Below are 72089 nucleotides of genomic sequence, written 5' to 3'. Positions count from 1 at the left end.
ATGTTCTATCGATGGAGCCAGCCAGGTGCCCCGGAAGTTTTTAATCCCCATTTTATGGATGAAGAAATTGAGGCACAGAAAGGAAAGCCATTGATAATCCAGATATTCCTCCTGGGAAGAGGCTAAGCAATGGCAAAGAGTCGCTTTCACGGTATTTAAAAAGGAAATAAAAACAACGGTAAGCGTCTGGCTCTTGATTTCAGCTCAGGTCATGATCTCAGGGTCATGAGATAGAGCCCCTCGTTAGGCTCTGCAATGGGCATGGAGTCTGAGATTCTTTCTCCCTCTGCCCCTCCCCCCTGCTCTCTTGTGCATTCTCTCTCTCTCTCTCTCTCAAAAAATAAAATAAAATTAATAAAATAAAAGGAAGTAAAAACAATTTAGTAAAAATGGCCTGATACATGACATAAACTACAGGATAATTTTATACCTGCATTTCCGAAAAAATTCTTTAATAAAATTAAAGACAAGCATCATTCGAACCTAAACTGAGGGATGGATAAAAACATGTTTTATGTGTGTCTGTGGGAAAGACACCAACAGAAAAAAAGAAAAACTTTATAAATTGTGGTCTAACACTCATGAGCAAGAGAAAAAAACTTGAGGTTGATCGGGAATCAAGATCATTTGGCTTTCTGAAACTGGAGACCAATATATTTAATGTGTTTTATATGTTTGCAGAATTACTTTGACCTCCCTCTGAACTAACATCTTCTTCTAAAATGTGCATGGGGTCTCGTGCTACAACCATTCTGGACCTAAAAGGCCTGTATTCTGCTTTGGCTCTTGGGCTCCTCTAATCACTGTTTATCCACTTTATTGTTATTGGGTTTAGATGTAATGAAACCAAATGATTTTATCAGTTCCTGCATACAGATGGAGACAGTAATAAACTTCATGTTAAGTTTATTACGATTCCCTCCAGGAGAGGAAACGATGCCCGCAAATGCTGGCTCCACCACGTCTGTCGCCTGGCGCCGCAATGGAGATTGAGATGCTTTCTAAATAATCTCCAGGACAGTTGGAATTTCTATACCAAGGAAAACAAAAACTCCCTCACCTGAATCCTATTAGAGCTGACAAGGGTTTCAGTGAAGCTAGATCGTTATTGGAAGATGGGACAGTGTAGATTTCATGATGCCAAGTGAGCCAAAGAGTGCCTCCAAATACACACCAGCCGAAATCCAGGAGGGGAAGAGAAGGCTTGCTTGTGGTCAATGCAAAGGACACCACACGTGAACTCACAAAACAAGACTATTTGCATGTGGCAGTACATTGGCTTCCTTCGAGCTCTACTTAAGCCAATCAGATGTCCAGAAAGAAAACCCGAAGATGTTGCCCATTCATCTGAGTGATTCCAAATGATCCTGTATTTGATGTGGTAGAGGTAAAGTAGGAAAGACTCAGGCTTTCTTCTTCCAGTATTTGCTATCCAGAGTTTTTCTTGTGACAATTATTTCTAAAAAGGAGTTATTTAGAAGAGTTTCCTGGTGATTGTGAATTTCTCTTCTGCATTTAGTTTTCCTATAACCAGTTTGTTGCCAAGCATGTCAGGAGAGGCTATTTCCTCTGAATAGTCTTCTTTTTTTTACATTTTATTTTTAATTGAAGTATAGTTGACATATAATACTGTATTCATTTCAGGTGTACAATGGAGTGATTAGAATGAATATCCACACTTGTCAGACTTTAAAATTGACATTTCTATGGTACTCGGAATCATTGCTGGTAACATGTAAATTAGTCTAGTGCATTGCAAACTGATTTGGCAGTATATACAAGGGCGCTACAATGTTTGGGCATTTGACCGAGTGCTTCTGTGTCTGGAAGTCACTTTCAGGAAATTACATAAAATTCAAAAACCATATTTCTGTTGTTTATATGGTAATTGTGCTAGCTGAGATGAGATACAATCTAAAGGCTTAATAACAACAAGATGGTTAAGTGAATAATGATATAACCACTGAATGAGATGTTAATCCTAAAATTTGTAATAAAATGAAAAAATTCTTAAATATAATGAAAGTGCAGAAACAGGCAAAAGGCAGAAACAAAATTGCATTTGGCATTTGATCTTAACAACATTAAAAAATACATACTTTTTCAAAGATATATATCTCCAAATGCCCATTAACAAGAGAAAGGATAATTAAGCTGTGGTGTAAGCACATGATGAAATCTAAAAAATTTTTTAAAGGCATGATTTCAGCCATACAAGCCAACAGGGATAAATCTGAATAACATATCTCTTTTTTAGACTTATTTATTCATTTGAGATGGAGAGAGAGAGCGTGCACAAGCAGGGGGAGGGGCAGAGGGAGAGAGAAAATCTTAAGCAGACTCCCCACTGAGCGTGAAGCCCCATGTGGGGCTTGATCTCATGATCCTGAAATCATGACATGAGCCAAAACCAAGAGTGAGATGCTTAACTGATGGAGTCACCCAGGTGCCCCATGAATCTTAATAATATACCTAATAAAAATAATTTTTCAAGACAAGCTAACTAAATCTTATGTTACTGAAACACAGATTCATATACATGTGCGTATGTGTATATGTGTGTGCCTAATGAACCTAAGAAAAGGAGAGGCAATGAACACAAAATTTGGGACAATAGTTTTCTCTAGCAGGAAGATACAGGGTCCAGAGGAGTAGGGGAAAAACAATTAAGTAGAGGTCAGTTACAGTAACAATCCATTTGTTGGGCAGGCCAATGGGTCTTCTGCAAGTCACTTTGTTTTACAATGATGAACAAAATCAAGGATGGCCATGCATTGGCCAGGTAATGACCAAGAATTATGATTTATTTAATTCTCACCATTGTTAGAAGGTAAGATTAGGACTGACATTTTTCCCTTTATACATTTCTACAGTTTTTAATTTCTATTATTAGCATTATACTTTAAAATTGTAAAAACAATAAACTGATCTAGAAAGCGTGCAGGTATAAAAATTCAAAAGACTTTTTAATGCCTGAGTTTGGATGCGCTAGAATTACCAACTGCAGGTCAAGCAATTGAACCCAAAGCTAGGATTTAATTGACATTAAAGGACAGACAGTAACTGGTTATATCATCTAGGTCTGGTTTTATTTTCTTAGTTCTGATGATTCAAATTCTTTGAGAATGTGACCATTCTAGGTTCTAAGTATAAAGACCTAAAAAGTACCATATTTTCTCATAACAACAATAGATGACACTGACTATTACTGCGTGCCAGGTACTGGGCCTGAGAAGTATTCGAATCTGTATCTTCAGTCCTAGGCTGGCATCAACTCATTTCTGTAATTTTCCAATGTTTAATATTGACTTCCAGATTTCTAAAATTTTTAGGATACTACTCTTAAAAGTCACTTCCAGAAATTGGAACTCACCCGCTCAAGTGTTCTATTTTCTCCAAATACCGATAATATAGCTGACATTGATTATTACTCTGTGCCACATACTGCACTAAGTGCTTTTCATCCACGGTCAGATGTAATGTTCGCACTAGACATGTGACAGTTAACTATTATTGTCCAAATTTGACGAATGGGGAAGCTGAGACACAAAGAAGACAAGTGCTTTGCTCAAGTTCACACAGTAGTAGATAAGGGAGCTCAAAATTCGAGCCTAGACTTAATATGGATCAAGCCTCCTCCTGAGAACAACTAAAAAAACTTACCAAATGCTGATCTTTTTTATTTTTTAAGATTGATTTATTTTAGAGAGAGAGAGGCTGCGTATGTACACACGAGTGGGGGAGAGGCAGAGAGAGAGGGAGAGGGAGGATCCTCAAGCAGACTCCCTGTGAGTGCGGAGCTCAAGGTGGGGCTTGATCCCAGCATCCTGAGGTCTTGACCTGAGCCGAAACCAAGAGTCAGACGCTTAACCAATTGAGCCACCCAGGCGCCCCTCAAATGACGATCTTAATATATACTTCTTTACCACGGTGGGAGCATCATCAGTCTGAAAAAAGGGCCCAGAGTTCAGTCCTGAGAACCAAGTGTGAGCGTCCATTCAGGGGCGTAGTTTCTCAGGCCCAGGGGGAGACAGAAGGTGGAGGACAGATGCCAAGGCCATGGTTAGGAGGCAGAAGAGCATGGTACAGAGGCTCCACGGCTACTTCGGTTAACATGCAGGCTTCGCCACATATTAGCTTTGTGACCTGAGAAAGTTACGGAATTCTCTGTGCTTCATTTCCTAGGATGGTGACACCGGCTCATTGGAGCAGCGGCCTCACAGAGTCGTCGTGTGGGGTAAATGAGTTCATCTGTGTGGGACACTCAGAACGGTGTCTGGCGCACAGCACTCACTGGACAGGAGCTGTTTCACCTCCAGCCTATGTTTTCCCAGTGTGAGACCTTTATTCATTCTCCCTCCCCCTCCCTCTCAGTCTCTCTCTCGTTATACATTCATAGGATGCTTTGAATTGCTTTGAATTACTTGGGAAACAAGCCAAGGTACATTGTATAATATAGAACGGAAAACAACCTTGCGGGGACTAGTAAATTCACCCCTTTTATGGTGTGGAGTAGAGGCTTAGACATGCATCCGTTGGTTTTCTTTGCTGTTGAGAGAACCTGATTCTAGAACAGCAGATCTGGGTCCGGTGTCAGCTCTGTCAGGAACTGCACAGTGTCACCCAAGTCTCAGCTCTTACTGTCCTCGGTCTTCCCACCCAACAGCGCAGACGAGGACGGCCCAGGCCCCCACCTGCATGCGGATCCTGGTGAGCTCTGGCTTCGGTGGGGCTGTTGTGTCATTCTGAGCTCTGGGCTTTGGTGAACACTGGGCTGCAGGTGGGAGCTGCGAACTCCACTATGTGGGGGCCGGGGGCAGGGACCGCAGTCCTGGGACAGGTGTCACACACCCAGGTGAGTGTGCAGGGGTGGAAGGGACCGCAGAGACCAGAGAGAACATTCCTCCTGCAAATGATGATGTGCACATGCTCACAATACGAGCATGTTCAAGGCCGGGTTTTTCCTTTTGGACATGAAACATATGCACATTTCCATGGGACTTTTTACCCCTAATTGCCCCCCAACAAGTGTTCGTTTTGCATTTGTTTTGGATCCTTTAGCACTCCACGAACCTCTAACTCAGCTTTTAGGACAGAACATTTGTATTGGTTTGGCGGAAATTTTCTCACAGTTCATGTCCACTCAGTAAGTTAGATAGAAAATAATGATATTACTACACTTTCATGCTGATCACCCTTGACATTTTCCATAAATAGGAACTTTGCTCATTGGCTGGAGTCCTGTTTAGTGCTAATCGCTGTCAAAGGCAGGATTTGGTATGCCAGTGTCCTTGGAGAAAAGGATGTGGGCCTCTAATTCAATTACAGATGGAACTGAATTTGATAGCCCCAGACTATTTGCCAGTAATATTTTTGTAGCCACAAATAACCTGGTGACTCAGCATTTTCGTTCACAGTGAGGTCAAAAAAGGGTCTTGCTAGTCATTCCTTTCCACATTTCTCAGAACATCCATTTAGTGCCCATCACGAGCATGGCCACTCAGAGCAGGAAAGCCTCCATGTTACCAAGGCCACGCGGGAAGGGATCAAACATTAAGGTATTCCTTCAACCGTAGGTTCTATGGGCTGGCATCTAAACAAAGGAGGAGGAGTCCAGAAAAAAAAAATCTAAAACTCCTCAGTTAACCTATCATCGGAATATTTAGTATTGCTTGGACTGAACCAAAAGTCATAAAGTTTTGTTTTTCGGGGCACCTGGGTTGGCTCAGTCATTGGGCATCTGCCTTGGGCTCAGGCCATGATCCCGGGGTCCTGGGATCCAGCCCCACCTTGGGCTCCCTGCTCAGCCGGGAGCCTGCTTCTCCCTCTTCGACTCCCCCTGCCTGCATTCCCTCTCTCGCTGTGTCTCTCCCTGTCAAATAAATAAAATCTTTAAAAAAATAAAATAAAATTTTGTTTCCCAAAATGTAATAAAAGAGAAGTACGAATGGCTAATAAACTATGAAAAGATTTCTGGCCTCACTGTGGTTTCCAAACATGGAAAATAAAGCAAAATATTCTTTTTCTCCTATAGAATTGGTAATTACTTGAACATCAATAATATCCGATGCTGGCGGTGGAGGAACAGGGGCTCTCCCTTAGCTGCTGGGCCTTATTGGCATTGGTAAAATTTTCCAGAAAGAAAAAAATCCCAATGTTTTACGTATCCTTTGACCCTGAAGTTCTACTTTTAAGAAACTCTCTCTTTTATCTTTTAAACATTGTATTCATTTATTTGACACAGAGAGAGAGATTACAAGTAGGCAGGAAGAGAGAGAGGAGGAAGCAGGCTCCCCGCTGAGCAGGGAGCCCTATGCGGGGCTCGATCCCAGGACCCTGAGACCATGCCCCAAGCCGAAGGCAGAGGCTTAACCCACTGAGCCACTCAGGCACCCAAGAACCCTTTTAAGGAAATAATTATAAACGTATAAAAGGAGTCGCCTTCAAGGATGAGTGCCGCAGTGTTTTCAGTAATGAATAGTCAAAAACATTAAATGTCCAAAAATAGGGGATTGGTTAATATAAGATGTTACACTCGTACAAAGGTGCAGCATATAATCCTCAAATATAATGTTATGGAACATGCTTATGATATATTAACTCAAAGAGATGTTGTCCTGCTAGTAGCTGTTGTCCCTAAATAGATGGATGTGAACCAAATTCTTGATTTTTTTAATTTTTCATTTTTCTGTATTTTTTACGGTGAATCCATTTGCCACTTTAATAAAAATGATAAAATGTAATAGTTTCAATAAGAAAAAAATGGATAAAGTGTGATACAACGCTTCTTAAACTTGCATAAGCTTCTAAATGCTATTAAAGCAAATAGATATTGACCTTCCCCCTAAGAGCCCTATGACAGTCACTTTATTAAAATGTATATTTTGCTGGTTTGGATCAACTTAATTCCAAATAATTGAAGAGTGTAATATTTGTCGAAGACACTGTACACACGTAGGATTCGAGTGCCCCTGCTAGACATTTTGTGTAACCCAGGAGGTGGCTGTGCACTGTTTCAGTGGACAGCCGGGATTTGCAGACTTGCACTCCTGTCCATGGAAAGCACGTGGAAATAATAGGAAGAGCTGACAGACGTAGGTGCTTTTGTAGTTGAGTCTGAAATAATAGGGGTAGAAAGCCAACGGTCACTGGTACAGGGTGGCCTGCGCTCAGTTCCCACCTCTGCCCTTCGTGGGCTGTGTAACCTTGGCCAACTCACTGACCCCTGGCAAAACAAGGACAACAGTAATAGGGACCTCTTCTGGAGCTCATGAGATTTAAATGAGAAAAGGAACGACACAGGGAGAATTTGAAATTAGAAGTGACAAATAAGCACTCAGTAACTCTAGCTATAATCCCCATCAGTAGGTTGATCACGTGGTTGGTACGTCCGAAGCCTCCTGCCCGAGTCCTGCGTGGCCAAACCCAGGACGGATGTCGGGAGCAAGATGGGTCAGCCCCTGCCAGCTCGCCTCCACCTTCCCCAGGGACTGGAAAGTGCAATCCGCGGAAAGAAACTGAACTTGGAAATGCCCTTGCATTCCCACTCTGTGTGTGTGTGTGTGTGTGTGTGTGTGTGTGTGTGTGTTAATGGAATCCTTTTGTTTAAAAAAAAAAAAGGGAAAAGAAAGCAGTTCAAGAAAAGAGGCGCTGTCCACCATAGTTAATATTGCAAAGGCTCGGGGAGGAATATTTTCACTACTGTCTGACCTCGAGCCAACAGGGGTTCTAATCAGGGGATCCTCTTTGAATTGCAGGATTCTTTTTTTCTTCTTTAAAGTTGCTTAAATATTACCAAACTTTTAAGTCCTGGAAGGATAAAAATCTCTGAGCAAATTGGTTAATGTGGCTGAAGCCCGGAGATGAGTGTCCTCACACAAGGAAGGGCCTGATTTATTCAGAGCGCTGAGCACAGGGAACAATGACCACTTTATGTGGTAAAATAATTAACCTGTTAAAACAATGATCGCTTACAGGAAAAATGTGAGAAAAGTTTACTTCAACCAGGAAGACATTGATGAGTTCACTGTCGCCTTCTTATAGAATCAGTAACTGAAAACCTCAGCTCCAGGCTTCTAAAGAAAAACCACTCTGTCTTGAGCAGGGGAAACGAAAAAAAAAATTGTTTGCTTCCTGAAAAACACAACGCTTATGTTTTCAGATCTTAAAAAGAGATGTAATTTCGAAAAGGGATAATCACAAGCAACACTTTCTGCTGAGAACAAAAACCAAAGCAAAAAAATATTTATGGACATTCCCAAGAAACCGCTATGGCAAATCTCATTGGAACTTTAATTCATGTGGAGGCTTGGAAACATCAGCACACAGCAGGAAATGAAAGGGCATTTGAAAAATGAAGGACAACTCCAGTCTCTTCTCTAGCCATACTTGCATAAATTGCAAAGAAAGTCGTTATTTTTAGCAGAACTGCTATCACGTTTACCAACGGCCGTTCCGGACATATGTCCACGGCTCTGAGCCAACATCACCGTATCCCCAGGGATCCAAACCTACCAGAACATTCTGTTTTTCAAAAGCAGTTCTGCCTTGGAATACATTCACATGGAGGGTAGAGAATGAGAACGGTCACGGATAATGACAACTCGGGGCCGGAGAACAAAAGAAACCTGCCGGGGACCTTAAGGAGCGCGCTGAGAAGGAAAGTCCCTTTTTAGCTCCCAGTGAATTCCTCAGCAATTAGTGGTTTGTCTTGAAATGACAGCAGTGGCAAGAGCTGTGGCCAGAGAGCCACTGCCTGCCTCCATCACGGGAACAGCCTTGGCCTCTGAGAAAAGGAACTGCGTGGAGCTGTTGTGGTAGCCGCTCTGTTCTCCAAAGCTCTACGGGCCCCTCTTTCAAGAATACAGGAAACGAACAAACAAAAAACAAACAAAGAGAATTTGTCCTCAGTCAGGATTTCATAGATACTTCAAAGCAGAGGGATGCATTCCTGCCAGAAAGTATTGTTTCCGAGCGAGGAACTGTGTTTCAGGTTGTCAAGCTCCTTCCTACATGAGGGGCTGCGGACTTTGCAGGGACGAGGACTCCAACCTTCTGGCATTACTCAAACACATATAACGAACTGCTGTGAAAAGCCACATACTTCCAAAATCATCAAAATTTGTTAAAGACAGTATATTATTTTAGTTTTACATTTTTTGTGTATGTGTTCCTGCTCAGTTTTGCCTCCTTCCCCATCAAATGCCTGATTTTAAAAGAAACGTACGTACGCTTATTGTGGATAACGGCAAAGCGTGAGGGAAAGATTGCCCAGGTGCTGCCATGACTAACACACCACAGTGTTTTTCTTTCCTGTTTTCTACATTTCTGAAAAAACATAGATAAGATTATACTCTGCGTGTGTGTGTGTGTGTGTGTGTGTTCACTTGATGTTTCATAGAACTTTCCCAAGGTCATGGAGAACACTTCATAATTATCGTTTTAAAGGCAATGTCGTGTTTCATGACATAAATACACCATTATTTGTTTCACTTTGTTCTGTTGTATGTTGACAGATCCTTTTGAACATGTGCACAATCTGTGTTTTCTTAATGCAAGTAATGAGGAGGTTTTCTTGCTAAAACATGGAAAGAATGGTATCTTGTATATATTTGTACATATATGCGTATATTTCAATTTGGGGTGCCAGACATTTTGATTTATTTAATTATTTTTTATGTCATCTCTCAGAAATGAAGAAGACGTGTTTGTATCAAGACTATAAAGAATTCCTAAGTCAATAATAAAAGATAATCCAATTTCAAAATGGGCAAAAGATTGGAAGAGATATTTCTCTGAAGAAGATATACCAATAGCCCATAAACACACGAAAAGATGCCCAACATCATTAGTAATCAGGTAAATGCAAACCAAAACCACAAAGAGATACTTTATAGCTACTATGAGGACAATAAGCAAAAAGACAATAAAGGGGTGCCTGGGTGGCTCAGTGGGTTAAGCCTCTGCCTTTGGCTCAGGTCACGATCTCAGGGTCCTGGGATCGAGTCCCGCATCGGGCTCTCTGCTTGGTGGGGAGCCTGCTTCCCTCTCTCCCTCTGCCTGCCTCTCTGCCTACTTGTGATCTCTCTGTCAAATAAATAAATAACATCTTTTAAAATTTTTTTAAAAAATAATTTAAAAACTTTAAAAAATTTTTAAAAAGACAATAACAAATGTAGGGGAGGATGTAAAGAAATTGGAACTCATGTAAACTGTAGGCACTTTAGAAAACAGTGTAGCAGTTTCTCAGTGGTTAAACATCCAGTTATCACGTGACCTGGGAATATAGGTATTTACCCAAGAGAAATGAAAACCCCAAAACTTGTACCTAGCAGCCTAACAGCCAAAACATGGAAACAACCCAAATGTGCATTAACTAATGAATGGGTCAATGAAATATGACGGATACACACAGTAGAACATTATTCAGCAATGAGAAGGAATATAATATTGATAGGCATGGATGAACCCGAAAATATTTCGCTAAGTGAAAGAAGCCAGTCACAAAAGATTGCCTATTTTATGATTTCCTTATAAGAAATGCACAGAATAGGCAAAGTCATAGAGAAAGAAAGTAGTTTGGTGGTGGCCTAGGGCTCAGAAGGTTGGGAGGAAAGACGGAGTAACTGCTATCAGGCACGGTGTTTCCTTGTGAGGAGATGGAGAGTTCTGGGATTAGGGGTAATGGTTGTGCAATTCCGTAACTATGTTAAAAACCATTAATTGTGCACTTTAGATAAGTGAATTATATTTCAAGAGAGTTGTTATTTAAAAAGAGAAATCTTAGCACGTTACGGGAAATAGACATTGGCTCGATTTTCATCGTTTGAAAGGTACCAGTGATGGAGCCACCGTATTCTTGGAAATACAGTTTTCCTGGCTGCAAAGCACCCTCTGGTATCGAATCTCTTTATATGTACTAGAGGTGATCTTGTAACCACAGGAGATAATTACTAAATTTCTATTTAGGTTTCAGACAGTTAATTCATAAACGCTTGCATTTTTAAGAACAGAGTTTAGGCTTCCTGAGTGAAACTAAACAAATTATTTTTAGAGAAATTAATCTAATTCACAGGCTTTTACTGTAAGTTCAAAGCAAATGTGAGCTTTCTTTATCCAGGTACTGGAATAAGATTTATTTACATTTGAATCTCAGACTGCAAACATTATGAAAAAACTCTATATAAGTCTTACATGTAGAGAGATTATTCCCATTGCTATTTTTTCTAGGAATAAATGTAGTCTGGCCAATTTGATTTAGTTGGCATTTGCTTATTTTTTTACAAGGATTTTTTTTATTTTTTTTAAAGTAGGCTCCACACCTGCACAGAGCCCAACATGGGGCTTGAACTCACAACCCTGAGATGAAGACTGGAGCTGAGATCAAGAGTCAGACACTCAACTGACTGAGCCGCCCAGGTGCCCGCACAAGCACCTGCTCACAAATGACACTTATTTGTGCAATTGCACAAATGGGCTGGAATCCAGGAGTGGCAAGGCTGTAGAAGCACATGAGAGATCATAAATATTACTGGGGTTATTTTCAGAAAATGTAATCTGCCACTAAGGATAATCTTCAAAGCTTATATTAGTCATTTTCACTTTTGTGTGAATATATTCCAGATTCTTTCTGGGAAGAGATTTTCATAAAAGGGAAAGAACCCGAGTACACAGCATTAAAGGAGTTGGGAAAAGGGTATAAGTAAAAGAAGGAAATGGGGTGTTTACAGTAGAGACAGGTTTTACCCACACCCCGCCTGCAGCTCTACCCAGGGCCCTGCCCCCACACCATTTTAAGTAATTGTTCCTCTCTGTTGATAGAAATGGTGGATATTTCATTAAAAAGACATTTGAATTCCTTCCACCTTTCCTCCAATCACTTGTCTCTATCCTATCGTACCTGGTCCTTCTCCCACACTGTATCCTACTGGAGACATGGCTTCACAGCAAGTTAATAGGACCGTATACAGAGACCTGAATTGTGGAAGGCATTGTAGCGCCCGGCTTGATTTCACTGGCCTCCTCCAAGCCAGTAACCTCATTCAATCAGCTGTGCAATGACAATACCTCGATTTTATATCTCCATCGCTGCGCACACCTTACAGCTCCAAATCTGTGCTACCAAGAAACCATCATCCAAAACAGCTCATCTTCCCTTCAGACCTGCTTCCTCCTCCAGGGTTCCCTTGTTTTCCTAAAGAGCCAACCCCTGCAATGGCTGCTCAAAGGAAAAACTTAAGAACCATCCCTTAGAGCTCCCTCATCCTACACGTCCAAGTAATCAGGGAACTCTATCCGTCCGAACCTTCCGTTTCACTTGAATCTGTCCATTTCTCTCGGCCTCCTAAGTCGGCACCATCTCTTGCCAGGACAGCTGAAATAATCCTCCCTGAGTGGCTCTCTGCCTTCGGATCGACCCCCTTTCAAGACCCCCTTCACACAGGGTCCAAACAACACACCTTTTAAAACACAAAATATGATTATGCGCAACCCTCACTTGAAAACTCTTTAATGGTACCGGTGACCCCAGAAAGTCACACGGGTTACCATCGTCCCTGCCCACCTCTCCAGTCTCTCACCCGCCTGCCTGGGGCTCTTCCAGCTGCTTGAATGAGCCGGCATCTCCCGCCTCAGAGCCAGCTCTGGCTGGAGAAGGTCTTCACGTGAAAGCTATCTTTGCCAGAGGTTTCTCAGACATTAGAGATAAAGAAATACGGAAGACCCTTTTATACCAGTATCTGCTCCACATGAAGCAACTTATGTGTGGATACAGGCCGTCCGTGCACACACACACACACATACACACACACAAGCCGTCTGTGCAGTGCATAGAACAAATAGCTAACTTGGAAACACCAGCGAATTAATTCGTATTTCTCTTTTCTATTTAGCAAATAGTACAATCTGTGACGCTTCAAATATTACTTTGACTTTGATACATTTCAAAATTTTTAATCAAACATATAAATTACAAGTGTGATCCAAATAGGTTTTTCAACAACACAAATTCCAATCACTCCTAGTTTTTGTTTTTAACTTAATACTGGAAATTTTTTTTAAAGATTTTATTTATTTATTTCACACAGAGATCACAAGTAGGCAGAGAGGCAGGCAGAGAGAGAGGGGGAAGCAGGCTTCCTGCTGAGCCCAGAGCCCGATGCGGGGCTGGATTCCAAGACTTTGAGGTCATGACCTGAGCTAAAGGCAGAGGCTTAACCCACTGAGCCACTCAGGCGCCCCAATACTGGAAAATTTAAATATGGTATGTTAGAAAGGACACAGGTGGCCTTTGAAACCAGGTGAACTTGAGCTCAAATCCCGAGTGTAGTAATTAGGTGACTTTGAATAACTGCTTAACCTCTCTGTGACTCAGTTTCTCCACCTACAATATGATGATATTCAGGGGTGTTGTGAGAGTTAATGAAACAGCATGAATAAAGTTGGGCCTTTACCAAACTTTATTCCTCATTTATTTTATATCCTCTATATTTCTAAATACAGATATACCGGCGGGTGGTATTTTTTATATAGACCCACAAACACCCATTTTATAAACACACACTGTGAAGACCTTCCAAAATTGATACTTAGATACAACATTGTGGGACTATTTGTGTGTGTTATTTGGCACACTGGAGCAAAGCCAAAGTAATTAAGTCTCTTACAAATTTAGTAATATAAAAGGCCCCAGGCATTGGCCATTGTAATTATTCTATTTCTGGGAAGAAAAGAGACAGGTTTATTTGCAGTATCCCATGCTTAATCATTAGTATTAAATGAATTCAGACCAGAACTAATCAAAGAAGCAAACAGCTGATTACTGCTGTTTTGTAAAAGAAAGAAGTAATTGATGTTCACAAAGGTTAAAACGGCCAAAAAGGCCTTTAAATAAATGGCTCAGCTCCTTTTCTCCCTTTATAACTTGTTTTCAATGGTCTTTAGTCTGTGATTACTTAAATATTCATTTATTTCAGAAGACTTTTTGTGCAAATTCCAATTAAAAAACCTATCACGTTCTTAATAAATTGGGCTAACAACTTCTTTCAAAGGAGGAAACAAATAAATCACAATGTTTCATCTATAAAATTTGACTTCATATGAGTATCTAAGCAGTTAATTCAATTATAACCCGGAAAGATCATGAAGCCTCATAGATTTATTCCTGATGACTGAGTTCTAGGGCAAGGAAGGGCTCTGATATGCCTTATATGACATGCAGAATCTATTACGTTTTATTTGTTCAATCATTCTACCTTATAATTTTCTCCACAAACATTGTGTACTCACTTGTTGACCAGTCAGTATAACTAAAGTTCCTGCACATTTGCAATCATGTCTTTAATTGCTGACCCAGTTACATTTTATGATCTGGCTAGCAATATTGGTATAATTAGCATGTATTTCTTTCGGCCTTTCAAAGGGGTATTACAATCACTAAATTTAAATTCCAGTGGTGAACCAGAAGGGTGTAATCCTTCCTACTAATTATAAAATAATGCCTTTTTTTGCTTATTCTGAAGGTTGACCACAGTACAGGGTTAGCATAGGGTCTAAACGTGAGAGGTTTTTCATTTGATTCTGACCACACTGGTGCCCACCCCGCCTGTTAGATTCTTTAACAGTTTCCATAGGAATGTGTTTTACAAGGAAGGACAGAATTTCGGTAAACTGGAAGATTTGTTTTCTATGAGTAAAACTACTTTTCCATATAAGAAGATTGTGTGTGTGCGTGCGTGCATGTGCATGTGCGTGTGTGTGTGTGTGTGTGTGTGTGAAAACTATGTATAAGGGAGAATGTTAGAACTTCTCTATTCTTCTAGAAAGCTTTGGCAAATAAGGAAGAAGCCAGAAGTTAGGGAACGACCCATGATACCTAATTTATGTATGAACTTGATAGGGCTAAGGGAAGCGTTATTTCTGTTTCTGGGTGTTTCTGAACGAGATTAGATTGTTACTGATAGACTGAGTAAAGAGCACCCTTAGCAACGCAGGCGGGCTTCATCCAATAATTAGTTGAGGACCTAAACAGAAAAAAAGACACCAGAAGGGAACACTTTCCATCTCTTTTCTTGAGCTCCAGTCATCCATCTTCTCCTGTCCTTGACATTGACCCTTCTGGTTTTCTGACCTTCAAATGTGGGCTGTGATTTACACCACCAGCTTTCCTGGTTCTCTAGCTTGCAGACAGAAGATCATGGAACCCTCAGCCTCCATGAGCATGTGAGCCTTTTCCTATAATCAATCTCTTCTTAAATACGCCTACAGATCCATGTCTATCCAACTGGTTCTGTTTCTGGGGAGAAACCTAATACAAGGCCTTTGCTTTCAGGTGTGGAAAATATACAAACGAGCTGCTAGAGAGGAAGGAGCAGTAAGAGTACAGTCTGTTCATGCTGGAAGCCAGGTCATGGCCACGCAGAGTCCCCAGCAAAAAGCCAGGCCATTGACTTTCCTCCAAGGAAACATCAAAATATTGAGACCTCATGAAAATCAGAGTGTGTTGTACCAAACCTAAAGGCGATTGCTGATAGAGATGTGAAGCCTACAGTACTGCAAATAGGGATACTGAAAATGGTCTCACTTAAATAAAATATTCGGAGTCTGTCCTTCTTAGTTCCTTCTCCAGTACAAGAGCTGGTTCTTACAAAGTCACTTGAATTCTATTCTGGGAGAAGCCAGATCTTTAGAGATACTTGGGACTATACTGATTAAGCATCTAGTACAGTGTGAGTGTCCATGATGCCATCCAGAGAGATGTTAGCACAAACAAAGTAATCACAACACACGCCGCACACTAGGTTCCTCCCTTGGAGATTCCCGGCATAAATTAAAGCCTCCAAGGAATCCTGCAGTAAAAATGCATGTGTAACACTGTTGAACATGGTGTTTCTAGAACCCTGTTGGGTATACATGCCTTCTTTCTTCGCCACACACCTGGTAACATTACAAGGAATGTGAGTTTGGAAAATATTGATGATTATGTCAATTAAAATGCTTTCAGCTGCAAATAACAGAAAATCCCAAAGAGAGTGGCTTATCCAAATAGGACATTTATAAAAACCACAAACCGAAACATTGAGAAGGAAGTTACTGCTGCTGTTATATCAGTGGCTTCAGTGGAATGGTAACGTCAGGGCCAGGATCTCCAGGATTCCCTTGTCCTTTCATTCACAATTACAAAATGGTGGAAACAGCTCTCATCCAACATGGTTAGAGGTTGGGGTTGTCGGCATTCCTTGTTTTCATCCAGAAATCCAAGCATTTCAGAAGCCGCCCAGCAGACTTCCGCCTCGTAATGCTCCAGGTGAGCCAGATAGCTTCTGTAATGGAGGTAGGCCACAGAGCAAGAAACCGGCTGCAGCTGGTGGGTTAGCCAACCCACGGTTTCTTCAACGATGGTAGAATTACTTTTAGAGATTTGCCCTGTAGTTGCGTGCTTCCAGCTTCCACCAAGGGATACAGTTAGAACCAGTTATATGAAACCTTCTTTGTTTTTCTAGTAAGTGCACTCTCTTCATGAAGATGATGTCCAAAGTAGAAGAATATACTCTAATGAGACCCACATGAGAACCTCTTCTCAGGCTCACTGCTATCTTCTCCCTCCCTGTGATGCTCATGCCAGAGTCAGTGTTTACCCCGCACAACCTTTTTGGCTCTACCTTAGCCCTGGAGGCCACACTGCTACTGTTGGATCATTCTCTACAAGGTCCCGTAATACTCAACGTGCACAGGGAATTGGGCAAGTTTCGCATTGCTCCAAGACTTACAGGTCTTTCTTTTTTTGCCTTCTGAGACTATCCCCTCTTTTCACAACAGATTTAAGTATTTATAAATGAAAGCCTCAGTGGAACAGGTTTTTTTTTTTTCTTTTGAGTGCTACTATATATGTCCCTGATGCAAAGAAGCACAGTCTCCTGATAGAAAAGAAAAGATATAGGCAGAAATGACAAATTAGTATTGTAAGAATTGTTTGACCACATTCTACACAATAAACTAATTGCAAATTAAGATCTTTGATATTTAATATCTGTCTCTCCTGATAGGTTATGAACTCCACTCATTTGACCAATATTGTTGACCACCTCTGTCCTCACCTTGTGCCAAATTTTACTCTTGTCACTATACCCTCCTCTACTTCCTTTACTCTCAGTAGACCACTAGCTGCAGGCTTCTTAGGAGAAACAGATCATCCCCTCACTTCACATCTCTGTTGTCACCCATTTTCTTTTTCATTTTTTATGTTGGGAGACATTGTTTTTCTTTATTTTAGCCACAGTTGCCTTTGTGCTTGTGATCTCATCACTTTCTCTGGCATTTTCTAACGTTAATCATCTTGTGCTAGTGCGCATTTCAGCTGTTGCCTCCATGTGGACTTCTCTCCTTTGCCTATTAACATTTTCAATTCTTCCTCATAAAACATTAAAAAAAAAAAACAACTCTTCAAACTATAGTTCTCCTCCTTTCCCCCTTGATTTCTTGGAAGACCAGTATGTACCTGTGGCCTCTACTTTCTATTTTCTCAACTAGTTGCAAACTCGATATTCTAGTAAAATTATATTTCCAATGACTACGCTGTCCTCTTCCTCTTGGGACATCTGCTTGCTAGACAAAGTGAATGCAGACAAGGCTCACTTCCCTCTGTCTTTCTGGCTCTCCTCCCATTTTAATCATGCTAGATAGAGCTAAGATAATTAATGTGATACTCTACATTGGGGTCAAGAACTAAATGTAGTTCATCATGTTTTTATATATAAGGTTTGATTGGCCCACCCATTTGTTTGCATGCTGCTTATGACTGTTTTCATGCTCTAGAAGCAAAACTGAGTAGTTGTGAAAAAACACTGGCCTGCAAAGCCTACAGTATTTAATAATCGACCCTTTATAGAAAAGGTTTACAGACCTCTTCTAGATGTCTAAACAATCTAGATTTAGATGAATGTATATGAGTTATTTTCAAGAGAAAATAACTATGAGATACCAAAAAAAATATTAATGATAGACATTAATGACTATTAGGGAGTGCCTGGCTGGTTCAGTCAAAAGAGCCAGCAACTTGATTTCAGGGTCATGAATTTGAGCCCCACACTGGGTGTAGAGATTGCTTAAATAAATTTTGAAAAGCTTAAAGAAATTAATGACTATTGGAAGAGGTGCAGTAAGAACACAAAATTTTTAGAACGATACCTAGAGAAATCCGTTTGTGATGTGTGGGTAAATAGTGCTGTATTAGCTAAGGGAGGTAACGTGAAGCCAGAAAGTTTGGGTGAGGAGGTGATACAAAGAGGGAGAATATGACCCTGATTTTACTTAGAGCTATTTTACATTTGGGTATTCTTACATCCAGTAATGATAATATGTATGACCTCAGTGTCCAGGAGGAAAATTGAGACTAAAGAGAAAAACTGGGGAATGCCATTGTGTCAGAAAAAGAAAATATGGAACCTGAGAAGAAAGTGCTCACAATTAAGAAGGTCCAACACATTACAATTTCTTTTCCCTACAGACTCTGTTAAGTCATGCACACCTTTTCATTATCACACTACAGACTTTTTACATGATGACTTTGGCATGTAGAGTTGACCCTCTTCATTCATTAATTCCATGCTTGTGAACTTAACTTGCTAAAAGTTATTTGCAACCCCAAAATTAACATGCATAGTGCTTTCATGGTCATTTGCAGACATGATCACAGTGTTAAAAAAAATGAGATGCTGGACACTTTCCTGTCTTAGGTTGAGCAAAGTGATGCTGAGTCTTGTTTTGGTTCTCATACTATAAGACAAATGTCCATTTTGTGGTCTATTTAATGTCATATTTTCTGCATTTTTGTGCTTTTTGTTAGTGATTTCTGTGTTTAAAATAGCCCCAAATCATAATTTTTAATTGCTGTGTAATTATGTTCCTACACACAGGGCTGTAATGTGCCTTATGTAGAAAAGATGTGTTGTTAGATACGCTTCATTCAGGCATGAGTTACGGTGCTGTTGGTGTGAGGTCAATGCTAATGAATCAACAATATATTTTAAATAAGATCCCTTTAAACAGAAGCTACATAAAACAAGGTTATGTATTGATTAGTTGGCAAAAATGTTATAAACAGGAACTTGTAGGAACTTAACCCTGTATTTCCTCTAGCAATGTTTGAGTATTCACTGTTTATGGGAACTTTATAGGATATAACTACAGTATGTTATATGAACTGATTAGTCCGTAATCAGATTATAAATTTCTTAAAGAATCCCTTATTCATCTTTTTAAAAATTCAATTTATTTAAACTAAAAACAAAAACAAAAAATCCAACAGAAACAGTTCACTCATTTCTAGGTAAATAAAAATCCCTTATTTATCCTTATGCAACATGTAGTATGCCATTTACTGACATTTTCTGAAAATATCTAGCATTACCACAGAATACACTTGTTTTCAAATTTATGAGGCTTTTTAACAGACAGGATCTAATAAACAGATATGTACTGAAGAGGGAGTTCAAAATGACATGTGTCAAGGCTAGTACCTTCAGGCAAGGAGGTTTGCTTTTAAGAAAAACAAACTTAGAAATACTTTAAAGCAGAAGACAATCATAGACCAAAAAACGTGCTTTTTAATTTTTAACCAAAAGGATCATTAAGTTGATATAAGTTTTTTTTTTTAAAACTGGGGTATTCATAATAATGTCAGTCAATATTCTTAAGCAACATGATTATTTAATGAAAGATGGGGGCAGTTATAATTTGTGTGAAATTTCCAATTAGAATTTAAAATTCTCTAAACTCTTATAAAATTATAAATTGATACTATTTCTCCATATGGGAAGTCAGATAACTTGATTTTAATACAATTTGAAATTAAAATACAATTGTTTATACAACAATGAATAAAGACAAGTTTCCAAGACAGATATAAAAATGGAAAATTCAAAAATAAACAGAAGCAATGTAAATAGTTATAAAATATCAATTTATAAATGTTGCTTAGAGCAATGCTATTCTAAATATGGTCCATGAGCTATTAGCAACTCATTGCAAACGAAAGAACTTGTGCCAGAATGGAAATCAATTATATCATTGATCAGCTGACTTTTTTTCATAACAAGACTTTCTTTACAGGAAGCAATGTATTGATATACATTCTGACACAGGTGCCTTATTTCATTATAGACTGCAGAACACATACTGCTTATGTCCTTAAAGTGCCACTATAATTTTACTGCTCAGAATTAACTTTGTGGAGAAAAAAATTAAAATGACAAGTTTAACTGTCATCTATATTTTTTAATCCTGTCTATCCAAAAGGCAAAGTTATTAAACTTTATAAATTCATCACAATTTAACATTAATTTTCAGATGTGTTTAAGTGTTAGGACATCTGCTCACCTCAGAGGGGCTAAGATTCCTACTTTAATGAGATATATCATCTACTTTTGATAGATACATTTTTTCCAATCTTGGGAGAAAAAGAATTGAGTCATTTGTTAACAACTTCTCTCTAAATACTCATTTAATTTTCACATTTCAAACAGTGAAAATATTTAAATTCACTTTTACAAAAAAATGAATTTTTATATTGTTTGTGCAACTATTTGTTACTTTTTTACAATAAAAATTATTAGGAAAAAAGGTATGGAAATTTACAACTTTGTGTTTTCTGTTAACTAAGGGCCGACATATGAACTATTTTAAGATTCTTCAGACTAAAAGAAAACTGGTATAAAATATTTAAGAATTAGCTTAGAATTTAAAATGCAAACATTTCTTTATTTTTTTCTTTATTTTTTATTTTTGCCAAGCCATAATTCCTCTAGAAATTTAAAAATAAAATATCTTTTATAAAAATCCTTTCACCAATGGCTTACCAAGCTTTACATGCAATAGCTTAATATGGAAGGCAAAGAAATGGACAATCAAAAATTTAGAAAAAACTCATCAGTTTTAGATATACAAGAGCCCAATTTAGCTTCTGCAATGGCTAGTTTATTGAACCAACAAACTATTTCTTGAAGAATTTAAATGTATATTTACATATCCATAAGAAGAGAGCTCCTTTGGCACCTGAGTTGAACACAACATAGTAGAGCAAAGACTCTCTAAGAGAAAGTTGTCTAAAGACTATATTTTATCCATCTATACATAAATACATAGCCTATACATATACACATATGCACACACAAGTAGAAATAACTTTTCCTTTAAGAAATGCTGAAGATTTAAAAGGAAGTCACCATTTAGCCAAATGGCTTTTTTAAAAAGTTTCAAGTTATTTGGAATCTTAACCAAATTTCAGAAAGTTAAAGGTTTAGAGTAATATATAACTCAAGGGGCAGGGGGAGCTCGAGAATTTCTTTTTGGTCAAAATATAATTTCTTTAAATGTAGTAACATGGGCACGAGGTTACAATTATCCTAACATGATAATATAACAGAATCTTTAATAGTAACGAGGTGCAAAGTCATCAAACATAACCAAAAAAGGAGTAAATTTCCCTCTATTAGCACAGCGGTCATCAGCCACTCTGCTGTCCTTAGACTCTTCCTAACATTGGTCCCAGCAGAAGACCATTAAAGGCCACCTGGCAGATTGCCTTCTGCCGAGCCTCATCGCTCGCTGGAATTCTACATAAGCACTCCGATATCAGGTTTTATGATCACATCCACCTTGCTGTCATGGACTCTGGCCCTGGAGTTAACAGACTTACTGGGCTGCGTTTTTGTTTTTTGTTTTTACACATACTTTCAGAACTCTGAATGACTGCCTTATATCCTAAGACTCAGAAAACATCGAAAATTCTGTAAGTTGACAAAATCAGGCAGCATTTTTTCTATACTCAATTAATAAACATGTTTGATCACCCAAAATAGAGGACAGTCAGTTTTATTTAAGTATCTTCTACCCAGAAATTCTGGAATATGAAAATCCTCTACACTTGAATACCATCTAATTCTCCATCTTTCAGACCTTATTAAATCTGAAGTATGTTGAGAGAGGGCAAAAGACATTTGAGTTAAAAAAAAGAAATGATGCTACGCTGCTCTTTTTTCTGCTTCAACTTGTACAGAGTATTCCTAATCAGGTTTCTCACTCCCTCTTTGCTCTGGTTAAAAGGACATGTCTCATATAGCAGACTATATATCCTGGAAATCGTAGGCAGTTTCAAAATATTTGTGATTAAAATATTTTCAAATGTAAAACTCCCTTGAGCATCTAAAAATAGTACATATTTTTCTTAAACTTGACACTATTATCCTAACAAAATTTTGTCAATAGAGGCATGGTATAGGACTTACCTTAGAGAACCTATTAAATTCAAATGCCTTCATTTTGCTCAGTTTATTTCAACCATAATATAACCCAAATCACTGTTTTCCTTATCTGTAAAACATTTTGATAAACCCATTTGAACTTGAATTATTTCATTAACATGCTGACTCACATGCACAACTGTATTTTTTGTCATATATTTAAATATTTCTTCTCTGCAAAGTTAGTATCTCGGAACAGGAAATGAAATTATGCTGGTTACTAGTAATTTAGCATCAAAACACTTCCCTAAACTCCTCTATGCAAAAGTGCACTTACAATATAAACATGCTATAAATGAAGCTACAAACTACAATCTCACATTGCAGTAGATTTCAAATTCCAAATTCAGTCCAAATAACTCAAAGAGAAAAGTGCTAACACAGCAAATCTGAAACAAGTTCATGGGGATTGGGCAATGAGTTATCAAAGCGAAATCTTTTGGAAACCATGCTGCTATCCTCTGGAATATTCTCTTTGTCTTCTCGATCACTACAGGTTCCATTACAAGAGGATTTAGAAGTTTTGTCTTCAGAGGACCTTAATGAATGATCTTGACTTTGAGAGGAACTGGAAGTTTCTTCAGGGTGAAATAAGTTTCCAAAGTCCCACTGCTGTAGCCAAGAATGAGACAGGCAGATTTCTGCTGTTGGTCTTTTCCTTTGAAAGAGAGCATCAAGTGAAAATTTAGAACTAAAATATCAAGTTAGAAATCGCTGCAGTTTGATATACTATAGACTTAATTTTTTAATTTATTATGAAAATAACACATACTCATAGTACAGATGGGAATAACAATACAAAGACTGGAGTACCTAGAGTTTCTTTAATATTGACATCGGCTGAAAAATTCATTGTATCATGGAGCTTATGGATGAGACTAATCAAAAAGCTTGAGAACATATGCTAGCCTCACAAATAAAAATTAGTAAAATTATAAAATCTCTTGAGTAAACAAAACTCTGAAACAAAACATATATAATATATAATCTATTATTATTGTGCTCTTAAAAGCAATACAGTTAAGTCTTGAAAATAAAGGCTGCTCTTGAATGATGTTTACTGAATATTTTGAATTTTTACATTTTGTTTTCTCTCTTGAAAATAATATGGTTAAATATCACAGTATGTCAAAAGTTAGGAAAATACCTAGAACTCCAACCTTAACACAACCACCATTTCCATTAGAACATATGCTTCCTGAGGCTTTACCTTCATTTTTTTAAAGATTTTATTTGTCATTTAGAGAGAGAGCACACAAGCAGGGGGAGCAGCAAGCAGAGGGAGAAGCAGGCTCCCACCAGATGCGAGACTTGATCCTGGATCATGACCCGAGCCAAAGGCAGATGCTTAACTGACTGAGCAACCCAGACTTCCCTTAACTTAATTTTTTATGATCATTTTAATTTCATTGTTTTCTGATTACAAACAAATTAATGTACTCATTTTAGAAATTATGTTTCTAAAATAAATAAAATAAAAAATTTCTTATTTTATTATAAGAAAATGAATGTGTTCATTCTAGAAATTTTAGAAACTAAGTAAAAATGAAAATGAAAACTGCTTAAAACTGCGTATAATCAGAAGCAAACAATATTTTTACTACAATTACTAAATAAGCATTTGTGTCCAAAAAATGGCCAGTGAGAATTTGTTTGGACTTGCATTATGCCAATAAAATAATTAACAAACCTGAGTTTTTTTCTTAAACAGATAAGAAACTGAGTCCTCCAGGCAATTAAGTAATTGTTAGAGATAAAAGACCTGACAAGTAACAAAACCAGGATCGGAGCCCAAGGCACTATATCCCAGCTTCTGTGTTAAGTTTAGCCAGGCCAGGGAGCACTGGGTGTTATACATAAATAATTAATCCTGGAACACTGCATCAAAAAGGAATGATGGATTTTATGGTGACGAACATAACACAATTAAAAGATTAAAAAAATAAAAAAAATAAAGTAAATGGGGCAGATATGAGTAAAGAAAAGGGAGGTCAGTTTTTTCTTTTCCTGCTCTGAGGTTGCCAATGAGAGAGTTAAGAGTCCTAAGTCATAGTTTCAAGTCCCTTTTTTTGCAGGTGGTCAAAAAGCATCTCTGACCTCTAAAGATTTGACAATCAGTAACTGATACTTACCAAATAACTATAATTACTTGCCTACAAATTATTCACAACAAAGTCTGTCATAGCCAGCCATGTGTATTGTAAACCTACTTCTAATTATTTTAGGGAATTTCAGGGTTTAGTAGCAGGTTGAGAGAGAAATAAAACAAATCTTCTCTTTACTCCAGAATTTCCAGTTACATGTTTTATATATTTTTTATGTTTGAAGTTACTGAGTTGTTCTAATGATCTCTTACATCACCTTTCTTCCCATTTTATCTGAAACTTGACAGAATACTTCTAATAACTCATTATGTTATTAGACATATATTCATTTTGCAACAGTACTTAAACAAATTAATGTTATAACTCACTCTGGATTTTTTACTAAAAGCCTCTGGATGAAGTCTGTGGCCAGCTGTGAAACTGATGAAAAAGTTTCTTCTGAATAATCTACATTAACTTGAGAAATATTGAGGTACGTTTCTTGATTATCTTCTCCCACAAATGGAGATGTATGGGTTAACAACATATATGCTATTATGCCAATATTCCTGAAAAGGAAATAAGGGACAAGAGGGGAACTTAAAATGCATGTTAATCTGAAAACATTTATAGAAAGTAAAATTGATACTTAACGTATTCTTCAAAACTTCTACAGTTCATCTATAGACTTAAATTGCTTTTCAAACTTTCTATATTAATAAAACTAAAATAACTGCTATCTCAAAGTCTGTCTCACAGAAAAAGAACATGAGGGGAATGCATATTGTGTTACATAATTATAAATATAATGTATTAAATATGTATCACGGTATCTATGTTCCGCCCTTCATCCGGACACCTGTTACTGAGAACACAACGGTGCTTGAAGGCAGCATTTCCTAAAAGGTATCAATGACACAGTAACGATCTGTGAGACATAAACAGGAGTTCTGCGCAAACAGAGTCAGCAAGTTCGGCAAAGCACAAAGTTGGGCAAGCAGATTTTTTTTTCATTGCAAAACTTTTCAGGGCCTTAAATATATTAATGACAAGTCTGGTGCTCAGGAGCCAGAACAAGAATACATGCAGTACGTGTTTCCCACTTATTTAGCCAAGGACGGTTTTTCCTTGGCAAGCTGATTACAGTTACATGGAACACAGGGAATAAGTCTAAACTCTTCCACTTGGCCTGGGGAGTCGGCCCCCACTGTGGTCCCACCTAAAGTTCCAGTAGGAATTCCAGTTTTACTCCCTATGATATCTGATATTCAAAATATCATTTCACTTGCCACAAAAATTCACAATACCCTAGAGATATCATCTCATAAAACTAAACTTTTGCATGAACCCAACCTCAGTTTTCTGCGTAGCAAATACCTTCCTAGTTCTTCTAGACCTAGATCAGATATTTTCCATCTGGTGCTTGTCTGTTGTTTCCTTTCTGCTCATTACCTTATTACAGAACATGTTGCACAGTACTGCAACTATTTTGTTTTTTTTTTTACTCCTTCAGGAAAGGGATTTTTCCTATTTATTTCTGTACCTTTGGCTCAGAGCCAAAGTATTACTTAAAAAGAATGGACAGGTAAATGTTTTCTTGTGGCATACTAATGATACTTGAAAACAACCTTTTACAGAAAACCTTATTATTTACATTTGGAATCAAAGAACCCTAAAATATATAGTACCTAATATCTAACAAAAACATTTAGGTAACTAGCAAAACCTTACCACATATCTGTTGCTGTAGTAATAGGATCATAGTTCAGGATTTCTGGAGCTGAAGCAAAAATAAAATTCAAATTTAAAAACCTGAAAACCATTTTATAATAAATTAAAACTGGTTTTAATTTTAAAGAACTAATAATATCAAATTAATAGAAATTTAGCATATGATTAATTATCCTGTGATTAGACATTTAAACATATCTAATGTTGAGAAAATTATATAACCAAATGGTACAAATAACAGTTTTGGAGTAACCAGTAGCTAGCTATGTAGGGTTTTTTTTTTTAATCATTAAGATCAATCTTAGGAAAAACAATTAGGAAGAAGTAAAATGTTAGACACTAGAATTGTTTTAAAAATTTTAGTTTTATTACTCTATGTTAAGAGTTAATGTTATTTTATCATACTAATTTAAGTTTTTCTTTTCAGGATAAAGAAAATCATATGTATCTATAATAACATAATGAGCAAATTATGCTTCCTAAAAGTGCTTTAAATTTTCAAGTAGATCAAATATTCCTCTTAAACTATCAAAAACCTAAATTCCTATGCAATTAATTTCCCATCTTTTCCTTCCCTGCCAGCTTTTTAAGTGCAAAATAAATGTTCTATATTTTGTAAACATTATCACAAATTCCAAAATAGTCGAGTCCAAACTAGAATTTGTGCTTGAATAATAACTTTCTTGTTTCACAGTATGGTTTCATAATTTCTCCAAAGAGAAATCGTTTCCTAAACCCTAACATTTTTATTAAAAAAGACTTTGAGTCATATATATTTGTCAGTCTCTGTCTGTCACACAATCTACAACCTGACCCATTCTTCTGTGAGCTGTGTTATCTATAATTACAATCATTTATTCTAGGACACTATAGCCCCTAATAGCACTCCAAAGTTAGTAATTTGCTTGGTTTTTCATTTCAGGAAAGTCAGTTGCCTTGTTGAGAAGCACCTGTTCTGTTTAGTTTTATCTTTTCAATGCTCACATGGGGATATCAATATCATAAGAGCAACAACAAAAAAGCCCAAGAATATTATTACTATAAATACTTTAAAATACTTTATGTGCTGCTTTACAGAACTTAATTTTTTCATCTGCATGATCTAATTCATTGATACAGTACAATATCCTTAGATTATCTAATATTAGGCTCTCTTGGGCATCTTTTTCTTCAAAAATCCTCCTTTTACAATCCTAGGCAAAACCTCACACTTTTACCACAGCAGCAACAAATAGTAAGCAGTCCTGTTAACAATTCTTGCAAAACTGAAGATAATGTATATTGTAAACAGCTTCAGAGTTGGGACCAGGACAGAAGTAGAAATGACAAGCATCCAACAGCCAGGCTTCAAATAAAATAAAGGACCATCTGACTGTTTCCCCCTCTTTCTTTTTCTCCTGTTCCCTAATTTCCCCTTCATCCCTTCTTCTTTATGTACTAAGCCTTTACACACAAACGTTAACCTCTGAATTGTTATGTCCAACGTCCTATGAATCGTCGTGAATGTCTAAATAATCCTCTATACGCTAAAGTTCATTTGAATGTGTCATAACCCAATTTCAATGCATTAAAATACCTGAACTAAATATATCCTAGAATTACATGCTCTAAAATATAGTTTCATAGAGGTCTCATTTAGTTGATAAATTTCAAAATGGTGTAGAAAATAAAAAGAAATTCTTACCTAAGTATTCTGGTGTTCCCATGATTTCCCGAAGTTCACAAGCATTCCCTATTTTTCGAGACATTCCAAAATCTACAATTTTTATATCTCCAAGAGGGTATATGCTGCTCAATAATATATTCTGTGGCTAAATAAAGCACAATAAAAAATGATAAGTAATATACAACAATAAAAGAATACTAGTCTTAGATGGAAGGTAAATCAAGTGTTTAGTTATTACACATTTCATTGAGTCATTCACCAAATATTTACTGAACTGCTTATTTAGGAAAAGCTTTATACTCAAATGATAAATAAAGCTAAAAATACACTCAGAGGATTATTAGTTTGGACAAAAAAGAAGTTAGATGAATATTTGGATTAATTGACTATGAGATACACTCAGTAATAAAGACAAGACTTCTTAATTCTGCCTGTTATAAAGTCTAAGAAGATTTTCCTGTAGAGATGATAGTTAAGTTAGACCTTACAGGATAAACAGGAGCATGTCAGTTAGAAAGGCGCTCTAGGAAACAGCATGAAAGAAGGTGAAGGAATAAAAAACCTATACATTTCTGGAAACAGAAAATGGTCCAGTATAGTATGATGGTTCTGGGTCTGACTGTTGCCAGGTTTTTAGCTCAGACAATAAGAGATATGGAAGTATGGAAGGCTTTAGCTATACAGTTCTCAGAACTATGTGACTTTGCTTTATAAAGCAATGGACTGCGGTCTATTGCAAAATTCCCTGCCACTGTCATAAACCATACAGCTGCTGAGGTGCTGCTCCCAAAGTCTGTGAGAAGACTCAGAAGTCTGACTTTGGGAAACCCCATGCTTGTTTATTATTAAGTCACAGACACATTGAAAGAGATGAGGCAAGGGTAATTAAGTCTACTGTTGTCAACCACAGGCTTTAGGATATATAAAGCCAAGTTTATTTGCCATCCCTGACTACAAGTGCTGTGTGGTATTATATAATACATGTGACTGGTCTCTCCTTAGGAAAAAATCCTCCTTAGAAAAAACTCTCCTTAGAAAAAAACATGCTCCTGTTTGTCCTGTAAGGTCTAAGGTAAATACTACCTTTCCTCAATGGGCGGGGGGCGGGGGACCAACACAGATGAACAGATTTTCTTTTTCTTTAGAAAACGGGGTAAGATAAAAAGTCTTATTTGACATATGTACATTTTAAGGTTTCTACAAGATATCCCAATGGCATCTATCTGCAGTTTACGAGAGAAGTCTTGGCTACAGGTAAGAGAACTGGAAATCATCATTACTGTAAAAGTGATAGTAAAGGACAAAGGATCATGCAATAGGGAAAGTGTATAGAAAGAGAAGAGTCCAATGTTCAAAAAATGGAATTTTGGATGGCTGAGGAGGAAGGATATGGAGAAAGGATAATAATATAACAGTATGTTTAAGGGGTATTACTTGAGGAGTAAGTGGCCTGAATGGTCTTGGGGCAAAAAAAAAAAAAAAAGCCAAAAGACTAAAAGTCTCAAGGTAAAGATAAAGGACATTAGGGAGCAAAGAAACAAGGACTAGCAGGAGGTTATCTTCAGAGATGGAAATCCGACTAGAGTATTTAGAGGCGGCCGTTTTACAGGATGAGAAAACCCGGGGTGGAAGACTGAGATGCAGCGGAATGACTGAAGGATTGGAACACGGAGGGATGGTGGTTTTTAAGAACACAGTGATTACTTTGTGCTGCTCACACATAAGGTCTCCTCCTCTCTGCCAATACACATCTCGGTCCGTGCAGCCCACGGGTAAACGAAGAGTAGCACCGCAGTACAGAGCTGCGCGACCTGGCGGTTGTTCCCCAGCCATCCCGGCTTGCAGTTACGCGTCCCGAGAGCAGAAGGAGCAAAGACGTTGTGTGACTCAGAATCATACGTTACATTACCTTTAAGTCAAGGTGTACAATGTTATTCTGATGTAGATAACAAACTCCTTCAAGTATTTGTTTAATGAGTCTGATAATGTCATTCTCAGAAACCATTTCAGCCAGCTCAGGTAAACACAAGTTGAAGATTTCTCCACCCGCAGCACTGAAACAAAATTCAAATAATAGAAACTTGAAAAATCACTGACCTAAAAATGACTTTTAAATACTGTATAACTGTTATGTAAAAGACAAAGCTATCTAAACTTTAGTCTCTCTGTGTAGATACATGCACTTAAGAAATTGGGGGAAAGGACGGTGGGAGAGATCTTTAAGGAAGAAAGTAAACGACAAGAATATTTTAAATTTTGAGTACCAATACTTGTATAAATAATAAAATTGAATTGCTTTATAATTCAATAATATTATAGTCTGCTTTAATGATGCAATAAAAATAAGAGCTAACACTCTGAACTCAGATCAGGCCCTTCATTTTATCCGTTTATATAGAGAGATAAATATCATCTCTTGATTCTCATGACAACCATGTGGGGTAGTTAGTTATTACTCCCATTTTACTGATGAAGAAACAAGTACAAAGAAGTTAAGCTACTTGTACAAGGTCACATGGTAAATGGGTAACTAGAATCGGAAGCTGTATGATATGGGTGAAAATCTGCATTCTTGGGAGACAAACCATGAGAGACTGTGGACTCTGAGAAACAAACTGAGGGTTTTGGAGGGGAGGAGAGTGGCGGGGTAGGTGAGCCTGGTGGTGGGTATTATGGAGGACACGTATTGCGTGGAGCACTGGGTGTGGTGCATAAACAATAAATTTTGGAACACTGAAAAAATAAAAAAGAAAATCTGCAGTCTTAACTAATACCCTGATTTTCTTTTATTATTTTTTTAAAAGAATTGAAAATCTAAAGAATGTTGACAAAGGCACAGAAAAAAGTCCCTAGGTTTGGAATCAAATAATATAAATATAAATCCCAAATCTGTTATTTACCAGCAATAAAACTTAGGATCAGTCACTTATTTGGCTTTTCCCATCTGTAAAACTGAATAAAAATCACTGAGTTCAACAGATTTTTTTTTCCCGAGGATGAAATCTAAAAAATGCAAAAAAAATCTAGGAGGTCACTCAATAAATTTATAAGGTATGTTTAAGAATATCTCAAGTAAGGCATGTTCTATGTGGTAAAACAGGAAAGTGTCTGGCATATAGGAGGTATTCAGTAAAAGTCTGTTGAATGAATGAATGAATGAATGAATGAATGATGGAATAGACAGTCATTCTTCAGAGCAGCTGAAACTGAAACTCAGAAGTCTCACTGACTGTCAAGAGGAGAAGCATGTCATGTGTATTAGGAGGTATAGGAAGAAATGGTAATGGCGGTCAGTTTGAGCCCTACACTGAAAGTTACAGCACTGGCCCTTCACATTGCAGACGGAACTGGTACCTGAGCCATTTCCACCAATCTGTGCCAGTGAGAGGCTGCAGAGATTTGCTGTCTTGCACTTTACCATATTCCAGAGAAGACTGTGCGGCATAGCCGGTAAGGGATACTTGTGAAAACTCCAATTATACTTAAACTTCAAATTCCCACAACTCCTGAAACTCTAAGAAAATTCATAAAAAACTAGTACCTGTCTCAAGGTATCACAGTAAAGACAATTTCAGTATTAAAAGGTTAGTTTGCTATAAAATTTATAGTTTTAGAACTGAACTTGAAAATAACATATAGGAAGACAATATTAGAAATTCATGTTCACCTACAAAAAGTAAATAATCTTTAAGAATCGTTATATACAGATTACCCTTGGTGGTCTGCAGGTCAGATGTTTACTTGTCACAGCCCTGCTCAGAGTCTCCTGAGGGAAGAGGGACTTCCCAGGCCAGGCTGCCAGTGACACTCTTACTCCCTCCCTTTCTGGTTACACTAATTAGTTTGAATGAAACAAACCCTCTTAAAACAGAAAGTGGTCTAAATATTCCTGCAAAGACACTTCAGATAATATTACTAATGTAATCATAAGCAAATAAAATGAAGGGATGATGTTTAGGTTCTTAGAATGAGTTCTTTGCTCAACAAGAATTATTTGATAAGAAACAGATCAAAAAATTTGAAATATAAGAAAACTGTACAAAATATGGATTTATATCCCCTATTAAGATATGAAAATCCAGGGTATAAAAGTGGGATGGAGTCAAATGACTGAAGGATTAGAACATGGAGGAAGGATGGTTTTCAAGAACCCAGTGACTGATTTGAGCTGCTCATACATGCGGTCTTCTCCTTTCTGCCAATACAAAATTCAGTCCATGTAGCACACGTTCACTAAATTTAATTCAACTAGCCAGAACTCTCCACTTATTCAAAAATTCAAAAAAATATAAGAAAAGCTAAGAAAAAGAATGTAAAGCTCTCTCTGGTGCCTGGGATGTATGAGGTAAGATAGCAGGCTGCTTACAGGGGTACCTCCTGAAATTCAAGACTGCCTGGATTCCACTCTGGCTCTGCTGCTAACTAGCTGCATAAATTAGGACAAAATGTTGCCTCTGTTTCCTTTACTGTAATACAATGATACATGATGAATAGTGATAGCTTCTGCTTCACTGGATTGCTATAAGAATTAAATTAGATAAGCCATATAAATTATTGGACACAACAGATGCTTTAGAGATCAAAGCAGATATATAAATATTTATCACAGTGTCTGACACATGGTAAATACTCAGTAAATATTAATTATTATTATAATGAGTCAACAAAGTTTAATTCCAAGCCTAGCAAACATCTAGCCTTTCTGAATCTGGGGCTTCTTACCCAGATTTTTAAAGGCAATTTAAAAAGTCCTTCCTAAATTAAAATTCATTTTTAGAAATATTATACCATACCTATAAAAATGCACATAATATATTCTTAAGTGAAAAAAAAGAGTTACAATAGAGTACTCCCAAACTCACAATTTTATTTTAAAAAATAAGAATAATTTTCAACTACAAGAATATGCCGTAAGAGTAACCACAATTTACATATGATTTCTATCTTCTATATCCTTTAAATTTCTATCTTCTATATCCTTTAAAATAAAACACAATACATAGATATTACTTTTATAACTAGGAAAAGTATCCTAAGGGTTGTTTGTTTAAATAAAAAAAAAAATCAAACAAATATTATGATTGCCAGCCAACCAGACTGTCTCTTCTTTTTCAGTTTGGCAAGCTGACCAAAGTCTTTTGTAGGGTTGCCATTTTTCCCATACAAGGGGGATGTAGGTAGAGCTATGGAAAATGGAAAATCAGGAGGAGCAAACAGGAGGGAAAGAACAGATAACACAAGAAGCAAACTGCAGAAGTTAGCAGAAACTAGAAGCAGTGAGTAGTAGACAAGCAGCTGCTTTGTTAAAACAAGCCACCTTGGATGTGTTTTTCAAGTAGATGGACAAAATATGTAAATGATTTCAATTCTATTTATCCATCAGATAGTTTCGCACAAAAACTCATCAACTTTCTATGCTATAAAGCAATGAAAATTTACTTAGTACAACATCCCCCAAATGTTGTGTTGTCATTCAGTGTTTTTGTGTGTGAGCTGTTTTTTGTTTGCTTGTTTTTTTAAAGGTTTTATTTATTTATTTGTGAGAGAGACAGAGCACAAGCAGGGCAGAGGGAGAGGGAGAAGCAGACTCCCTCTGTTGAGCAGGGAGCTTGACGCAGGGATTGATCCCAAGACCCTGGGATCATGACCTGAGCTGAAGGCAGACACTTAACCAACTGAGACACCCAGGCGCCCCATGTGTCTCTGCTGTTTAGTTTTTGTGTATGTATGAGAATATTTGAAGATACAGTATGTCCTTCTAGTATTTTATCAACAGAGATCTTTACAAGTTCTTGTCACACTTTTATCACTCCTGTTCTCGACATTTCAAGTCACCTTATCCACCATTTAAAATAAGTATAATAAATTTATTTAAATTTATTAAAGTGTATACTTACTATTCCAGTACCAAAATAATTTCACTGGCATTTTCATAGACTTCATGAAGATTAATTACATGAGGACAAGACTTTGCCAATTCAAGTATGGCAATTTCATGTAGAATCTCTGCTCGACAATCCTGTCCTCTTCTTCTCTTTTTTAGAAATTTTGCAGCATATTCTTGGCCAGTAGATTTTGATATACACTGTCTAACCACAGCAAATTTTCCTCTGGGGAAAATGGAGATAATCGATTTTAATGTTTGCATAAAGAACAATATTAGTATAATACAGACACAGTTAAAACTTCAACTTGAGTTAATCCTTCCAAACAACTATGCCATTAGAAATTTATCTATTTTCTCTTAACCGAATCAAATACTACATGTACTTTTAAAAACTTATAGTACTATCACATAAAAATGCAAACAGCAAATGTAGTAACAGGATAAGACAGAATTGTATTTGTTCATCACTATTAATTCAATACATTATCATTGTAGGGGGAGATCTTCTCTGCATACCAACACCATGCCATATTCTTGATATAAATTTTTGTTTAAATATCATAACAATCCTATATAGTAAGTGATATTCCATTTTACAGACCCCAGAGAGTATATGTATCTTGGTCTACTTCCAAAAACTGTACCCTTAATAGAGTACCACACTAACTCTCTAATCAAAATAGCTTCCTTCAAAAACAAAAAATTAAAATGAGTATTTGACATTTAATTTTCTTAGTGTAATTACTTTGCCTTTCAACACCACTTTTAACAATCTTTGAAGTTTTCTATCATTAATTTAGCAGTTGTTTTTACCAGTAAATATTTTCATATTGCCCAGTGGTCTATGAAGCCTGTGACAGATATCAAAGGTCTATGTATCCAGAAATACTTCATGATCAACTAAGAAAATTTAATAGTTCTCAATAGCTACCCATTAAAGTCATGTTTATCACTTTAAGAATAAGTATGTATTCGGCTCTTTCCAAAAGACGTGCTTAGCATCTCTGCAAGAATTTAAAAAGATACCGGCAAATGTGTGTTCTAAGCCTATAGATCCCCAAAACCTAGTTTCCCCAAAGACCTTAAGTTATTTTGAGTAAGACTATTTGAAGAAACTAATAAAGCCTACTGACTGCCTACCCCAAAAAATGTACACACGCCCTTAAATAGGAAATTTACATACAATTCCAGAGGGTTTTTAGATTTCAAAGCCCATCTACAAATCTTCAAAACCTGAGTCCAAGGGATCCACAACTAAGAACCTGTATCCTAAGTCTCAAATTGCTTTGTAGATACTAACAAATGAGGTATAAATAAAGGGTCTTCAGAGAGGAACTTTTGTTCCACAACCCTTCTTTCCCCAATTCTACTTCTAACACAGCATATCAGGTGCCTGGCAAGGAAAACTTGGTGTTTGGGGTGGGGATGGGGGACAAAATAAATTGCTTGACCGCATTTTACTTCTCAAGGGTCAGGATGATAAAGATACCTACTCTTTATTTTCCAAATTTCTTCAATATTGGTACCAGTGAAAAGCACTGGAAACCAAGCTGAAAAAGTATAGCTACTAACACCAAAAAAAAAAAAAAAAAAGTGACCAAGCTATAATTTGACTGTTCTACATTGACCAAAACTACATCAGTTCAATAAATTTGTATGCACAAACCTGATTCTTAGAAAGAACTTTCCTTTAAGATTTGGAATGTCTAATTTAAACCATAAGGTATTTTTTCACTGTATGGCAAAAGCAATGCAGATCAATGTATTTCAATGAGTACACAAAAAGGTCATCAGTCTCTACTTTGTATTCAAACCACCCATGTTTATAGATTTTATACTGGATAAATTGAATCAGACTAAGATTAAATGGCTCCTGAAAGGTCATATATGGAATTGGAGTGCCAAGAATTAAACTATGGAATGTGAATTCCTAGCTTTCTCTTCTAACCACTGCAAAACAATTCCTTCCTTTAAGATAGTTTTTTTAAGAAGTACAACTCACTTCTGCCAATTCTCACTTAGATTTAGAAGTGAAAACATGTCTAAAACAGAAAGGAAATTTTGGGTTTTATGAAGAAATTCACCTTGTAAAACTTAGTAAACAGAAACTAGTTAGCTAAGAAAACTGTCCATCGGAAAAAAAAGAACAACCAGTTTATACTACCAATTGTGACAATTAACTCTGCTGTGATTTTACGATTATATTTGCAAGCCAGAATTTTCTCAAGAACAATGAGCAAAATTAACTAGTAACACTGTTTATCTAAATTCATTCATGTATTCTTATGAGGCTTTCTTAAACAGGTATACAACTCATTAATCCAGTACAAAGGTGACCAAGTGATATTGGTAATTATTTATCTGTCAGTATTTATGACTAAGTAAAAGCCCCATGAGGGTAGAGACTCTGTGTGTCCCAATTACCACAGTTACTATAAAATCTACACTTTGCTAACACATAACAGGAACTGAAACACCTGTTGAATGAATGCAGGAGTTATGATGCACCTACTACAAGACCATATACCGTGATATTTTGGGTCCTGTGCTTAAAGCGTTTATATTTTTTAAAGCTTTTTTAAGATTCCAATAACATTTTACATATATATTCATTAATACACTGTTAATTACCATAATTATCAGATGACTTAGGAAGAAAAAATATTTGTTTCCCATTATAAAATGTTAATTGTGGTTTAGAAGTATAAAAACAATCTTTTACATACATTATGTTCCTATATCAAATTTAACAGAAATATTTAAGAAAATTAAACACCCTTAACAATAATACTTAATTCATACCCTAAAAAGGCAAAGCTGACTAGATTTCCTAGCAGTGAAAAAGTCTAGTAGTTACCCTTCTGCATTCTAGAATAGACAATAAAATGTGAAAGGAGGGGGGCAGGGTAAACCAAAAAAGGAAGCTGACGTCTATTTCTGCATCTGCCTCACCCTTCTAACCACAAGAAGTCTTAAAGAACTTTGCCTTGGTTGGGGGAGGGGTGGAAAAAAAACTTGCCCAATATGTTAAAAAACAGGAACAATGTTAAGTTTTTTGAGAACAGTCTAAAATAAACTATAAACTTTTACATATTTTCTTTTAGTGTGCTAAAACTATCTTGAAATTAATTAAAAAAACAGGGGATTTAGAAAGATCAACTTGATGAACTTTGTAGTTCACTATATGCTTGAATTATGTTTACATACTTTAAAATATAAAGCCTCAGGAAAAACAATATTATAAACCTAATTTTCATTTTATATTAGTATTGTATATTAAGATTGGTAACAATATTAGAAGAACTTAAAGGAAGTTATTGGTCATGAAAGATCATGATTTCTAATTGATTAAGTTTTACTAATTAGAAATATTTGAATTTACCACATGACTCATTAGCCCATACCAATTTAAAGAATAATGTTAGGTCTCTTTCCTAAAGATATTAGCAAACTGAATATTAGCAAACTGAATTTGTTTTAATAAGATTCTATCATGAGTTTTTGCCTTAAAATGTTAAAAAATATACTTGATTCAAGTTTATGCTTGTACCTCATTTATAAAATCATTTAAAATTATTAACGTTGTCGTCCTCAAATTTTAAGTTCTCCAAAACTCCCAAAGTAAAAAACATATTTTGTAGACTTTCAAGCCACATGATATCCCTATTTTGCAAAGTTAGTTTAATAAATGTATGTACATATACCCATCAAAATAGAAATTTAGAAATATAAAAAAGAATACCCTTTAACGTGTGTACTGTTCAAGACTTTCATAGTCAGTTACCTGTTCAAAGCAGTTTCCCAACATTTTTGCAATAGAAGGAAACTTGGAGACATCTAGTCTACCCTCTCCTCTTAATGAAAAGGAAATCACACAACTAAGTATATCACACAACTTTAGATCCAGGATAAAGACAGGTCAACTGACTTCCAGTTTAATCTGTTTTTTATTAATATAATATATATGGTATATATTTCACATACCTTTTTTTTTAAAAAAAGGAAAGAAAACTCTTAAGAGAATCTGAAGCTACCTCAATAAAGCTTTACAGTAATCTAGATGTTAAGATATTGACAATAGTGTCCACTCTAGGCCTTCTTAAGACTGACAAAGAAAAATATGAAGTGGTCCAGAGGAAGGTAACTAGATCAAAGATGGCTGTCTGGAAATTAGGTCATAAGATGAACATTTAAGGAAACTGGCAGTGTTTAACCATATTCAAATCTCTGAAGGATTTTCACATGGACATTACATGCAGGTACAAAAGAAGAACTACGTCTATTGGGTAGATGTTAGCAGAGCAGAAAACAGAACCTTCTGTGCCTCCAAGGTACCCACAAAATGGAACAGACACATTATGAGGTAATGAGTTCCCCATCACTGTAGCATTCAAACTGAAGCTGGATAAACTGCTTGTCAGGAAAATTGTAGGAAAGACTGCTGCACAAAGAATTATAGTAGAAGACCACTGACCACCCAAATCCTTCCAATGCAAAGATTCTATAACTATTCTATGTAAGACATAAGCAACTAAAAGAAACTGATTCCTCCTGTTAAAATGAAGAGAAATAGGGCCACGTGGGTGGCTCAGTGGGTTAAGCCTCTGCTTTCAGCTCAGATCATGATCTCAGGGTCCTGTGATCAAGCCCCGCATCAGGCTCTCTGCTCAGCAGGGACCCTGCTTCCCCCCTCCCTCTCTGCCTGCCTCTCTGCCTGCTTGGGATTTCTGTCTGTCAAATAAATAAATAAAATCTTTTAAAAAATAAAATAAAATACAGAGAAAATTACAGATTTAGAATTAAATAATTTCTCAGAAACATTCTGGAAAGTTTGAAAACTGTATCTTTCAATACACCATTAAAGCACCAAATATTTTGCACATAAAATTAAATAAATAAATATGCTAGGAATTATGAAAAATGCTTTCACATTTAGTTCTTAGTTTAATGAAGTCTGTATTATCAACCTTATTTGCAAACAAAAGACTGCACCCAACATCTGACAAGTCTAGGACATGTCGTTACTGGTCACGTAAAAGATCACCAAGAACAGAATTACTTTTCATCGTTCAGTCGGCTTTTATTTCCACACTGAGACTTTCAAATATAAAAATCAATCATACTATCTTCCTATACATCTATCAACACAAACATGGACTTAGTAAACCATATTAATTTAAGCAAACATCTGTCTCCAGAACTAAAATCAAACTGAAGACTGAAACAGATCACCATCTTTCAACTCTTTGTTAAATGTCTTTAAAGTTCAAAGATGCTAAACATTTAACAAATAACTTAGTGTATTTTTACAACGTGTGTATATATTTAAATGGCAATGGTCTCATAATCTCAGGTCACCCCTTGGTCTTAACACTCTAGTTAGGCCAAAACAGATCAGTATTAGTGTTAAGTACAGTGTTTTACCTACAGAACATGCATTCTTCATCATACAGAATTATATTATCAAATATGAGTTAATTCTTTTTGTTTAATTTAGGAAAAAAGAGGAGGACACTCTCATTTATGTTTTTAGCCCAGTACAATATCCTAGGCATTTAAAAAAAATTTTAACAAAAATTGATAGCATTCTACTAAATACTTCACAATTAGGTTAACTAATTTAATCCTCATAACAACCATGGAAGGTAGATACAATTATCTTCATTCCCACTTCTCAGATGAGGAAATTATAGTACTAAGAGGTACAGAAATTAAATTGAAGTCACAAAGTTTGGAAACGGCAGCACCCCAATTTGGACTTGGCAGTCTACTATTCTAAGCTCTCTGTTTCCATGCACAGCCTCCAGTGAGAACCCCAACCTCCTCTCAGGGCTCTGAATCTGGTGGGACATATCATATAAGCTCACTAACTCTCTCTAGAGTTGATTTCCAAATCAGTTAAGACTAGACCTTTATAATAACAGCAGAGATGATGATTTTCTTTTTAATCATTTTTTAAAACAATCAAGTGAATTTTATAGAACTATAGACCAAGAAATCCAAAATTTAATTTAAACAGAAAACACATTATAAAATTTCCTTACCGTCCCAGCTCTTTAGATGTAAGTGTATAAAAATTATTAAAGTTTTCCATTTTCATTGGAGTTTGAGGAGTTGTAGTTAGCAAGCCTGAAATACTTCGGCAATCAAACCTTCTCCGCGACATGTTTGATGACTCCCAGATATGCTTCTTTAGTCACTTATTTTTACCTATTTAAGAAAAGAGAAGACACAGGATATAACTTAAATGCAATTAAGAAAAAAAAAAAGATGTTATCTCAGGCACACAGGATGTACATTATATTTTACAGCTCCAAATATAGCTATAAGGTACAACCAAAAAAGAAAGGAAGAAAAATAGATAGATTGATTTAAATAGCACATTGTCTCCCTGCCTGCTTCTCTGTCTACTTGTGATCTCTCTGTCAAATAAATTTTTTAAAAATCTTTAAAAAAAAAAAGGGGGGTGTCTGGGTGGCTCAGTGGGTTAAGTCTTCTGCTCAGGTAGTGATCTCAGGGTTCTGGGATCGAGTCCCACACTGGGTTCTCTGCTCAGCAGGGAGCCTGCTTCCCCATCTCTCTGCCTGTTTCTCTGCCTATTTGTGATCTCTCTCTGTCAAATAAATTAAAAAAGAAAAAAAATTTAAATAGCACATTCTACCCAGATGAAAGGGCAGGGGGGGGAAGCACAGGCATAAATTCTATTACCTCGATGGACTTGAACTAACTTACTGATTTTATTTCAGAATAAAACTACTATAAAAATTTTCAAGATCTCCCAAATTCTTAAAAAGTAGTTATAATTTTAATACAAGCAATCATTCAATTTCATTTTTAAACTCTCGTTCTTTAAAGTTATATCTTCACATAAGATTTTAACATAGCAAGGTAATGATTATTCATTTTAAATTTAATTTTACATAGCCAAATTTGGTAATGAGTTCACATTTTGTGAGTTATGTTACTGACTTCTGAAAGACTACAAGAAATAGAACTTATTTAACAGACTACCTGCATTTCAATATTAAACTCAAGCTTTCATAAGTCTTAGAGTTTTTTTTTCTTTCGATAGAACCAAGCTCTATAACTTTGTTGGATAAGCTAATGACCATATACAAAGCCTTATTCTACAATTCTATATCTTGAACTCATATTTACCTGCAACTTTGTGATATTTACATGTATTCAGTTTTAACAACAAAACTACCATTTCATGTTAATTGAATTCATATAATTGTAGACTATGTATTTAGGACTTCCTGCTATGGGTATCTAACAAAAGACCCAATATTGGTTCTAGCACCCTCTTTCAATAACCCCCTAGGGCTTTTGTTCTTTCTCTGCCACATTTTTCCTCCACTTATTTCATTGACATGTATTGTTCTTTATCTTTCTAAATTCAAATGACAACTATATTCAATTTAATAAGCAATGTGATAACAGTTTATTGTTTTCAGTTTCTATATTTTCTTGGTTTTATTCTTAAGTTGACAATTTTTTTCCTCTAAATCTGTTGCTCTTTGGAGAAACGAAGACCTAACTAGTTTTGGTGTACACTTCTAGCAGTCTAAGTGTTGCAGTGTAGCGTTCTGAAAAATGACATTTGGACCAAATCACAGCTGGGTCTGAATCCCATTTATCCATCACACCAGCTATGAGATCTTAACTAAATTATTTAACTTCACTACTGTTATGGACCAATTATGTCCCTCCTCTCAAAATTCACATGTTGAAGTCCTAGACCCCAATACTTCAAAATGTATCTGTATTTGGAGTTAGGGCCTTCAAAGCAGTGATTAAGTTAAAAATGAGGTCATTAGGGTGGGCCCAAATCCAACAGGACTGGTGTCCTTACAAAAAGTCATTAGGCCACAGAAACATACGGAAGGAAAACCAGGTGAAGACACAGGGAGAAGAAGGACATCTGCAAGCCATAGAGAAAGGCCTTAGAAGAAACCAGTCCTGCCAACAGCATAATCTCAAATTGCTACTCTCCAGAATTATGGGAAAATGAATTTCTGTTGTTTAAGTCACCTGATCTGCAGTACTTTTTCATGGCTGTGTGGGAAACAAATATAGTTACTTAAAAAAAAAAAAAGAAAAGAAAGAAATATTTCAGATGTACAGGAAAGGATACAAATATCCTAATAAACACTTGCTTTTTCAATCTTATTGCTTTGTCATATTTCATTTAAATTAGAAATAAACAAGACAACACAGACACGGCTAAAGTTGGTCCCTTTTTTCCACACTCAGTTTATATTCCTACTAGCACTAGGTGGGAGAGCTTATCATTTCTTTGCCAACATTTGTCCCATTTAGGCTTTTAACTTTGGCTATTCTAGTGTGATGAAAGGAAATGAAACTTTGTGATTTACTTTGCATTTCTCTAATTACTACTGAGGAAAGCCTCAATTCTACTTCCTCTAAAGTATGGATTATAATAGAATCTATTTTACACAGCTCTATGGATTAAGATTAAAACACGATGTACTCATGTAGAATGACACTGGTACAGTGCTAATCATGAGAGTACATCATGATTTTTCAGTAAGTAAATATTGTTAATATTCTACCCAAAGATACTCTCTACACCATCCTGGCTGTTGGTAAGAAGTTGTACTGTTCCCATATACAAAACTCTCACCACAGGTTATCTTAAACTCAACTCTTAAAATTCTGCCCTTTTTTGCTGTTTTGATAAACTATTTGTGTACTTTCTTAGACCTGATGGCATGCAATTACAATGGTCATATAGTCCTCTCAGAAAAATCAAAATAGTCACCAATTTCTATGCTCAATCTACTTTTTTCCAGGTCATCTTTGGGTTTTGACAATTTTTTTCCATGCCTGCTTATGATTGCATTTGTATTATACATACGTATATACAGAAACAAGGGATGTACCTATATCATGGATACAAACTGGGCTACATTCCCAACACTGTCCATCAATCAGGCCTTGGGAAATATAAGATATACATGTCAAGTTCAATCATAGAGACAGAGTATAAGCTCTTGATTCTGAGATGTTCACTTCATCTAGATTCTAGAATCTAAGATCTTATCTCATGCTGTAAAATATCAGCTACAAAGTGATCTATTCATAAGAACTCTAACAGAACTAATTTTTTGAGTATTTTCTGCTCTCAAGTTCCCAAAGAGTCAATATGGATCTCAGATGTAGTGAAAAATTTATGCTCAGTGAAATAGGGTTTATAATAAAGAAAAAAACTTGTTCAATAAATGAACCCCAAAGTCCAAAAAGTATTTAAATATACCTAAATAATAGGATACTATATACTCAAAAATCATGCTTTCAAAGACTGTTTTTAACTCCTATAATATTAAGTGGAAAAAGGAAGACAGAAAAAGTATATACACTATGATAATTTTGTGGCAAAAATATAAAAACAAATAGAAGACTGGAAAACTAGGACAAAATGTTAACAGTAGTTATCTTTGAGTGGGGGATTATGGCAGAACTTATACTTTCCAGGTATTTAAAGTATCTATACTAGGTAGGTACTACTTTACTAATAGGCAAATAATTAGCAAATACCCTTGGATTAAAAAAATGGCTATGAATATATATGGCTAGACTCTGAACGCAGAAATTTACCCAGTTGCAACAGCAAAATATATCTCTTTACACATTAAGGGTTTATTGGCTATAGGTTCAAGAGCCATTATTGCTCAATTTTTTTTAAGGCCTCAGAGTTTTCTCTGCATTTATATAGAACAGATGGCATCCACTATCCAAGTAATATGTCAGTTCTAATGCAGAGACCATATAAGCATTCAGGGTAAACACCAAACAAGAATTAATGCCTTGTTAAATACTGGATAGAAAAGACAATTTAACAAATTCCGAATTAATGTTATAGTTACAATTCTATATAATGAATAACAATTAGTAACTTTAAAATATACACCTTTATTATGAGTATCGCTTGTGAGAATCTAGAGTTATCCTGGGACCCCCTTCCCTCCCAAAATCTAAAATGTGATATCCAAATATACATATAAATATTGTTTTGTAATACCTATTATTCGGTTATGTTAGAATGAAAAAGAGCTGGCCTTTAAAGTATTGATAAGATAATAGTAAAACAAATAGGGCTTTGTTAAATCAAGCTACTCAAGTATTTCCTAACACTGGACATTGTCTCGTGTTTTTAATTTTCTACCCTAACAAATTTTCCTCCCCTTACATGTACTGTTGGTCATCAAAATGCTGAATATACCCAAAGGCATTTTTATGACTCTAAATGTAGCTGAAAACAGCAGTGGGCAATCAGCAGTTCTTTTAATACAAGTTAATACAAAAATCATTTTTTGAATTGTGATACATTTTACTCTAGCTGGAAATATGGTGAAATACCAGCTATGTCTCAGAATAAAGAACAGAACATTTCTGAAATGAGAAATGAAAACAGAACATTACACTTACCTACTTACTGTTAAAATAACGGTATTACAGACTGCTTAAGGCATGCCTATAGCATCCTGTACGTTTATTTTCCTTCTATTTACTGAACTCGAACAGGTTACCACGGCCTAGATATTTTTCCATTTCTTCTCCTTTGGCTGATTTTACTTATAATGGAGCATGAATGTTACACTTTGTCCAAACCCTCCACAAACATGGGGCTGCCTGTCACATAAGGTTTAACCCTTGGGTACATGAAGGTTATCAGTCAACCCTCTCCTCTGTGTATCTTCCTGAATTTCCAAACAATTTCTCTTTAACTCCAACAATTGCAGACCTTTTGTTTTCTACTACAATTCACATAACTGATTCTAAATTACCAGTATGTCTCAATCTATTTAAAATTCATTTCATAACACTTTATTAGGCTATACTAATAAAATCTTAAGGGACTTAGTAGGTAAATGTGTTTGTGTGTGTGTATAGAGGTACACAATTATAGACACAATCAGGTACTAGAAACAGTAAGAGGGTACTAGAAGGCAAGATAAAATTAAGCTTCCAAGTATACAGTACCTCAAACTTATTCTCAAATATTTTTCTTTTATTAATTCCCATCACAATAATTACAATAAGAATTCAGATATGGATCAGTGAAGGAAGGAACAGAGGAAATGTTAGGCTTGATGTGGACCTTAACCTACTTGAAGGGAGACAGCACTGTGATGTGATTTGTTTTTTGTTTTGTTTTGTTTTTTAAAGATTTTATTTATTTATTTGAAACAGAGAGAGAGAGAGATCACAAGTATGCAGAGAGGCAGGCATAGAGAGAGAGAGGAGAAAGCAGGCTCCCCGCTGAGCAGAGAGCCTGATGCGGGCCTCAATCCCAGGACCCTAAGATCATGACCTGAGCCGAAGGCAGAGGCTCAACCCACTGAGCCACCCAGGTGCCCTGTGATGTGATTTGTAAGACACAACAGTCCTTGTAAAACCTTTAAATAGCTCTATTTAAATATTTAAAAAATATTCATCACAATATTCATTTTGAAGTTATCAATAAAAATGTTTTACAGAAATAGGATATAGCATATACAATATATGAAAACATCTAGATAATTAAATTGTCTGCTTTGATAGCTTCATTAGCTATCCAGTATCTATAACCAAAGCCCTTACTGCATGACATACAAAAGGCTTTGAGGCCAGGTACATACCAGTTTCATTTCCTGCCACATTCTTTTTTTTTTCTTCCCCCTCTACATCTCTGTTCTACTTTTCTGCCCGAAATGTTCTTTCTACTTCTCCTTAAATGGCTAAGTCTTCTCATACACCCTTCATATCTCAGCATAGAAGGTCACCTCACCCAGGAAGCTTTGCCTAAAACCCACAGGTTGGTTTAAACGCCTCTCCTTTACCTTTCAAACAGGAGGAACAGGACGACCCTCAACACACTTCTTTACTTCAACGTGTAACATGTTAGACAACAATTCTCTTTAGTGTCTAAAGGGCAACAACATTTGTTTTTGTGTCTAAATTCTTAATGGGGTATCTGGCACCCGGTAGGAATTTTTTTTAATGTTTCATGAACTGAGTTATAAGAATTATGAAATATAGCACCACGAGTTTTTAGGTGAATCTTGTACCTTCAAGGGTTCAGCAAAACTTGAGGTTCATCTTGAAATTATAGCATTGGAGCTTCAAGCACCATAGTCTCTGCTTAATCAATATTTGGCTAAATAAAATAAGAAATGTTCTAAATTGCTATTAGAGAATTTCAGTTCTAAATGGGATAGTCATAAAGCCTAGAAATATGGATAACAATGTTTTATCATATATTGTAATGTAATACCAACAGATCATTTGTTTTGTATTTACCTGTCTTTCCAGACTAGGTGACCACCCGTTTTTATGTGAATAACAACTTCAGCTAAAAATATCAGTATTTTAAAAGCTATCTCATTCAAGAAATTCAGATATTTGTCCTGCTAAGGACCGACAAATCTTCATGATCATGAAGTAAATTCAAAAAGCAACAGCAAATGAAGAAAGGCACAAGACTGGGGCACCTGGGTGGCTCAGATGGTTAAGCATCTGCCTTCATCTCAGGTCAGTCTGCTTCTCCCTCTGCCTCTCTCCCCTGCTCATGCTCTCACTCAAATGAATTAATAAAGTCTTTAAAAAAAAAAAAAGAAAGAAAGGCACAAGATTATAGGGAAACAACTCCTTTGTATGTCAGCATTTTATAGCTACCAAGTTTTCCCTAGGAAACAGAGGAACTGGAGATTTATCTAGCATCCATCAACATAAGGAAAGAACTTTCTGCTAGTGTGGCAGAAGAATCCATTTTTAGTCATTGAACAGAAATAAAGGTATTAGTGTAGAGATAAGGATGAAGATGATTTTCAATTTCCAGGAAGAGACTATATTCCTTCTACTAATTGTATTCTAAAAAAGGTTTTGTTTGTTTGTTTGCTTCTAAAGATTGAATAGGAAGTCAAGAATTTAATTATTTGAAAATCACAAAAGGAAGCCAGCTAACTAACTCTAGCCCAACTAGTCAGTATATACAACCCAAGGGCTGACGTTCCAGGTAACAACCCCAGGCCTGATTCTATGCCTTCCTTCAGAAGGAAAATTAAACCCTGTAGTTGTGAACCAGGATAGGAAGATGTTGAAAAACAGAAATAAAGTGGACCAACAAACACACAGTGCTCGTCGTTCATCAGATGGAAAATTAAGTTTCTATTGTAAAATAAAGTACTATTTACTGACTGCACTGCTAAAGTACTGTTTGTTCAGTAGCCATTACAATGTAAAATGGGATATGATCCTTTAAGGATTTAAAGATGAAATTACCATCTCACTGTTATTATCAAAAGTTTTAAATGCTTAAAGTATAACTATGCCTTCTTTGGGTGAAGAAGTTGCAAAGGGTCAGGGATGCACCAAAACACACATATAAATGTTAGATGAAACTGATTAATTTAGATGTTTAAAGTGGCATTGAAGTTCAAGGTTAAATGTTATTGGAAAAAATGATAAATAAATCAAGGAAATTTTTAAAAATTTAAATAGGTCTTGAAAATTGCAGCATCACCACATACATTAAAAAATTTGTAACTTAATTTATAAGCAAATTTGTTAATTGAAAGAGTCAAAGAAATATCCTTTGAAAATAATCTATCACAGAATATAAACTACTTAAAATAAAATCATAGAATTTTGTCATCAATATGGTGGCAAACTAAAGCAACTAAAATACTTAAAAGTTTTCCCAAGGGGAAAGGAAGTACATAAATGACTGTTACTGTTTCCCACAGAATGCAAAAGAATTCTTTAAAAAAAAAAGGATCAAAATCCTTTAAAAGCAGTAAATCTAAGAGCACTGTTCTTAGCTGCAAATTTTGTATACAGGAAATATGCACTACAATATATTACACATGCAATTTTGAGACAATTTTAGGATTTAGTGAAAGTGTTAGGAATTGATTTCCTTGATTCATGGATTTTAAATTGTGTCTCTTGAGTACAACAAATTTTTTATAAGGATGGTCTCTCATAATAATCAAACATTCAAAACAAAGTTTTTGAAATATGTGTAAGTATTTACTTAACACCAGTAAAGCACTGCCAACGCAAGCTTAAAAATAAAAATTGTTTGATTAGAAACATGCCATAAAATGCTTGTGTCTTGGGGTGCCTGGGTGGCTCAGTGGGTTGGGCCGCTGCCTTCGGCTCCAGTGATGGTCTCAGGGTTCTAGGATGGAGCCCCACTTCCGGCTCTCTGCTTAGCGGGGGGCCTGCCCTACCCCCTGTCTGCTGCTTTGCCTACTTGTGATCTTCTCTCTGTGTCAAATGGATAAATAAAATCTAAAAAAAAAAAAAAAAAAATGCTTGTGTCTTCTTCAGATTTGTTATTAATGTGCTGCCACGGTGATCAATTAGTCAAGGTTTGACTTTCCTAGAAACTGATTCTTTTTTTTTTTTTTTTAAAGATTTTATTTATTTGACAAATAGAGAGATCACAAGTAGGCAGAGAGGCAGGCAGAGAGAAAGGGAAAAGCAGGCTCCCTGCTGAGCAGAGGTCCTGATGCAGGACTGGATCCCGGGACCCTGAGATCATGACCCGAGCGGAAGGCAGAGATTTTAACCCACTGAGCCACTCAGGCGCCCGAAACTGATTCTGTCTTAACCAAATTGGAATTCACTGCTCAGAATACAAGAGCAACTACAGCCATTCTGTCCACACACACAAAAGAAATACTTTACAATTACTACACAAGTTTTACTCTTAACAAATATATTGCCATGTAAATATATTTCCTTTCAATTTTAGACCCATAATTTAGTAAATGATCTAAAATGCATACTATGTATCTCAAAAATAAAACTTTTAATAACTCCACTTATTGAAGTATCAGGAAATTTAAAAAAAAATGAAACATCTCACAGAAGGATGGATGGGGAAGAGAGATCTTAAATGAGGTCGCTGTTTCTATGGACCAACTTTTTAAAAAATACAAAGTTCTACGGTGATGTTATTTAATAAAATCAGTAGAAGTAGTTGAAAACTACTTCTGGACAGTTCCCGGTACACCAATAAAACAGCATATCAATGAGAAAAAAAGGTGTACTCGGCTGTCCTCTAACAAGCCCGCGCCGGTGGGCTCCTCCCGCGCGGTCGCGGACGCCGGCCCCGCTCGCGCCGTGCCCGGGCCGACCACGCGCTCCGCGCACGCGTCTCCGAGACGGCGCTTAAAGGGGCCGCGCCGGCGAACGCCACGGCAGGCCCCGCGCCGCACGGGTCCCGGAGGTGAACACGACGCCGGCCAAGCCGTGACTGCGACACACACACCTACTACCGGGAACCTGGGCCAGCATGGGGCTGTATTTTTTAAGTGTATTTTTCCTTCTTAATTTTAACTTGCAAGTCTGTGAGTGTCTCCCGGCCCATCACCGACGGGGGAGAGCAGCTGCCCGCGGCCGCCGGCACGCGGTCCCCGCCGGCTTCGCCTCCGCTTATCCCTCCCGGGGAACCCACCCGGGGCGCCTTCCCCGCAGTGCGACAAAGAGCCGAGCGAACTTCCACAGTCACCGCGGAGCTCTGTCGCTTCAGGGTGGCTCGTGCGCACGGAGGGGCTTTACACGGCGTCAAACAACACCGGATCGCTGAAATTTACCGAAAGAACGGAAATTCGTCCTCTCTCTTCGGGGCTGTACAGCGCCGTTCCCGAGCGGCGACGAGCCCAAACTTTGTGGGGACGGAAGGCAGCCGCGAGCGGGACGCGTCCACCAGTCCAGACGGGAACGCGTCCCGTGGCCACCACAGCTGTGCACAGGGAGGGTCAGGAAGGACCACATCGACGCGACGTGGAAAGGGGCGCGGGCCAGCCACGGGCGACGGGAACCCCGCGGGACGCGACGCGGGAGAGGCCGGGCCGGGGGTCGACGGCGCACACGCAGGCACGGACAGGCGCCCCCACTGAGGGGGGCTGCGAGGACCACCGCACGCCCCAGCGCCGAACCCCAGGGAAGCAGCAAGGCAGGACTGCAGCCGGGGAGCGGCGGGGAGCCGGGGCAGCCGGGGAGCCGGGGCAGCCGGGCCACCTGACGGGCGGCGGACCCGAGTCCACTCCGTCAGGCCGGGGATCCGGGTTCTGAGGAGACCCCGAATCCGCCCACACCGCCGGCATCCCTCCTCCGGACTTCTCCCGCGTTAGGGGTGGGGGGGTCTCCGTACCCAAGAGAAAGGGGGAGGGTTCAGGGATTCAGAGTCGCAGCCCCGAGCCCACCCACCAGCCGCGGCAGGACCGCGGTGGCGCGAAGCGAAAGGCACTGACCGCTCGGGCCGCAGCAGGTCCTCTCGGGGCTGCCCCCGCCAAGGGGGCTCCCGTCCCGCCCCGCGCCGGTGGCCACCACACGACTCGTTCTCCAGCTCTAGCCCAGTGAGGCGCCAGGGAGCTCCGAGCGCGGCAGGACCCACTTTTACTCTTCTGGACAGCGGCCAAAAGCGTGACCTGTTCCCCTGTGAGGTGGTTCCCGGCGACAGCAGGGTCCCGGGGCTTACAGTTGAGGTTTGAAAACTGCAGCCGCGTTGCGGGGCCGTGCTCTAAGCCAGACCCCACCTCGGAGGCCGGGAGAGCCAATCCGAGCGCGCACAGAGGGCGGGGCTATCACGTGACGGCTGGGGCGGGGCGCCGGCCGCGGCGCGTGCTGAGGGGCGGACTTGGGGGGCGGTGCCCAGAGCCGGAGAGGGTGTGGCCCGTGAGGCGGGAGGCCGGGCGCGGCGGCGGAGCAGGTGGGGCACGCGGGTAACTGCGGCGAGGGAGGGGTGAGACGGGCGAGGGAGGGGTGAGACGGGCGCTCGCCGCCGGGGTTGAGCCGCCGGCCTTAACTTGGACCAGGTGCTCCGTTCCCTGCCTTCAGAGCGGTCAGTCCGCGAGGCGCGAATATGTGCACACTGGCAAGAGGAAGAAATACAGTTAGCCCCAGCGGCTCACTCGTTCCCAGACTTCGGGACCCACCGGAGACGGGCTTCCTGACCCTCCCTAGTCACCTTCCCTGTGACGTGACACCACGCCGAGAGCGGAGACCCAGTTCGCGTCAGCCTGGCCAACATCAGCACCCCGTGGGGTTGTGGAGCCCGAGCCCGGCTGCTGCCGTTGGCCCGAGGAAGCGCCGGGCGTCCCGAGGCCGGGCGGAAGGCCGTGTACGGCGAGCCTGAAGAGGGCCAGTGGCTGACCTTCCATGTAGGGCGCTAAAGCGAGAGATGAAAGCCCGCGGCGGCCACTCAGGATCCGTCGTCCCTTGAAGAGAATGAAAAGGTTGCAAGTTCTGCGCAAGACACGATTGAATTTTTTTTAAAAAATATGTATAATCTAGGATTGGTTGCAGAGTATATTGACAGTAATTGGAGAAGATGACTAGGAAAATATGTCGGGAGAGAAATAGTTCTCTTTCAAAAGACTAACACTCGGGCAGTATTTATTATTTAAGATTTATTTATTCTAGAGAGAGAAAGTGTGTGAGCGTGAGAAGGGGCAGAAGGAGACGGGAAGAGAATTCTCAAGCAGATCCCCGCGGAGTGCTGAGCCCACCTGGGACTCATCCAAGGACCCTGAGATCATGACCTGAGACAGGAGTCAGCTGCCTAACCAACCGAGCTGCCCAAGGGCCCCCCGGTCAACATTTAAAGAGGAGGTTTTCTTGTTCTATCCCAGTAAGCCAAGCAAATTCCCATGAAGCCATCTGTTAACTCTTCCATACTGTATTTTTCTAAGATAAATGCATAAAATGCCTTATAATCACTTAATGAAGTCTGCTTGTTTTTACTTAACGGATTCATCCCAATTTAATGTGTCACTTGGAGAATCCTGCTTATATCTATCGAGTTTCTTGCTGCTAACAAATGAACTGACTAGAGAGGTCTATGGTTAGCATGGAAACAAACAACCGAAAAGCCACATGCTGAAATGGACTTTTCCGCTATCGTCATCTAAGTGTTCACAAACCAGTAAGACTTTTCCCATTTTTCTTTTTTGAACACTGGGGTGGCATCCCAGAGGTCTCAGTACCATCACTGGAACCAGTAATCTCTGGGAATCACAAATATCATCAGAATGATTTTGGGTATGTGTGTGTGTAATGCTAGAACTCCTCAATTACATTTGATCAATTGCCAGCTCTTAATCTCTATACACTCAATCTGCTTTCTCCTCTGTCACCAACCCAGTCACATGTCACTTCACACCTAGAGGCAGACCTTCCTCCATCACTGCTTTAAACCAACCCTCCTTACTCACAAGCCCTGGGCTCTAACCATCAGCTTCTAGAGGATCTTTTCATATCTTGCATTTCCTGCCCCTGCCTTGCCTCCAGATTTTCACCGTCTCCTCATCAGCACCTGCTCACCAATTTTCAACTATAAGAAGGCTTCCCTCTCCAGAAATCAGAAATCTTTGCTGATTTCTCCTTTCCACTCTCAGCCTGATCACCTCTTTGCCTTATTGCTTAGTACAGGGCTCATACTGTATTTTTTCCATATGTTTCTTTTATGCCCCTAAATAGATTCTTAACCCTTGTGCCTAATGTCAGATTTGCCAGCCAGGATTTAGCACATTATCCCAAAGAGATTCAGCTATACTTGCTTGGCCTCAGGCACTGTGGTTCAAGTAACAGGGACTTCCTGGTGTTGAGAAGTGGACTGTGCCATCTGTGGCCTTACAATAAAATTCAGGAGTCAGTTATGTCCCTTCATCCAATTGCATTTACCTAAAGTCATTCATAACCTTATCAAAGATGCATGTTTTGTTCTCATTCCTTTGAGTAGGAAGTCTTCATGTGACCTGATGGTCATTTTGTGGGCATTGCGTCTGACCACACAGTTCATTAAATTGATCCTCAGATGCCACATACTGACCACGGATGGTGGTTGCTATGGGCTTTGTACCTGCCAAACCCGTATGTTGAAGTCCTAATCCCCAGGACCTCAGAATGTGACTGTATTTGGAGATCAGGCCTCTAAAGACATAATTGGAATAAAATGAGATTATATAGATGTGAGGTAATCCAGGATGAAGAGACTACACCATCAACAAAATGAAAAGGCAACCTATTGAAACAGGAGGAAATATTTGCAAATCATGTGTCTGGCAAGGTGTTAACATTCAAAATATGGAAAGAGCTCGCACAACCTCATAGCAAAAAACAATCTGATTTTATTTTTTTTTAATTTTTTTAAATGATTTTATTTATTTATTTGAGAGAGAGAAAGAGAGAAAGCGAGCATGAGAGGAGAGAGATCAGCGGGAGAAGCAGACTCCCTGCCGAGCAGGGAGTCCAATGTGGGACTCGATCCCAGGACTCCAGGATCATGACCTGAGCCGAAGGCAGTCGCTTAACCAACTGAGCCACCATGAGCAGTAGATCTGAATTTAAGAAGTCATACATGTGGCCAACAGGTAAATGAAAAGATGCTCAACATCACTAATCATCAGGGAAATGTAAATCAAAACCACAATGAGATGTTACCTCATGCCAATCAGAACGGTGATTATCAAAAAGACAAAAAAAGGAGCAAGTATTGGTGAAGATGTGGGGGACAGGGGAACCTGTGTGAACTATGTAAATTGGTACAGTCACTATGAAAAGTATGGAGGGTTCTCAAAAAATTAAAATATGCCTACTATATGATCCAGTAATTCCACTTCTGAGTATCCAAAGAAAACAAAAACATCAACTCAGAAGGATATATTCACTCCCATGTTCACTGCAGCATTATCTATAGTAGCCAAGATATGGAAACAACCTAAGTGTCCACCAGTGGATGAATGGTTAAATTGTGATACAAATACAACGTAATACTATTTGTTCATAAAAAGGAATAAAATCTTGCCATTTGCAACAATATAGATGGACCTCAAGTTGAAATGAATGCAAAGTGAAATAAGACAGAGAAAAATAAGTACTGTATGACCTCACTTATATGTGGAATTAAAAGTGAAATAGAACAAAAAAATAAGCTCATAGATAAACAACAGATTGGTGGTTTCCAGAGATGAGGGGTGAAGGAGGTAGAAGAAATGGTGAAGGGGGTCAAAGGTAGAAGCTTCCACTTATAAAATAATTAAGTCATGGAGATACAATGTACAGCATGATGAGTATACTTAATAATACTGTATTGCATATTTGAAAGGTGATAAGAAAATAGGTCTTAAAAGTGCTCATCACTAGGAAAAAAAACGTATTGGTAACTATGTAGGGGGACGGTTGTTAACTAGACTTACTGTGGTGATTATTTTGCAATGTACAATACGTCCAATCATTATGTTGTATACCTGAAACTACTATAATATTACCTGTCAATTATGTCTCGATTTAAGAATAATTCTGAAAAGAGAGATTACAACACAGCCTGAGGGGTGACCCAGTGAGGAAAACAATGAGAAGGTCGTCACCTGCGAGCCAGGGAGCGAGGCCTCAGCGGAAACCAAACATGCTGACATCTTGATCTTGGACTTCTAGCTGCAGGGCTGTGAGAAAATCATCCTCTGTTGTCCAGGTCATCCATTCAGAGCTGATTGTTACGGAAGCTCTGGCAGGCTGATACAGCGGTCCTTTCAGGTGCTGCCCATGAATCACCGTCCGTGACCAGGCCTGGGGGTCCTTTGTGTTCGCGCCACGGTATTCGCCACGCCGTGCCCAGGAAAGCGACCCTCCCCCATCCCACCAGGTTCATCACCAGAAGCTGAACACATAGGACAGGGGATATCTGGACTTAGCCTCCCTGATCGCACATTTATTCCCTACAGATGCACAGGAAGGTGGAATTTTACACAGCAAAGAAGGCCCGAATTTAAAACTCCTACCGTGGACATATGCTCCTTCTGAAGAAAGCCTTACCAGTCATTACTGTGTCAAGACCCTACAGTTCAATCCATGTGGCAAGAACCAAATAGACGCTACTACCTGTCTCCAGCTGGATAAGCCAGAAAATTGTGACCAGGCTAAAGGCGACCAGACACAATCAGGGAGGCAAGACCCTCTGAAGGGGCTTGGCTCGAACCTGCACCCAACAGGGGGACTCAGGCTGCGTGGACACAGGCTGGTCCACATGGAGGGAGGAATGCTGGGTAGGTCACACTGTGTTAGCCATGGTGCCTACAGCCCATCCCAGTCTGGGGAGCACTGGGGACCGCAGAGTCCTCACATACCCTGGCTCTCTTAAACCCTGTTAGCAAAGGTAATTGGGGGAAGTCTTTCCTGATGAGAGTAATGAGTCAGACTGGTACAGAGCGATGCTATTCTTTTCCTCAAAGGGTGATACTTGTCTTTTTTCCAAAACATCTATGACTGATGATCTAGGTTGCCATTCAGACCACCCACCACACCACAGGTGATAAACTCCAAAACCATCAAAAAAGGAATATCATGCAAGCTGCATGTCTTTTTTTTTTTTTTTTTTTAGATTTTTATTTATTTGACAGAGAGCGAGATCACAAGTAGGCAGAGAGGCGGGTAGAGAGAGCAGGGAAAGCAGGCTCCTGCTGAGCAGAGAGCCCGATGCGGGTCTTGATCCCAGGATCCTGAGATCACGACGGGAGCCGAAGGCAGAGGGTTTAACCCACTGAGCCACCCAAGCGCCCCTGCATATGTCGTTTTAAATGTTCTAGTAGTTACATTTAAAAAGTAAGAAAAAACGGGTGAAATTAATTGTAATATTATATTTCACTTAACCTGGTATATCCAAAATATTGTCATGTAAATATGTAATCAATATGGCATTATTTTTTTAAAAGATTTTGTTTATTTATTTGACACAGAGAGAGAACACAAGCAAGGGGTGGGGAGAGGGAGAAGCAGGCTCCCTACTGAGCAAGGAGCCTGATGTGGGGCTCATTTCTAGGACCCTGAGGTCATGACCTGAGCTAAAGGCAGATGCTTAACCAACTGAGCCACCCAGGTGCCCCTCAATATGAACTTATTAATGAGATATTTTACACACTTTTTTCTTTCATATTGTCTTAAATCTGGTGTATTTCACACCACACATTCCAATTTGCATATGAAATTTTCATTGGAAACACTATATTTAGATTACACAAAATTTACTGTTGAAAAAAGAAAAATCACATCTGGATGTTGTTTCAAACACTGAAGTTTTCAGTAACTGAATGGAGTATCGGTTTCTTAATTCAAAGTTAATTAAAATGAAATAAAATTGTGATGCAGTCACAGCAGCCACGTTTCAGGTGTTCTGTAACCACATGTGGTTGGTGCCTACTGCATTGGACAGCCCAGGTCCGGGGGCTAGACATGTGCCTTCCAATTGCTTCTAAACCTCAAATTGTCTAATGGGGTGCTAGGCACACTGAAGGTGCTCGATAACTCGTAGCATCGGGGCAGTTGGAAACATCAAAAATCCGTAAGACTCAGTAGCCCAATTCCCTTGTTTTAGAAGGGAGACAACACAGAATGAGAGAAGGTAATGGGCTAGCAGCAGAGCACACAAATGAACTAGTTGCTGGGTATCTGCACAAGAATTGAGGTCTCTTGATCCTTAATCCCAAGGTCTTTCTATGTCATTGCCTTAGCCATACTTCGGGGCGGGGGGGAAACCCAGATTTTAAAATTTATTTGAATAATCACTTGAATGATGTGGACAAAGAAATATTTATAGCCGAGTTGTAGTTGCTAAGCTGATAAAGACAATTCTAGACTATCTAAGGGCTCCTTCCACTCTGTCTGGGGTCTAATCTGTCAGTCCGTCTACCTTGGTCTGTCACCGCTTGGAGCTGCCTCACTGCACATCCGTCTGTCTTGCCCTGCCCCAGTACATCCGGTCACATTTTCTGGTCTCCAGCTGTCTTCTGCCAGCTGCCTACCACAATTTGCTTAATGTTGTGCTTCAGAGAATCCTTTATATTTGCAAATCAAAGCATTCAGTAGAAACTGCAGCAAAGTTGGAGAAGAGCTTCTACCCTCCAGCCATGAACAGAACCCTGAGGTCCTGCCTCCTGGTAGCTGCAAGAGGGAGCGGATGTATGCGTGGTTAGGTGTGTGGCATCAGGCAGACCTGCATTCGTGTCTCAGTTCTGTCCTGTTCCTTTCGTGTGACTTTGGGCAACCCTCAGTTTCCTCATCTGTGAAATGAGGATAATAATAATAGCTACTTCTGTGAGATTTAAGTACAACAGTGCACATGGACCCCATTGCTGGACAAGGGTACGCCCTCAGTTCATGAGAGGTTGTTATTTTGCAGGGATCGGAGTTACATGTATTTGGAGGGTTATGTAAACTTGGCTCACTCACAGCATCTTGTGACTAGAAAAATGCCTGAAACATAGTAGGTCCTAAATGAATGTCCGTCTAATGACTTTATAAGATACTTATGGTTTCCCTCACCTTTTAAGATTGACGTTAAGAGAAATGTTTGGGGGAGGGGGATGTGATAAAGTCACTGATAAGGAAAGAGGAGAGGGAGGTGGCTGCTTCTGCCTTCAGCCTCCCCGTGGTGGAGGCACCCAGGTTCGAAATGAAGCTGTGGGATCGACAAATGTTGCCGTCCAGGGCTGTGCACGATAAAGGAATTAGAGTCGCTCATGTCTAAAAGGAAGTAGATATTGAGTAGAACAAAGACATAAATGTAGGGTGTAAAATCATCACTTACTTGATTTGAGTAGATAAATGCCTACTAGTTCTCCCCCTAAAATCTCCTTTCTTTCTATTCTCCTAGGAAACTTCCTCTACCAATGGCATATTCCATCAACCATGACCTGATGTCCCATTCCCCAGGCAAATAGTAAAGCTTCCAAGAAACTTCCACTGAATCAGTTTTCTTAAAACAGACAGCAGTAGGTAAAGATAAGGCAGAGCCAACTTTTAACCCCCACCAACTCCCTTTTTGGGAATGGTCCTTGCCTCAACTGGCTTAAGGTGACATCATGAGCATTGAGAGGTCAATCTAGTCCACCAGCTGAGTACATTCATGGCACAAAAGTGTTGGTAATTTGGGAAATGATAATATTAATGACTATCACAACACCCCTAACACGATATTCAAAGCATCCTTGAGTTTTTGCTATAGTTAGCTTTACCTCTAAGTCTATAGAATAGCATTTCATAGCTTCATTTTCACAAAAAAGGATGTAGGTATACAGCTGTTTAGAAACCCTTTAAAGGGCACATATTACTAGCTGTGAGACCTTGAGTATGTAATAATATATCCATGCCTCTCTTTCTTTTCATCTGTAAAATGGAAATGATAATATACCCCACAGGATAAGACTAACAATAGCTTATAAATAATGAACCTGACATTGTTTTAAATGTGCTATTTGTGTTTACTCATTTAATACTCACACTCCTATAAGCAAAGTGCCAAGTTTTCCTCCTTCAGAGAAAGAAAACTAAGGGACAGGGAAGTTACATAGTCTGAGTCACTAGTGGAGTTGTCACCAGGAGAGCCAGGAGTCAAGCTCGCCCTCTACTATCTGGTCCTTTACTGTGGACTACTATTAAATAGTAGTGGGTATTTAATAGCTATGGTGATCAATAATAGAGTAGAGGGTTCTTGGGTGTTTAATTCACCTTAGTGCCTGGAGTCCCTGATCTTTTCATCTTTTTGTTTCCTCTCACAACTACCATTCCAAAATTTTTTCATTTTAGAAATATAAATATAATATAAATTACAATATATATATTGTATATGACACATACTATATATATAAAATATATAATATTTTATAATAAAATAAATAAAATGTAATATTTTATAATATATAATATAATTTTATTATATATAAAGTATATATAATAAAAATATAAATACAAATATATAACAAAAGCAAGAAGAAGGGGCTAGAATGACCCATGTGCTAATGGATTAAAGTTAGAGACATTGGTTTGAACAATGTTGAACTTAACATAGATGCAAACGTTTACACGTAGAAATATTTATAGATAGGCATAGATATGCGTCAGAGCATGTAGAAGCAATGACAGTACAAGAAGCATACCTACCGCTCAGGCCTTGCTTTCCCATATGATTCTCTAATAAAAGGAACCAAGGCTCCTTGGAGAAATTGATGTTTCTAGGAAGAGGGAAGGAAATATGTCAAAGGGACCCAGGAGCCAACTGAAAGAGCTCCCAACGACCAAAGCTGGGACAATCTGAGCCACCGTGTTAAATATATAAAGTAGTATTGGATTATAAACCAAAGAGTAACGTAGATGTGCATGAGTATGTACTAATATAGAAAATGATTGAATAAGTAAATAAATCTTCCCTACATACAGAAGAATTCTGAATAATTTATATAGCTACTCTTCAAGTTGATGGAGTGCACTCCCCCCTCCTTGAGTGTGGGTTAGGCATAGTGACAGTCTTCCAAAAGGACAGTGTGGAAAGGTAGGGGAAAAATTAATTTTACAGTGAAAAACTTCTGACAGCCGGGTGACAGTCACTTACCTCAAGCCAAGTGTCAAGGTTAACAAATAATCACAAATCACGTTAACAGCACCTATCCTTCACATGGTATAAAGACGATGATATTTGGTCTCTGTCGTCTTCCTCCTCAGAACTCATAACGCCCATTTACCCATGAGAAAAACATCAGATAAATCCCATTTGAGGGACATCCTACAAAATTTCTGGCCTCGTCTCCTTAAAACTGTCAAAATCATCAACAAGAGAAATCTTTTAATCAAAAGAAACAAACTGAGGGTTGCTGGAGGGGAGAGAGTTAGGAAGGATAGGGTGGCTGGGTGATGGACACTGGGGAGGGTATGTGCTATGGTGAGTGCTGTGAATTGTGTAAGACTGATGATTCACAGACCTGTACCCCTGAAACAAATAATACATGATATGTTAATTTAAAAAAAAAGGAGGGGAAGTCTGAGAAACAGTCACAATCGAGTGGTATCTAAGGCAACGTGATGACTAATTGTGGTATCTTGCATGAGAGTTTGGAACAGGAAAATGCCATTGAATAAGAACTTAATAAAGTATGAATTTTAGTTAACAATATGAATTAATATCAGCTAATTAATATCAGTTCATTAATGTAAGATACTACTAGGGAAAACTGGTTGCAACATAGTCTCTGAACTATCTTTGCAATAATTCTGTAAATCTAAACTGTTCTAAAATAAAATAGTCGTGTAAAAGAATGAATGACTCTCGGGGCGCCTGGGTGGCTCAGTGGGTTAAGCCTCTGCCTTCGGCTCAGGTCATGATCTCAGGGTCCAGGATCTAGTCCTACATCGGGCTCTCTGCTCAGCAGGGAGCCTGCTTCCTCCTCTTTCTCTCTCTGCCTCTCTGCCTACTTGTGATCTCTGTCTGTCAAATAAATAAATAAATAAATCTTTTTTAAAAAAATTGAATAACTCTCATTGCTTAAAATACCCACATTTAGAGTTCCAGAATCAGAAATTAAAGCCAGAAATCATCTCTGCTGCTAAAGGAGAGGATAAATCCATAAAATAACCAAAATACAGGTGTGCCTGGCTGGTTCAGTCAGTTAAGCATCCAACTTTTGATTTTGGCCTAGCTCATGATCTCAGGGTGGTAAGATCTAGCCCCCTGTTGGGCTCTGCACTCATCGGGCAGTCTGCTGGAGATTGTCTCTCTCTCTTTGTCTCCCTCTGTGCCTCCCTCCACCTCTCTCTCTCTCTCCCTCAAATAAATAAAATATTTTAAAGAAAATAACCCAAATACAGTCCTGCCGTTATTTTTGCAGTCTATGCAAATTACTATACTAGCACATCTACGTTACTCTTTGGTTTATAATCCAAATATAGTAGTATATTTGATGTATAGTATATTTGATGCAGGCCCAATCCTGTCAACCTCTGAGAAAAATTTCCAAATTTTGAATAAAAATATATGTGACAGGAATGCAGAAAGGGATCCAAAGAGGGGTGCCTGGGAGGTTCAGTCAGTTAAATGTCTGCCTCTTTTTTTTTTTTTTTTTTTAATCCAGTATTTTCTAAAATCCTACGGGCCATTCAACAGGTCTGTAGCAGTAATTCAGCCCATTTCTGAGTCCCCTCCTTTTGTCAAAGGGATCCCTTTAAAACACCCAAGAGCAAGCAGAGGCTGACACTAGCAAGGGGGAACTATCCTCCCATCCCCACTTTCTGCTGTAAAGGTCCTAAATTCCAGTAAACTGGGTCTGTTGGGGGAAGGCGGTTTAACTCCAGCTTTTTTTTCTTCGACAACTACTGTTGTTAGTGAAGAATTTGGGATTTGGGGTAATTTAAGGGATATTAGTCTGACTGTCTCAGGATGGGAGGGGGTATTTGTGCTATATCCCCTAACCCGATTCCTATTCAATTCCTAAACTCCCTGGAAACAACCATGCTTGAGGGCTAGATCAGGGCCTCCTGGAATATTCCAGAAAAGCAATGAGGTCGTGATCCTGCAGAGGCAGGGCTGAAATCAGAGAGCATGAACCCAGAGTCCCAGGATGGAGCCCCCCATCCGGCTTTTTGCTCAGTGGGGAGTCTGCTTCTCCCTCTGCCCCTCACCCCACTCACGCTCGCTCTCTCTCAAATAAATAAATAAAATCTTAAAAAAAAGAAGGGGATCCAACGAATTGTATGTGTCAATATAATATAAACCATCTAATTTCCATCACAAAGTGAATCTTTCATCTAGCAAGTCTCAAACTGTAGTAGGGAGACTCTACACCTTTTTAGGCAGTCCCCAAAGTCAAAATTATTTATACCCTTTTCATTCTTATTCTCTCACAAGTGTGTAATTCTGTTTTCCTAAGACTTCAGAGTGTGTGACATAACAACAAATTAGTGTAAAAGCAGGTATGTTCTCATATCTGCCCATACCTGACTCTTTTCTATTAAGCCAGAAATTAGATTACAAAACATGTAAAACAAATGCCACCTGTATCATCACTTTCTTTTGTTTTGCTTAATACAATGATTTTCATAAAGCATGTCATTTATGTTAACGTATAATTTTTGTTATCTTAAATGAATTAATAAATACATTTAAAACTTCTCTTTTAATTTCTTATATGCTGAAAATAGGCAATTACAACCCACATAGGTAAAAATCCCTTTGGGGTTCTTTGTAATTTTGAAAACTAGAAAAATTGAGAACTACTGGTCTAATCATAGGGACAAGTTTGGTCTCCCTGCTTTGGAACTCACGTCATTCCATGGATACATTGTATCTTCCTCCCTCCAGTATTAGAGAATTTCTCACCTTTGAGTCTGAGGAGGCGAAAGTGCCAAATACTCACGCTCCAGCCTCACGTGCAGCTCGGGCGGGAGTAGTTACCCCAGGTTCTATCAACCACCTGTACACGCCTGAGCCTTGATCTGGAGCAAGTGAGGCTAGAGCCAGGAGCAACTCAGTGACAGAAGGAGAAGTGGCAGGGAAATAGGTCCCTGAAGGGACACTTCTTGTGGCCTCTCCTTTTTTTTTTTTTTTTTAATTTTTTTTAAGATTTTATTTATTTATTTGACAGAGTGAGAGAGATCACAAGTATGCAGAGAGGCAGGCAGAGAGAGGGGAAGCAGGCTCCCCGTTGAGCAGAGAGCCCGATGCGGAACTTGATCCCAGGACCCTGAGACCATGACCTGAGTTGAAGGCAGAGGCTTAACCCACCCAGCTACCCAGGCGCCCCATTATGGCCTCTCCTTTGTCCACTCTCAGTGGTTTCTACAGCACAAACCGTAGCCTAGAATCCCACTGGGCGGCAGGAGTGTTGTCTTCACCTGAAAAACCCATGTGTGTGATTTTGAATACTATTCCTTGGTTATCTTGCCTTGACCCTGGTTCTCCAGGCCAGATCTCTCTTCTGTGAGCTACGCAATATCCTTCAAATACGTTCCTTTGTAGTTTCAATCATCCAGAGACGTATAATTGCTTGCAGTTAATAACTCTGAACAATCATACCAAGAACTGCTTTCTGAGTTAACTTTTGTAGTTATGTATCTCGGTTTATTTTAACATGAGCCTTTCCAGAATTCCACAAACAAACCATGGTTAACTAAAGGAAAGAAAAAGTGAAATAAACTTATTTCTTGCTTTATCTGCTATAGAAAACAAGTAACTACATAAATAAACGCTTAGCATTTTGATAGATGAAAAAAAAAATGTTGGCCATCTATTCTAGCTGTAAACTTTTAGCTGGATTTTGGGATTGTGATTGAACTTTTAACCAGCAGAGTGTAAGGTTTTCACTGTGTTACTTCCTGGTTATGCAATTTCTATAAAATGGGCAAGAGGCGCTGAAGAAAATGAGTGATGACGCCATGCCATGGGCTTAGTTCATTATAACTCATCGCAAGTACCTCGAGCAGTTGTGAGCCAATCAAAACAGAAATGTTCTGACACATTTGAGAGTATCTTGTTTTACAGAGTGCTTTAAAAAGGCATGAACAGCACACAAGCTTTCAAACATACCAAATTGTCCAGAAAGGATTTTGGAACTGGTTCCTATGAAGTACTCTTCATTATTATTTTATACGATATATAAAATATAATGCTTTTCTGTCTGAGCTCCTAGGGCCTGGAATGGTTCTGCCTTCTACAGTTTTTGCAAGCAAATTTTAAAATATTTTATTCTGGTCATTTTCTTGCTAGACTTCAATGGTGAAAAGTATGTGGGCCAGTTAGGCCCTTCAGAGCTTCCCATTTCATGATGATAACTCAGATTATTAGGGACTTAAATTAATTTCAACCAGACAAAGTATCTTCTACAATTGAAATACTACCTCCAATTAAGGATCCTTTCAAGTAGTGCCTTGAAATAATCCAGGAAAAACATACAAGGAAAGTAGCCTGTCCTTTTGTCCAGGTTTGAGTTTAGTTAGGGGTTCTTGGATCTAGGTTCTGATATCTCCGCAGCTAAGTCTCAGAGGAAAGTTTTGTTTATAGGAGAAGTCAACAGAAAAGTGTTCATCAGCACACCTCACCTTGGAAACCTGTTGAGAAATGAAAAAGCAGGCACATGTGATAACCAATGATAACCTGTTTTTCTCAAGCCTAAATTGGGGGTGCATCTTTTAAAATGAGGTGTTTTTTTTTTTTTTTTTTTTCGTTTTGTTTTTTAACACTTTGCAGATGATTATCTTGGTGTACTTGAGAGAAGCTGCACAGGCATCAAGTCATTAGTCTGTGTCTTCCTGATTCTCACCCAGGGTGTTTGTCTTTCTCTCCACTTGCTAAGAACAGGAAATTGCAGAAATAAAGATTTAATCAGTTCCCCTTTCTTCAGGGAGCCTTGCTTGGTTTAACCGAGGTCGGTAATACATTTAGATTTGCCCAAATAAGTTATACAATTTATTTGAATAGGCTAGTTTTGTGTAATTTTAAAACATGTTCTTCTCACTACGAAATTTATCTCGGAGAAGGTTGCCCTTTGAAAGGAAAAATAGGCAACACCTTGGAGACACTGTCCATTACTCACCGACCTAGAAAAATCCCCTTCTAGTAACTCAGGCCCAAGCAGTTCTAAAAGGCTTCTAGGTCAGCCATGTACGCAGAATGTGGCGCAGAATTTATTCCTATTAACGGCCCCTGAAGTCCGTACAGCATTTTAGTTAACATGGAGCTTCCACAGGCTGTGTTTTGTCTGAGCCTCAACTACCCTGAGGGTATTGGGAGCAAGGCTTACCACACCCCACTTGACAAATGAGGAAAAAAGACTCTTGGGAGTGACTTTTCCAATTGAGGTCTGGGTTCTGGTCTAGAAGCGAAGATTGTAAACCCTCCGGGACTACCCCTAAGAGACAGGAAATCCAATGAGCAAAATGATCTGACCTGCTTTCTCGCCTCCCACATCCCCACCCTTTCTCTGAGACAGTAGAAGAGGCCTTACCATAGAGCCACCTTGGACAACAGGGAAGGAAAAGAGGCTGTAATTTGTCAGCAGGGCCCAAAGTCTGGAGGGCAAGCCAGGCTGAGCCCTTTGGTCATTTTGCCTGCAACCACATATAGCACTGTTACTACCCCAAAACTTACCATTCCTGTGTTCCCAACTCACTGACCCCCACTGCTGCTCCGGATTGCCTGGGCACTTTGGGGTGGGGAATTAGGAAAATCCAGAATGATGTACCACCCCAAGTAATAAGATCTAACACAGAACTAAGAATTCCAAGTCAGTAGCCGAGGTTCACGGAAGATATTTAAATGAAAGGAGGGTACCTGTTTTTTAAAAGCTAGCACTCTGTAATGAGATTACATGAGCACAAAGGATTAAAGTTTTTGTAGTGAAATGACAGGAATGTTTTAATAAAGCATGATCGTGCTTTTTCATGCAAAATGCTTTGTAAATGTCATTTACTTAATTCTTGAAACATAAGCTTGAGATAGTCTTTATTACTCCTGCTTCTCGCATAAGGAAACTCAGGTTCAGAGAAGTTAAGTGACCTGCTTGAGGTCATACAGTGGAAGTGGAGACAGACTTTGAACTCACGTAGCAAGTCCCATGGCCTTTTTAGGGTACCGCCTCAGGTACTGGATTACCTGTTCCCATTTCTTAATTCCCAAACGTCCCATCTCCATAACTCATTACACAAATGAGTTTGTCTTCCTGTAGTGGAAAGTTACTTATCTGGTAGTCTAACTTTTAAGAAACAGGAAGTCTGCAAAAAACCTCTTCTGAGAAGCAGAGTAGATGTTACAGCTGGCGTTCACATGTGAGAAGACTCTCGCGGGCGTTGAGTATGTCTTTTATGTTTACTGTGTAATTATTTTGGATGTTACAAGACTTCAATGATAGGATAGTGCAGGAGTTTTCCCTCTGATCTTCCAATGACTGGCTGCTTTTCTACCTTCGGTTCTCACTTTAGATGTTACAACCTGTGAGAGGCTTTCCCTGTGTTCTTTATAGCACTTTTTATCATAATTAATAATGATGGATTTATTTGTTTACTGCTTGTCTTCCCAACAAGACTGTAAATTCCCAAGGACCAGAAACTGTGTCTGCTTTTTCACCAGCATTTTCCCAGCACCTATCATGGTGCCTGGCACAAAGTAACAACTCAATAATTGTTGATTGGATGGAAGGATGGTTGGATGAATAGATGGATGGACAGATGGATGGATGGACAGATGGATGGATGGACAGATGAGAGAATCATTCCCAGAAGAGTTTCCAAAGGGATCTGAGGAAATAGGTGATTTGGTAATCTATTCTACGAGAGTTAGGGTAAGTCAATCACCTTTCCCTAAAATAGGTCTGAGATCTGGTGGCTTCCTAAAGACAATGTATAGGAACAAGGAGGCCACTCTACCAGAACAGCAGGGGAAAGGAAGGGGAAAATGAGAACTTACCAAATGCAAAGCAGTATGTTAGAGTCACATTATCTCATTTAACATAAAAAGCACTGCATGAGAAAGGCTTTATCCCTATCCTACGAATGAAAAAAGTGAGACTCATACCAGTGAGATTGCCAAAAGTCATTTAACCAAGAAGTGGCAGAGCCAGGATAAGGAGATAGATTTGTCATATTTCAAAGACCATGTTTTGTTTTAAGCAAATTAGATTTTAAATTTTTTGGTCTTTATATTAGCCTCTAACTTACATACAAGAATTCCTCATATTTTAAGTACAGCTTGATAAAATCCAAATATGTATGCATCCTTGTAACCACCATCCAGATAAAGAAAAAAGACATTTTTTAGCCCCCCAGAGGTTCCTCTGCACTTCCTGTCAGGCAATATTCCCAAGTCTACCATTATTTTGACTCCTGTCATGACAGGCTCCTGTTCCCTGTTTTCTCAAACTTCATGTATATATGGAATCTTATGATACACCTCCTTTTGTTCTGGGCTACTTTTTTTTTTTTTAAAGATTTTATTTATTTATTTGACAGACAGAGATCACAAGTGGGCAGAGAGGCAGGCAGAGAGAGGGGGGCGGGATGCAGGCTCACCGCTGAGCAGAGAGCCCGATGCGGGGCTCGATCCCAGGACCCTAGGATCACGACCTGAGCCAAAGGCAAAGGCTTAACCCACTGAGCCACCCAGGCGCCCTGGGCTATTTTTGTCTGCAAGATTCATCCGTGTTTTTGCTTATAGTAGTAATTGATTCTTTTTCATTTTTGAGTTTTATTCCAATGAATTAATATAATCACAACTTATTTATTTATTCTAATGTTGATGGACATTTGCAGTATTTCCAGTGTGTTATTACTGGAGTATTATGTATATTCTTGAATGCATGTTTTGGTACACTTGTTTCTGTTGGGCATACACTCAAAAGTGAAATTGCTGGTCATAGCTTTTCATATGTTTAGTTCTGGCCAATTCTGCCACTTTTTCAAAGTGGCTGCATCAATTTACACTCTTTTTAAAATTTAAATTCAATTAATTAATGTATAGTGTATTCTTAGTTTCGGAGGTAATGTTCTGTGATCATCAGTAGTATATAATACCCCGTGCTCATTACATCACGTGCCCTCCTCAATGTCCAATCACCCAGTTAACCCATCCTCCGACCCCCCTCCCCTCCAGCAACCCTTAGTTTGCTTCCTATGATTAAGAGTCTTTTATGGTTTGTCTCCCTCTCTGATTTCATCAGTTTACACTCTTACCCACCACAATGCAGAGAATTCTCATTGTTCCATAACCTTGCCAACTCTTATTATCATTGGTCCTTTAAATTTTAGCCACTCTGGCGGAGGAAGGCCATGTTTTTATAAACTATACCTCGGTGCCTTAGCATGTGAGGGATGAGCCTTCAGAAAAGAAAAGACCAAGAGTTTGTTTCTGCTTCTTGGGTGAATCTGACATGATACTATTCCCAGCTCTCTGGTATCACACAAAGGCTCTCATATCTGGACGCACAGTGGATGAAGAAGTGGGGCCTCCTCAAAGGATAGAACAGACTCTAACTACTGGCTCATGAATGTGATTGAGACAAACGGACCTATTGGGAGAGAAATGGGTCACAACAAAGGGAGAACTTTTATCCCTTTGGTCAGAGCAGCAGAGCAGTGAATAGGTCTCAACAAAACCAGTCCACCTTTTCAACACCAGACCAGGACTCCTTTTAGGTAAGGCAGTGCCCAACCATGTAGGAGGTCAGATAACAGAAAATTGCCCCCATAATTATCGTTTTTTGAGCACTTTCTATATGCCAGAGAAAGTACTTCATACTTTATAGAATACAGTAACTAGGACTGTTGGGTTGTAAATAACAGAATAGAACCTGATCATTAACATAAATAAATTTATTTAAAAGATATTTATTCTGAGATTGTCCTCTTGATGTGGGTGCTGAACTTTATTCCATTTTATATAATAATAGTATGTATGGATGATAATTGCTAGTTGTTATCAGTTAATGTTCCTTTTAATCACCGTGTAAAGTGTGATATATTCTGGTTGGATGGGGGCCAGTGGCATGGGTAGTGAAAAAATTCACCCAAGGCAGAACAAAGAGATAGAAGTTTATTGAATACACTACCAGGGAGCAGCTGGCAGGACAGCAAAAGATAGACTGTCTGCCACGTGGTGGTGGTGAGGGGCTATAGTCATAAGGCAGAGTGAGGAAGTATGGGAACATATGGAACTTTCCCTTTTTGATAATCTTAGGAACTGTGCCTTGTTGCAAATAGCTCATGGGTCAGTTAGGGCCTATGGCTATTTCAATGTGGGTCACTTAATGTGCCTGTTTGGTAGTCACTGTGGGCCTTTTTGCCTTGCTCAAGTTTCCATCACTCAGGCCTGTTGCCTAAGAGTGGCCTCTATATAAAGTGCACAACACTAAGCCATTCTCCTGCTCCCACCGACCAAATACTGTTGGAAAGGTTGTGCATGGAGCTAAATTTTATTGTCACATGACACTCCAGTGGGAAAGCTACTGCTTCACACCATTCTGTAAACATGGGTGCTTTCATCCTTTTATCCAAGAATAGGCCTCACGTTCTTATCAAATCCTATTTATTAATGAAGGTTACGTAAGCTTCTATGGTAGTGATATACTATTATTAACTAAAGTCCGTACTTCACTCAGATTTCCTTAGTATTCACCTAATGTTCTTTTTCCATTCCACAGTTCTGTGCAGGTTACATCATCACGTTCAGTCACTCTGTCTCACTAAGATCTTCTTGACCGTGGCTGTTCTGTTTCTCAGATTTTTCTTGGTTCTGATGACCTTGATATTGATAGTTTTGAGGAGTAGAGGTCGGGCATTTTGTGAGAGGCTCCTACATTGGCATTTGTCTTATGTTTTTCTCGTGGTTAAACTGAGGTGGTGGGTTTGAGGAAGAAGACCACAGAGGTAAGGTGCGATTTTTATCACATCATGTCAAGCCACATGAGTTAGGACAGTTGATATTGGCCTTGATCACCTGACTGAGGTAGTGGTTGTCAGGTTTCTTCACTATGAAGTTACTCTTCTCCCCCACCTGCCTTCTGTGCTGTACTCCTTGGAGGGAATGAATGAACATTCCCACATTTAAGGGTGGAGTCTCTACATAAATCATTTGGAATTCTTCTGCATGAAAGATTTGTCTCTTCTTTATTAATCATTCATTTATTTATCAGTATGGACTTATATTTATTTCATATTTTGTGTTGTAACTCAGTACTACTTTTTAAATTTTTTTGTTCCAATTGTTTTAGCCTCGACCATTGGAGCCCTTTCATTTGTCTCCTGTAACTATTTAACACATTCCCATCTTTGGGGCTTTAAAAAAAAAAAAAAAGTACTTCCCTACTTTCAAGCACTACATAATGTTTCAGGCTTATCTTAACTATTTCCTAGAATCAGTCATTTCTCCAAGGTGCAGGATTAATTTTTAAAATATGTTTTATATCCTAACTAAGGGCCTTACCTTAGCACAGGTCAAAGTCAGCTAGGAAACATAATTTTAGTAGCGTGTATGTGTACAACCATCACCACACCCAAATGATGTGGCTGGTTAGAAAAACTCTGTACATGTACGCCAGCCACAAAACTATTGGCATTCCTGCTTGGTTATAAGATTCAGACAACCTGTTATCTTCATTCCTCCTTAAACATTGTTATGAGTGATATAACAGACAGGTTAATTGCAGATGAGAAAAAACAAACCTAAACATTTTAGTTCCAACTCATCAGTCGTACCGTATGAGGAAGAAACTCTGATGATACAGACATTGCTTTTCAAAGCAATGCAAGCACACCCCAGGGTACACAATGTCAGTTCAAGGAAGAGGAGAAATTAAAGTACTATCTTACTGGATCATCAAAGTCCTTCAATATTTTGGGGAGCGAGGAACCAGTTGTTATTAAAGCTAATAACGGAAAATTTCCACTTTCAAATTAAAACCAAGCTTTATGATATTTGAAAGTTTTACTTAGAAGTGAGTGAAGCAGACAAGTCATGTTGTTCGGTAGCGCTGGTTTCCAGCTACATTTCCATATTTGGAGGATCCTCTACCATGGTCATTGGGTGCCACACTTAAATTTTTTTGACATGGTTTCTTAATTGAAAATGGAATAATGGTAAATTATCAATTGTTGGTGAGTAGTTCTTTAGTCAAAAGTTAAAAATGGTTTCTTTTGTTGTTTTGGTTTGGGTAGCCAATCATTCCAGAATGGAATTGCCCCCAGGAGAAAAGTATAGCTCCTGTCCATTCTCCCTCATTCCATCCTCAAAAAAGAAATGCTGATCTGGATTGGTCAGGTTCAGGAACTTGTTCTCTTTTGGGATTTTATCGCTTGAGATTTCTCTTGCATTTCCAGGCCATGAGGTTGGAAGATAAAGAGAGCTTCCCAGCCTCAGTCAGGTTTGAGCATCTCGTTCCATCTCATTTTTGGGCTTTCTCATTTCGCTGGACTCATCAGTAGTACTCTTTCCATTAAGGGACTCCTTTGCCCTGGGAAGTTGTAGAGCGGGCCATCTGGACCAGCTATGGAGTCATATGTTATATACCCAGATTCATAAAACAACATATTCTCTTACTTCTCCTTATTGGCTGGGTTTCTCTTCTTAGAACCTGCCTTTACCTCAGTGAAGCAAATAAGAGAGTCAAGCTGGAAGTGTGGGTGTAGGAAGAAACAGGTATAGGAAGCCTGTTGACCTCTTTTGATCTCCTTAGTACTGACTCTACTTACCTCAAAAGAAGCCCTTCATACGTTTTAATCCAATTAAAAGAAGACTTCATTTGGCATTGGAGGAAAAGCCTCATAGTAATAAAAAGCAGGTCTTTATTTGGTCTTGAGTTTAGGATTTAACTTGGGGGTAGAAGCAAGGAGGGGGAGGTCATGAGTAATGTCAGGACAAAGTTCAAGAATTTGGACTTGGGGTCCCTTTTCCAATGCCAACTGAATATTAAATAGACATGAATTATTATATTACTCCATTTTTTTGTGTAGTAAGAGGTAGTATCTTATAAGATTTTTATAAATTGTCAGAGAATTATACATTGTTCCAATGATTTATACTTTGGGAAACTGCTTGCTTTTTCTAAATGGACAACCAGTGACTAAAAATCTTTTGAAAGAACCTATAATAATGAGGACAATGAAATGTGTGAAGCCGATTTCTATCAATGTGATCATTTTATCTTTATCAGATGTTCTCATTTCAATTATATTTCAATATTTACTTTGTTTGAAAAATGTTATACTAGTCAACCTAATAGCTACAGAAGGAAATATCTATTTTGAAGGAAAAAAAAGCCATTAATAGGTCAACATTTTGATCAATAGAGAAAAGTATGTAAGAAAAAACCTTTCCCCCTCTTGATAAAGAGGTTAAATGCTTTCTAGCTAAAGGATGAAATAAAAAACACAAAGAAAAGGGACAGGGTGGTTGGGTTATGGACATGGGGGAGGGTATGTGCTATGGTGAGTCCTGTAAAGTGTGTAAACCTGATGATTCACAGACCTGTACCCCTGGGGCAAATAATACATTTTATGTTAATTAAAAAGAAACACACACACACACACACACACACACACACACACACCAAGAAAGACTTCACAGGAGCAATTAGTAGGATGGTGGAAATGATGCATTATTAAAACATTCACTAACTAAATGCGTTTCAGGTTTTAACAAAAGAATATAATGAAGGCAGGTAAGTTTATCGTCATAAAATTACACTGAGGTCCAACACTATAGGTGGAATAATAGGACACCAAAACCAGGAAGTCAGTGCCATGAATGCAATCTCTTGCTCTTCCCTTTCAATGCGATGTCAAAGTAGTCATTATAAAGGATGAGTCTTTCCTTCGAATGCTCTCATGTGGTATTTGAAATTCATTTCTAGTCTAAAACACAGAATGAAGAGTTTAATGGCACATTTGTTCCATGAAATCTTGACCATACTTTTGACTCTCACATGAATTAATACAAGCTGGTTTTTGGAAAGACACTGGTAAGCACAGATCATTTTCAAGTATGTCCTTCAGCGACTGCCCTCCTCTACAGCTGCCTTTCTCCTCCCCCTATCTCTTCTGTTAACTACTTGTCTAAGTAATAGTTTATGTATTTAGTCAATTCATTTACACAATCAATTATAAAA

At 38.5% G+C, this 72089-nt stretch overlaps 1 protein-coding gene and 1 long non-coding RNA gene across 2 annotated transcripts; one reads left to right on the top strand and one right to left on the bottom strand.

The window, feature by feature from the left end:
• Nucleotides 1–22160: 22160 nt before the first annotated feature.
• STK17B (serine/threonine kinase 17b) lies at nt 22161–50139 on the bottom strand. The gene is made up of 8 exons (XM_032860187.1): nt 49935–50139; nt 39708–39873; nt 33674–33886; nt 29686–29830; nt 27795–27921; nt 26111–26159; nt 24769–24948; nt 22161–22953 (listed from the first exon to the last, which is right to left on the bottom strand). The coding sequence occupies exons 2-8, from the start codon at nt 39827–39829 to the stop codon at nt 22671–22673; spliced, it is 1119 nt and encodes a 372-aa protein (XP_032716078.1). The 5' UTR covers nt 39830–39873; nt 49935–50139; the 3' UTR covers nt 22161–22670.
• A 6273-nt stretch (nt 50140–56412) lies between these two features.
• Nucleotides 56413–57413, top strand: LOC116869241. The gene is made up of 2 exons (XR_004382991.1): nt 56413–56634; nt 57329–57413. It is a non-coding gene; the product is annotated as an uncharacterized LOC116869241 (long non-coding RNA).
• Nucleotides 57414–72089: the final 14676 nt, after the last annotated feature.

This window comes from Lontra canadensis, unplaced genomic scaffold, assembly GCF_010015895.1.
Source record: "Lontra canadensis isolate GAN:19392208 unplaced genomic scaffold, GSC_riverotter_1.0 scaffold18, whole genome shotgun sequence".
NCBI classification, from domain to species: Eukaryota; Metazoa; Chordata; class Mammalia; order Carnivora; family Mustelidae; genus Lontra; species Lontra canadensis.
This window is presented reverse-complemented; position numbering and strand designations above follow the sequence as displayed.

Bases quoted from the DNA above. Each gene is read 5' to 3' on its own strand.
- STK17B (XM_032860187.1), bottom strand. From the start codon at position 39,829: ATGTCGCGGAGAAGGTTTGATTGCCGAAGTATTTCAGGCTTGCTAACT. The intron at 33,887-39,707 runs GTAAGGAAATTT...CATTTTCCCCAG, and splicing joins ACATCTAAAGAGCTGGGACG to AGGAAAATTTGCTGTGGTTA. The intron at 26,160-27,794 runs GTAAGAATTTCT...TTTTTGCTTCAG, and splicing joins GGGAACACCAGAATACTTAG to CTCCAGAAATCCTGAACTAT.